The sequence below is a fragment of the Mesocricetus auratus genome, unplaced genomic scaffold (genome assembly GCF_017639785.1).
Source record: "Mesocricetus auratus isolate SY011 unplaced genomic scaffold, BCM_Maur_2.0 Super-Scaffold_100007, whole genome shotgun sequence".
Lineage (NCBI taxonomy): Eukaryota > Metazoa > Chordata > Mammalia > Rodentia > Cricetidae > Mesocricetus > Mesocricetus auratus.
In genome coordinates this window covers 8635346-8686024 of record NW_024429191.1, presented here as the reverse complement: position 1 = coordinate 8686024, position 50679 = coordinate 8635346, and the positions used below count along the sequence as shown (strand labels likewise).

The following is a 50679-nucleotide window of genomic DNA, read 5'->3' as shown; positions in this document are numbered from 1 at the left end:
GGACAGGCTCCAAAACAACACAGAGAAACCCTGTCTCGAAAAACCAAAAAAAAAAAAAAAAAAAAAGTATGTGACTCTTAAATTTAAATTTAAAAATAAATAATAAAAATAAAAAAAGAAAGTACATGACTCGGGACCACCCTGCTACCTGCCAAATTCCAGAAACAGACCTTATCTAGGGCATGGGCTTAATAGAAGGTGGAATGTGAAAGGTAAAGTTAGAGTCTGCAGTTAGGTTACCAGAGGACACAGGATGCCCTACCCATCCCACTGACCTTCCGCTCTGCCAGGTTCATCGCAGCTACAGCACATCCCCCATTCCTTCCCCTCCTCCCTTCCCCTATATAAATCCCTTTGGGATGAATAAAGTTGTCGCCTTGATCAGACTCTTGTCTTGGCGTCCGTCCTTGAATCCCCTGCCCCCCATCTTTTTCCTAGGTGTCCACCAGACCCACGTTGAGTGTCCTGCAGGTCGGGACACTTGCTTTTGCAGTTTAGTGGGTCTGTCTTCCTGATGGTCTCTGGGGACTTTGCAAGTTGGGCACACCATCTAGTATATATCAGTTTTACCCTACTGCGATGGAGACTTGCCAGAGGAAACTGGACTTACCCTCTGTACTCCAGGTGGCTCAGCAGTCTGGGTTACATGAGACCAAGTCTCAAGACAAAAAGCTTCGTAGACTCGTTATCTTCCCCGAGTCCCTGTACTGAACCCAGACTAAGCAAATGCACAAACCCCAATTAAATTAGAGAGAGCTGGACCTGGGCAAGGCCAAGGCCCAAAGCTGCAGGGTCACCTGAGAAGCAAGCCTAGCAATCAGTGTTATGGAGGCCTGCCGCATAGTAGGTTCACTTGGTAAGTGAACCAAGCCAGGAGATAAGAGAGTAAAAAAAGCTCAATTGCTTGTAGCAGATGAGAGCCCCGAGACCTTTCCTTTTTTTTTTTTTTTTTTTTTTTTTTTTTTGGCTTTTTCGAGACAGGGTTTCTCTGTATTGTTTTGGAGGCTCTCCTGGAACTCGCTTTGTAGACCAGGATGGCCTCGAACTCACAGAGATCCGCCTGCCTCTGCCTCCCGAGTGCTGGGATTAAAGGCGTGCGCCACCAACGCCCGGCCCAAGGATGTATTTTTTACATTATGTGTATGAGTGCAGGTGCCCACAGAAACTAGGTGTCACATCCCCGGGAGCTGGAGTTGGAAGCAGTTGTTAGCCACCGGTTGTGAATCCTGGGAACTGAACTCTGAAATAGCAATCATTTCTGTTACGGGTTGAGCCGTCTTTTCAGTCCCTACTGTGTGTTTTAAAACACAGGATGGGTGGGGCAGCAAGATGTTTATAAATTCAAAGCCAGCTTGTACTATATGGAGAGTTCCAAGACAGCCAGGGCTACTTAGTGAAACCTCGCCTCAAGGGGAGAACAAGAAGGAACAGCATGGTCAGGGAGTGGTAGTACACACCTGTAATCCAGAGCCCATCACCTTGAAGCTCAAGGCTAGGGAATCAAGAATTCAAGGCCAGCCTGGCTACTTGGCAAAACCCTGTATTAAAATAAATAAACCATCCGGGTGTTGGTGGCGCACGCCTTTAATCCCAGCACTCGGGAGGCAGAGGCAGGCGGATCTCTGTGAGTTCGAGGCCAGCCTGGTCTACAGAGTGAGTTCCAGGACAGCCTCCAAAACAATACAGAGAAACCCTGTCTCGAAAAACCAATAAATAAATAAATAAAGGCAGAGGAGGGGCTGGCTTGTGCTCTCTTGGGTTGTGGAGAGCATCGGAAGGGCAGAGACTGCATCTTCTGGAGCAGGAAGACCGCGGTGGTTATTTACTCTTATCTGTGTAAGTTCTTCCCTAATAAACACCTATTTATCATTTATCTTGGGTCTGATGAACTCATTTAAACCTCCATCTTCAAAGCCCTTTCTCGAAAAACCAACAAATGAATAAATAAATGTGTAGAGAATTAGTTCACTGGTTAACAATACCTATAACATAAAACACATTTCAATTCCTAACAGCCCGCAACCACCTGCAAGTCCAGCTAGAGGAGCCCCGGGCTCCCCAGGCACTGTACTAACATGCATGTACCCCACACATGCACATAATTTGAAATAACAAAAACGTTAAAGTGGGATGGGAATGCCTCTATCAGAGAACTTAGTGTTACAATAAGATCATAATGAGCAAAACTCATTCTAGCCAGGTATGATGGCACACATCTTTAATTCCAGGCTATTGTAGGCTATTGTAGGCTGAAACAGGCAGACTTCTGATTTCAAGGTCAGTCTGCTCTACAGAGCAAGCACCAGGACAGCCAAGGCTACATAGAGAAACCCGTCTTAGAAGTAAAAAAGTTTATACTTGCTACAAACGCAACCAGTTAGCACTGAGTTCCTACCTCCTTCACCATCTCAGATCCTGTCCACTCTTAAGGACCTACAGCTTCCAAGTTGTGTGGAGTTTAGAACTACCACTAGTCCTGTATAATACATTCTGAAATGGACTCTCAGTGACTGTTCACCTGTGGCAGAGAAGTGAGAAGGCTCTTGGCCTTGCAGGTTAGCATGGCACAAATCAATGGTCAAACGGCTGCCAGTCTGGAAAATCCTTCTGGGCACCGACTCTAGGCAAGAAGGTGGGTTGATGCCCTAGGCTCTTGGGTGAAGGGGACACTATCCCATCTTCTTCAATCCCAGGAAGTGTACCCAAGAGAGTGGAAGGAATGGCAATACTCTAAAGAGGGAACATTCTGTGGTTTCTATGGCATTGTCTTGTTACTTCAGGTGGCCTGTTGTACATAGATACCAATAGTTTTCAGAACTATCCTGGAGACTACAGGGGAGGTTTTGGTTTCTCCTAGAGTTTCTTTTGTGGCCAAACAGTTCCCAGGAAACAAGTATCTAGAAGGCTGGGGATGGAGGGGCAGTAAGCGTTTCGGGATGGGTCGGGACAGGATGGAACAGGATTGGGTCAGGTATTCTGGCACTCGGGAGTCACAGAATACTGAGTGTTACACAGCTCAGGTGGAAAGGTATCCTGGAGCTTGGGAGCCAAGGACCACCACAGGTTGCAGTAAGCTTAGCAGTTTACAGCCTTGCCTCAGAGAAAGGCTTCTCCGGTTGGCAGGACAGGGTCTTCCAGCTGGGGATGTATGCCTAGTGTAGCAGTTTTACTGGGTAGGAGGTTTCTCGGGCGAAGTTGCTACAGTTCAGTTCTGCTCCTGGACAGTTCAGTTCTGCTCCTGGAGAGCAGAGAGCAGAGGGAAGGTTTCCTGGGCAAGTGTTACAGCCCTGCTCTGCTCTGCCCAGGGTGGCCTCAGCTCGTCGCTGCAAAAGAAGATCTTCACCCAAAGCTCATCCGAAGGTGTTTATTGGAAGGAAGCAGCTGGACCAGCCAAGCTGAACATACACAGGGTTTATATAGGGATTCTTGGGGACGGGGAAGTTTTTCCAGGGTAGGGATTGGTCAGATTTCAATTCCTGAGTTTAGGATGGCTAGATCTACTGCTCAGGGATTGGTTAGTTTCCTGCACAGGATTAAGGTCAGATTTGGCTCTGGTTTCAGGGCCAAAGTGTGTTTCTTTCTCTGGTCCTTTTTAGCCTTTTGGCTCCAATTTTAGGGCCAGGGTGCATTTCTTTCATTGACTCAGATTCCAGGGACAAAGTGTGTTTCTTTGGCTCTGCTCAGGGTGTGTTTCTTTGACTGGTCCCTTTTCCCTACAGGGGCCTGGAGTTTCTTTGTGTTCAGTTTTGGCCCTAGACTGGGGAGGCCAGAGGATCTGCAGTTTCCTTGTGTCAGAAGCCTACGTGTCTTTTCTGTAGCCTGTCATGGCTGCTAAAGCAGAGGCTGAGTGAGGGTCTGGTCCCTACAATTTTAAAAGTGAAGCCTTTGAGGTTTTTTTTTTGTTTGTTTGTTTGTTTTTACCCCTTTCATTAGCCCTGCTCTAGGGAAAGGCTTCCCTAATGAAACAGCTCTGCTCCAGGCAGGAGAGGGTTTCCCCAGGTTCAGGGAAAAGCCCCCCCCCAAGTTACTCCAGTCCTCAGGGTGTGGAGTGTAACAACTCTATTTTGCCTCAATGGGGGAAGGTTTCCCTGCTCCGCTCTGCCCAGGGTCATCTCTGTTCCAGTGAAAGGTCTCACCCAAACCTCATTCAAGAGATTTATTGGGAGGGAAGAATCCAGGAGAGTGGCTGCCTCTGCCAGGTTGGCAGAGGACAGCCAGGCAGCCACAGCTGAACAGACACAGGGTTTATAAAGGGCATTTTAGGGGCAGAGTTTTGCCAGCGAGATTTCCAGGGTGGTGATTAGTCAGGTTTCAGTCCCTGAGCTCAGAATGGCTACATCTCGTGCTCAGGTTCAGGCTCATATTTGGTTCTGGTTTCAAGGCCAAAGTGTGTTTATTTCACTGGTGCTTTTTAGCCTTTTGTCTCTAATTTTAGGACCAGGGCATTTTTCTCTGGCTCCGATTCTCGGGACAAAGTGTGTTTCTTTGGCACTGGTCTCAGGGTCAGGGTGCATTTCTTTGGCTCTGGCCGCAGGGCCAAGTGTGTTTCTTTGGCTGGCCCTTTTCCCCTACAGTACACCTTCTCAAAGCGGTTTTAAAGTTATCCCTTAGAACCTGTTCCTGAGTTTAACCCTTAATGATTAAGAGGACTTGACTGCTCTTCCAGGGGCCAGCTAGGTTCGATTTCCAGTACCCACAAGGTGAATCACTACCGGCTGTAACCCCAGTTCAGATTTCAGAGGACCCAACGCCCTCCTCTGGCTTCCCCAAGCATTGCATGCAACTGGCGCACAGACAAATTCAGATAAAATACTCATTAAAAAACTTTATGGCAGACGCGCTTCCTCCCGGATTATCTCTCTACACTCCACAAAGCAAGTCCTTTGCCTTTGCAAAGCTGTAGCCCAGACATCGAGATGGCGGCGACGCGCAGCCACTCACTTCCGGATCGCTTAAAATGGCGGCGACGGTATGGGAGGGGCTGAAGGAATGAACGGATCGCTTAAAATGGCGGCGACGGTATGGGAGGGGCTGAAGGAATAAAGGGGGCGGGCCGGGCGGGGCCGCGCAGAGCACGCCGGGCCGCGCTTGGGTTGCCGGGAAGAGGTGGAGCGTGGCTGCGCCGGCGCGTCGAGCCAGAAGCAGCCGCCAGGATGGTGAGCGGGCGCGGGGGGGAGGGGCGCGGGGCCGGGGGTGGCGGGGGCGCCGGGGCCAGGCCGGGGGCCGCGGGCTGGCGTTGACGCGGGCCCGCCATCCTCAGGACGTCTTTCTCATGATCCGGCGCCACAAGACCACCATCTTCACGGACGCCAAGGAGTCGAGTACGGTGTTCGAGCTGAAGCGCATCGTCGAGGGCATCCTCAAGCGGCCGCCGGATGAGCAGCGGCTGTACAAGGTGCGACGAGCGGGCGTGGCGGTTGCGCGCGTGGGGGGCCAGGCATGACGCCCAACAAGGGGGTCTCGGATCATGCGGAGGGGCCGGCGGCATCGGGTCCCCGGCCAGCCGCCCCGCCCTGCCAGGCGGCCTTGCTCAACGGTTGGGGAAACTGAGGCCTCGGTGATCCTATGCAGCCGCAGGTCGTGGCAGAGCCAGGCTTTGAACCACAATGTGCTAGTCTTCGACCTGAGGGGAGTCCACCGGAATCCCATTGCCAGAGGGTGGGGTGGAACTCGATGAATGCCAGTGTGGTCTAGGAGATAGGTCAAGATCCCACCAGTGCTTCACCTAGGCAGTGTTTATCCCTGCCAATCTCCTAATGTTCTAGAACCACCTCTCATTCAAGCACACACCATTTTACTTGGAAAGCCAGCTCCAGTTTTCAGTAAGCCAGGGTGTGCAGTTGGAATCTTATGCCTTAAACTCGATTCAGGTTTCCCAGAAGCATGATGTCAGTCACCGAAGTGCATTGAGCTAATTCTGGCTGTAAACGTGAGCAGACCTTTTTCTCCAGATTAAAGTCTGGCTTTCTGTCTCTGAAGGGCTTTCTCTGATATCCACTGGGCTTTCCTTGAAAGACCCTTTTGCTATTCTAGGAACTATGTAGTGTTCCTAGTACTGCTTTCTAGACTTCTCTAAGTTACTGAAACTTCTGACTGCCCTGTGAGTTGGATATTCCAGCAATTCTCATTTTAAGGTGAAAGTTGATTTAAAAACAAACAAACAAACAAACTGACTAAAGGTCAGGGATGCAACTTTGTTGAGTGCTAACATATAACCTGCATGGAGCCCTACATTAGATCATCAGCCTGGAAAAACTTAGCAGTAACCCTGTTTGGGTGGAGGAGGATCACAGTTGAAGAGATCTTCTAAATAAATCCAACTACCTTTTTTAGTTAATTTGCCTTTGTGAGTTTTATTTGTGTGGTACGTGCCCACACAGCCCAGGTGCTTGTAGAGGCCAGAGACATTAGGTGAACTGGGGTTGGTGAGCCAGTCTATATGGGTGCTGGGAAATGAACTTGGGATTCTGTGCCGGAGCTTTTAACTGCTGTGAGCCATCACACGAGCCAGCTTTGGGAATTCTTGGCTGTAGCTCTGGAATGTGTGCTTTACTGATGCTGACATGCCATCCGGAAGGCTCTCTTGGGGACATGTCCCTTTTAGGACCTGTCCCCCAAACCTTCTTCTCTCTTCAGGATGACCAGCTCCTTGATGATGGAAAAACTCTGGGCGAGTGTGGCTTCACTAGCCAGACAGCAAGGCCGCAGGCCCCAGCCACAGTGGGCCTGGCCTTCCGAGCAGGTAAGATGACTAACCTGGATGGCAGCTAACAATCTAGTAATATCCAAAAAGGGATTTGGGGAGCCTGTAGTTGTTCTTCAAAGAACATGAGGTATTTTTTCCTTATTAAAAAGCAAAGCCTGGCAAGGCAGTGGTGGCACACTCCTTCAATCCCAGCACTCAGGAGGCAGAGTCAGGCAGATTTCTGTGAGTTTTGAGACCAGCCTGGTCTACAGAGCGAGTTCCAGGACAGCCTCCAAAACAATACACAGAAACCCTCTTTTAAAAACCAAAAAAAAAAAAAAAAGACTTTCAGGTTCCTAGTATCAGCCACAATTGGAAGATTTATTTTGATACTTGGCCCTATACTCTGCATCATCCCAGCAATTAAGAACATTGGCTCTTGAACAGGACCTGAGTTCAGTTCACAGTATCCACAACTCAGTCATCCATAATTCCAGTTCCAAAATACCCAATGCCTTTGGCACAAAGCCATATACACATACATGAAAATCTTTTGACAGGAAGTACTTAAAATTAACCTACTTATTTTATGTACATTAGTGTGAAGATGAGATCCCCTGGAACTGGAGTTAACAGACAGTTGTGAGCTACCATGTTGGTGCTGGGAATTGTATCCAGAAACCCTGCAAGAGAAGGCAGTGCTCTTATTCACCGAGCCGTCTCCCCAGCCCAAGAAGTTTTTTTTTTTAATCTTGAAAGAAAAATAACCAAAGGCAGGGAAAGCACAGATCTAATTGTAGTGGGTTTTTTGGGTTTAGCTTACTTTTTAGATTTTAACAAGTAAATCTTTTTTTTTTTTTTTGGTTTTTACGAGACAGGGTTTCTCTGTATTGTTTCGGAGGCTATCGGTCCAGCCCGGCCTCGAACTCACAGAGATCCGCCTGCCTATGCCTCCCAAGTGCTGGGATTAAAAGTGCACCACCGCCCAGCTTAACAAGTAAATCTTAGGGAGTTATACCCTCATATAGCCAGTTACCACTCGTGCCACCCAGCCTGGAGTTCCCAGGACCTGCTGCAAGTATCTCATATTATGAGAATCTTTCTGATAAAACTGCAAGTGAAGTGACACTGAGGCACTTGTAGGGCTGGTGAATATCCACAGACCAGATGTCAAGTGAGGTTTCCTTTTGCATGGGCTTGTGGGGGTGAAAACAACTCTTCTGCTTCTTAAGGTTGTGTTTTCTCTCACCCTTTTTCTCCAAGCAGACCCTACTACCCTGGAGTACCATAGTCCTAGAAGACACTGATAGTCCTATTTTATAGTTATATCAAAGCTAAGGGAAGTGACTTTTTTTTTCAAGACAGGGTTTCTCTGTATTTTGGAGGCTGTCCTGCAACTCACTTTGTAGACCAGGCTGGCCTCAAACTCGCAGAGATCCGCCTGCCTCTGCCTCCCGTGTGCTGGGATTAAAGGCGTGCGCCACCAGTTACTTTTTTTGTTTGTTTGTTTTTACGGGTGTTTTGGAGGCTATCGGTCCAGCCTGGCCTCGAACTCACAGAGATCCGCCTGCCTCTGCCTCCCGAGTACTGGGATTAAAGGCGTGCGCCACCGCCGCCCGGTGACTTATTTTTATAATGACCCCTGATATGGCATTGGATGTGGAGTGACTCTGGACACCTAGTACTCCTCCAGCAGATGGATGTTGTGGTAGGATGTTCAGGGTTGCTGTTTCCTTCACAAATTTGTAAAAGCACTTCTAGAAACAGCTGACAGCATTAGGTTTTTGGACCTAATTAGTTGTCATCCTTCCCTCCGTTATTCAAGTGTCCATGCCAAATGATAAAGCAAGCTTCTCCCTAAAGCTAACAGCTATTAGGGAGGTTTTGTTAAATCAGTAACTATCTCCCCTCCCCAAACAGGGTTTCTCTGTACAACCCTGGCTGTCCTCAAGTTCAGCCCACCTCTACCTCTGCTGGGATTGAAGGTGTATGCAACCACCTTAGCACTACTGGCATTTTGTGACCAGGATGGTTAATTGTGTGTGCTGCTCTTACAGAACACCTGGGTCCGAGCACTCACATGCCAGCTTGTCAGACATGCATGGACGCCCCCATAAATTGAAAATTGAGAGGCAGCTCAAAAGTTTGTAGATGGGTGTAATCCATGGAGGACAGGTGTGTGGTGTCAATTCCTTTGTTTTTGTACTGAGTCAACAGTGGGTACTGAAATAGGGCTAAGAAATTGAGAGTATTACTTTGCCTGACAGGCATGAAGCTGAGAGTCTGATCCCCAGCACTGCATTTTTTGTTTATGAGACAGGGTTTCTCTATTGTTTTGGAAGCTGTCGGTCCAGCCTGGCCTCGAACTCAGAGAGATCCGCCTACCGCCTACCACACTCTGCCTGGATTAAAGGCGTGTGTCACCAACGCCCGGCCCCCAGCACTGCATTTAACAACAAAACAAACAATAAAAACAGGCAGGTGTGATATGCCTGTATAATCCCAGCACTTAAATCTGGAGAGTTCAGTGTTATCCTTGGCTACATTAGCAAGTTTGAGGTCAGTCTGAGGCTCGTGACCCTGTTGTCAGATCCCCTGAAAACTGGTTCAGGCAGTGGATGAGTTGCCATGTCCCAGGTCCTCTGCAAGAGCAACATGCACTTTTTTTTCTTTTGAGTCAGGGTTTATGTTAGTAGCCCGGGCTGTCCTGGAGCTCACTCTGTAGATTAGGCTAGCCTTGAACTACTACTATCTCCCATGCGCTACCATGCCTGATATCCTCTCACACCCATTATTATGTGTTGTGCATGTATATTATGGTTAGAGTATGGAGTATAATGATGAACAGAACAAAGTTCTGAGATTATCAATCACTTGGTTTTTGGTATCAAAGGAATTGAGATGCTGGTAGAGCAATTTGGGGACAGAAGGTGCATGCATCCTGGTTACATTGGTTGATTAGAACATCTAGTGCTAAAATTAGGGACAGAAGACCGTCCTTCCAAGTGAAAGGAAAACACTGGGCATCTCTCAAGCTCTACTTCCTTCCACAGATGATGCCTTTGAAGCCCTGCGCATTGAGCCCTTTTCCAGCCCTCCAGAGCTTCCAGATGTGATGAAGCCACAGGATTCTGGAGGCAGTGCCAATGAACAAGCTGTGCAGTGAGGGCCCTGGGCCCACCCCTTTAGATACATACTTCCTCAATAAAAGATTTGGATGCTGACTGCTTTCTCTCTGTTCTTACTTACCCAAGTCCTAATACCCAGTCAGAGTCAGGCAGTGGTGGCCCACACCTTTAGTCCCAGCACTCAGGAGGCAGAGGCAGGTGGATCTGAGTTTGAGACCAGCCTGGTCTACAAGAGCTAGTTCCAGGACAGTCTCCAAAGCTCTTAAAAAGGACAGACCCCGTCCCACCCACTTACTGTCTCTTACCCCCCCCCCCCCGTTGTGTCTGTCTCCCCGCTTTTGTGCTTGCTATAACTATGGTTAACGTGCTTTTTCATGGTTTGTCTGTATAGCGCCAGTCCCAGTTCTGTGCTTGTGTTTCTCCTATTGCCTCCTTTTTTTTTTTTGGTTTTTTCGAGACAGGGTTTCTCTGTAGCTTTGGAGGCTGTCCTGGAACTCACTTTGTAGACCAGGCTGGCCTCGAACTCACAGAGATCCACCTGCCTCTGCCTCCTGAGTGCTGGGATTAAAGGCGTGCACCACCAACGCCCGGCTTCCTCTCCTAATTTCTAATCTTAAGCAAAATAACAGAAAGTATGCACACTTGCTCTTACCCAGAACTCAAACTGTAATAAAATTAGTCCTTTTTTCTTCTGAGTTTCCATTCTATACACATTGTATTTCCTTTCATGTTTTAGTTTAGTATTTGCTAGGACATGCAATAATGTTGATTGAAAGCCTGTATGAGCAGGTAATCACACACCTGTAACACCACCACTGGGGAAGCCTAAGAACAAGATGGACTTAGTAGAAGGAAGTCATGGGGTAAGCAAGAAGACTCGCCACGTGTGACAACCTGGAGACCACTTGGAGGAAGGAGAGAAAGGACTCCAAAGAGTTCTCCTTTGGCTTTCACATGTGCTCCTCTGCATGGACATCCCACTACCGTCTCAGTTACTTTTCTATTGCTATGATAAATCACAAGGCTAAGGCATTTTGTAATGAAAGCACTTAATTTGGGACTTCAGAGTCCAAGACCATGATGGTTGGGAGCACGGTCAGGCACGGCACTGAGCAGTAGCTGAGAGACATCCTGAGACTAAACTACCAGGCAGAGATAGATGTACACGCGCGGAGGATGGCGCGGGCTTTTAAAATCTCAAAGCCCAGTCAGCAGTGGTGGTGCACGCCTTTAGTCCAGCACTCTTTTTTTTTTGGGGTTTTACGAGTCAGGGTTTCTCTGTATTGTTTTGGAGGCTGTCGGTCCAGCCTGGCCTCAAACTCCCAGAGATCTGCCTGCCTGTCTCCCGAGTGCTGGGATTAAAGGCGTGCAGCACCACCACCCGGCTAGTCCCAGCACTCTTAAAACAGAGGTAGTTGGATTTCTGTGAGTTTGAGGTCAGCTTGGTCTACAGAGTGAGTTCCAGGGAAGGTTCCAAAGCTATACAGAGAAACCCTGTCTCAAAAAGAAAAAGAAATCCAGTCGGGTGACAGACAAGACCAAATTGCATTTCTCATTTTTTATTTGACAGAAAAATTTTGCTGTACAGATTTTAAAAAACCAAAATGCCTTAAGAAACATGAAAGTTGGGGGGAGGGTATCACAACCTCACTAAGGGGGGTACAGTAACTCCTTCAAATCAACTCCTTCCAAGAACACAAGACTTACCAAGTCTTAAAACATCAGTCTCCCCCAGGAACTTGAGGTGGAACAGCTCCCTAGATGTCCTCAACTGTGCCCCTCTCTCCCCAAACTCACACTCCCTCCCACTCCAACCCCCCAAACACATGAACCAGGAAAAACTCACAGAGATCAACATTTCACAGGAACAAAAAAAGGGGGGAAGCCCTCCCCTCAAGATGCTGCCAAGATTCAAGGGAAGGCAAGACTCCTTCCATGATTCTTCTGGGAAAAAAAATGAAGAATACTCATGTTCCAGATTATGGAGACCTGCAAAAGAGAAGACCGGTCAATGCACCATTCCATATACCCCACCCCCAGTATCAACTCTCAGAAAGGCCAGGTTTCCAAGGAGACATACCTGGAGGAGCGGTGGCGATTAGGTCGGGGACTGGGTGTCTCCTTCCTGCGCTTGTGTCCAGGAGAACGGCTGTCCCCTCGCTGGCCTCTCCAGGAAACCCGCTCACTGCTACAAGATAACAGAAATTAGGTGCCAGAACAGTATCAATGAGCCTATTTTTTGTTTACAAATTAATGGTGGCTAGATGAGCCAGGTTGATACACCTGTTATGTGCCCTACCTCTGTTGATCCCTTGGTGAGGGCTGGGGCGAGGGCTGGTGCCGCTCCACAGGTGAGTAACTGAGGGATCGGGAATCCCGAAGGGAGTCTATTGGCTTTCGAGGGCTGCGTGACCTAGAGAGCAGAGTAGACCTCTATAGCACCGCATCCTCCCAAACCCACCAGCCAAGCATTCAGGACCACCCACCCAGGTCCTGACCACCAAACCTCACACCACACAGGGCCAGCCTCAGACCCACCTTTGTCCGCACTCACCCATCCGCCCGCACACCATCCACCGAGTGCCCCCAGTGGACAGGGCACAGGGTGCAGCGGGGGATGCAAAGATAATATTTGAGTCCCTGCCCTTGGAGTTTTGTTTGGTAGTGAAGGAGGTCAACAATGAAGGCACACATGCCCCCTACATAGGAAACAGGCCAGTGAGGATGGATATGCATGGGCCTGGGGATCCCGAGCAAGGATGGGGACCTGGGCAGGGCAGGGAAATGGCAAGGCAGTCTTCTCGGAGGTGCTGTTTGAGTGCAGTCTTGCAGAACGAGTTCACCAGGCAGACAAGGAAATCCCAGGCAGAAGGAACAGCATGTCCAAAGGCATGGGGCTCTCCTTAGACTGCAAGGCGCTGGGTATGGCCGGAGCACAGGGCATGTGTGGGGGCGGGCAGGAGGAGCACAGGGCGGGCAAGGGCAGCTGGTGAAGAGCCTCACACGCCATTCCCGCAGAGGTGGCACTTTATCCTGCAGGCCACAGGGCGTCCCGGAAGGATTTGTGGAGTGAAGGGAAGTAACCAGATGTGCGTTTTAGAAAGATCCCTCTGGCTACGTGTGGAAGAGAATGGCGTGGAGGCAGGGAGACAGGGAGGAGGCTGTGGACAGAGTCGGGAGAAGATGACGGTGGCCAGACCAGAGCCCTGCAGCAGCAATGGGGAGACTTAGAGCTAGAATCTCTGAGACCAGGCTGCTTGTCAGGGGAGGGGAGAGGGAAGAAGAATCCTACGACTTCCCAGTTCTGGCCTGGGCCCTCAGTTGAATAGTGCAGCCCTTGACCAGAACACAACACTGTGGGAAGATGGGAGGAGTGTCGGACTCCTCCTGTACAACCAGATGCAGACGTCCACACTAGGCACCCCAGCAGGAACCTCACCCAGGGTCCCTTTTCTGGAGAGCTCACCCCCAACCCCCTTTCCACAACAGGCAAGGAAGCACTCACCTCCTCTCGCCAGGGGGTGGCTTCTTGGGGCTTGCAGGTTTGGGTAATGCCTGAGGGCCAGGCTTAGCCGGGGAAGGGGAGGAGGAAGAGGAAGAAGAGGAGGAAGAGGAGGAAGAGGAAGAGGAGGAAGAAGAGGAGGAGGAGGAGGAGGAGGAAGAGGAAGAGGAGGAGGAGGAGGAGGAGCTGGAACTGGAGCTGCTAGAGCGCCTCTTCCGTTTGGCTGGGGTTGGCTCCTGAGGACGTCCTTCACGAACAGCCTCCTTTGGGGCTGGGGTGGGGCTGGGGACCCTGTGAGAGAAGAAAAGTGTCACAAGAAGAGGCCCCAGCCCCAACCCTACCTTCCTTGGCCTGGAGGAACGGCAGTGGGGGAGGGGTGCCTGAAAGGCCCTGGGAACACACGAAGGCAGGCCAGTAAGCACTTCTCTGGAGCAGTGGCACAGAGCTGACCAAACCTCTGCTAACACAAGCAACAGGCTGGGGCCCGAAGCACAAGGGATCAAGGTTAAACCTCAAGAATGTCCCTGAAGGATTAAGGCCCCTGGACTCAGATGTGGAAGCTGAAGCTGGGTGGTCTCCTTCCTTGGAGAGCCGCAGCTTGGGAAGGCCCCTGTGAGTGCAGGTTGGCTGGGGAGGGGCCGTCCTGCCTGGAGGCAGGGAGAGGGATGGGATGACCTCTGAAGATCCTTCCAGCCCAGGGAGTTCCTCTTGAGGTCTAACTGCCATCCCTCCTGCTGTAAAATTAAGTCCATTTCCTCTAGTTCTGTCCTCTGTAGAGATGGAAAACTTATCATTATCCTCTTGAGAATTAACCTTCGGAGACTGTTATCTGTCCCATTCCTCCCCACAAAACCCCCACCCAGCATTCTTTCTATTCCCAACTTGAAGGTCAAGGTCCCCCATACTTTCTCAAAGTCAAGTACTTGTGACAAGATTTCTCCCTCCCTCCCAACTTCCCCACCCATTGTAAATACCTTCCCCCTAGATTCCTTTACTCCCTCACCTTTTCAGTGCCACCTCAGGTTGAGCAGGAAGGCTGGAGCCCTCAGAGTCGCTAGAACTGGAGCCAGAGGAAGAGGATGATGATGAAGATGATGATGAGGAAGAGGAGGAGCTAGATGATGATGAAGAGGAGGAAGAGCTCCGACGTTCCTTTGTTGGTTGCAAAGCAGCCAATGCAGAAGGCTGCTGGGCCCCAGTAGAGGCTGGTGGTTCCCCACCTTCAGCATGGGGCGCCCCAGGGGTAGGGCCAGAAAGCATGCCATTGTGGTCACTAGCAGAGGATGTGGACTTTGCTACAGTCCCAGATGAAAGGGACTGAGACCCAGCTACAGGAGTGGTCTGGGCAATTGAACGAGATTGGTCTGAAAAAGCAGATGGCACAGGGGACCGAGGCCTATCCTGTGCTGGAGGGAGAAGAGATTGTGAAGGAGCCTGGACCATTCTTGAAGCAGGGGAAGGAGCCCGCTCAGAGGTCATTCTAGACTGGCTTGGGGCAGATGGTGGTGTTCTGGATCTGGCTCGGTCAAGCAATAATGGTGAGGTTCTGCCACTGACACGCTCATAAGCAGAAAGGGGCACCCTGGGGCTGGTGAGATTTGCACCAGACAATGCTGGAGCCATCCTGGCACTGGAGAGATTTGAGGGAGCCAAGGCTGCAGAGGTTCTAGAGCCACCAATATTCACAGGAGCTGTGCCATGTGCAGATCGAGGACCCACCAGGTTTGCAGGAGTAGGAGCCTGGGGTGTTCTGGAACTGGAGGGATAATTTGCAGCAGTCGGGGGTGTCCCAGAGCCTGTGAGACTCAAAGCTGCCAACGCAGCTGGTGTTCTAGCTCCTGCTAGGTTCACAGCTGTAGCTGCAGGGGCTCTAGGATCAGCAAGATTCACAGCTGAAGGAGCCACTGCTGTTCTAGGGCTAGCCAAGTTCATAGCTGCTGCCGCAGCTGGTGTTCTTGAGTCAGCAAGGTTCACTGATGCCGGAATAGCAGATGTCCTGGCACTGGCAAGGTTCATGGCTGCTGCAGATGCTGCTGGAATCCTGCTAGCAAGGTTTGCAGCTGGGGCTGTTCTGAGGCTCATGAGAGGTACAGGAGCTGGAACCTGGGACATTCTTGCAGCAAGACCAGCAGCAGACATAGATGGAGGTGGCCGGGCAGTGCCAAGACTGATAGCTGTCAGAGCAAGTGCAATTCTAGACTGAGCATGGTTTTCTGGAACAGATGTTCTTGGATGATCAGGAATCCGGGGACCTGGACCATCCATCATGGAGCCACCAGTTTGCTGTAGCACAGACATGGGTGTTCTAGCACTTCCAAGAGGTTCAAGCATTCCAGGTGATCTACATCGATCAAGAGGAGTTGGTGACATGCTAGGACGACTGAAGCAACTCATTCTAGAGCTACTGAGTGCTACAGGAGGCGTACGAGATCCAGAATGATTCCTTGTTGCTGGAGGAGTGGCAGAACGTGACCGATCAGAACTACTTCCAGAAGCAGACCGCCTACGGATGGCTGGAGGAGATCTTGTTATGGACCGCTTGCCTCGAGTTGCTCTAGGAGTACGAGACCTAGAACGGCGACGGATAGCAAGTGGTGAGCGACTTCGAGAGCGTTTGCGTGGCAACAGTGGTGTCCGAGACCTGGAACGTCTACGAATAACTGGAGGAGTTCGGGACCTGGAGCGCCGGCGTGTCACTGGAGAGGTTCGAGAACGAGAGCGCCTCCGGGTGACTGGAGATGTGCGAGATCGAGATCTTCTACGTGTGACTGGGGACGTCCTGGATCTGGATCTTCTTCGAGTAATTGGTGAAGTTCTGCTTCGAGATCGCCTCCGGGTTACTGGTGGAGTCCTAGATCTGGACCTTCTGCGAGTCACTGGAGGAGTCCTAGAACGAGAGCGACGGCGTGTTGTTGGTGTTCTGGACCTTGAACGACGGCGAGTTACTGGAGGTGTTCTGGACCTGGATCGCCTACGACTCACTGGGGATGCTCTTGATCGAGATCTACGCCTATTCACTGACCTTGACCGTCTCCTACTCACAGGCGAGGTCCGAGATCTGGACCTGCGTCGGCTGATCAGGGGTGTTCTGGACCTGGATCGCCGATGAGTAGCTGGTGAGGCTCGAGATCTAGAGCGCTTCCACGGGGCTGGTGATGTACGTGATCGAGATCGCTTCCGACTGGTCAAAGGTGTCCGAGATCGGCCTCTTCTGCGTCTAGATGAAGTTCGGGAACTCTCCTGTCTGGTAGGTGATCTTGAATGGTAACCAGAGCCACCCCTCCGCCTACGAGTGACACGAGACCTAGACCGGCTCCTCTGGCGTCGTCTTGATGTTGACTGAGATGATCCAGACCGATCTCGGCGTCGGGTTGTTCTGGTTTTCTCTCTACGTGAGCGGGATCGGGACCTCTGGAGTCCACGAGGTTTTGGTGAAGGAGATCGGCCTCTCCTTGAAGTTGTCTTGGTACGGGATGATGAAGCTGAGCGACGCCTCCGTGAAGACCTTGACTTTTCGGTTGGCTCTGGCGAAGATACTGAAGGACTTCTTCGACGTCTTGGTGGAGTTCTGGAGCGGGTTTCTGGTGATGAGGAGGCAGAGCGGCTTCTTCGAGAGGCTCTAGCCTTCCTGGTTAGCTCGGGAGATGATCGAGAACTCCGACGTCTAGGTGGTGTGCGAGACTTTGTCTTTGGTTCCATTGAGGACCTAGAGCCTCTTCGAGCAGTTCTGGATTTGGGTGGATGTTCTGGAGAAGACTCAGAACTACTGCTTCCTTCAGGTGACGGGCCTCTGTCTTTGCTTGACGAACCTGACCTACTACGTCTGGGCAGGGCCCTAGAGGCAGGTATTTTGTGTTCAGGAGAAGAATCAGTACCACTCTGAGCCCTCTGCAGCCCTCTTGGCTTATCTTTCATTTCAGGAGATGAACCAGACCTACTGAGCCGGGGAGAGGGTCGAGATTTGCTGTCAACCTCTGGAGATGATCCAGAGTGACTCCTCTGTCTAAGAGGGGTTCGAGTCTTAGGTTTAGAATCTGGAGAAGAGTCTGATTCACTTCTTTCCTGAGGTGATGCACTCGGTTTTCCATCAATCTCTTGGGAAGACCCAGATCGACTTCTTTGCCCAGGAGAGGTTCTAGCTCCAGTTTTCTGTTCTACTGAGGATTCTGACCCACTTCTTTCTCTCTGAGGGGTGGCACTTTTGTTGTTGAGCTCTGGGGATGATGGAGGGCTTTGTGCTCTTGGAGTCTGAGGCAATGCTTTTGATTCAGGTGAAGAGTCACATTCACTTTGTCCCCTGGATGGGGTTTGAGGTGTATCTTTGATCCCAGGAGACGAACCGGATAAGCTACGCCTAGAAGGACTCCCAGACCCATCTCTAAGTCCTGGAGAAGACCCAGACCGGCTTCTCCTAGATGGAGTTCTGGGCAAACCATCTTTCAGTTCAGGTGAAGATGCAGAACTACTTCTTTCTCTTGAAGGTGTTCTGTGTACAGTCTCAAGTGTAGGAGAAGACACACTCTGATTTGAAAATATTCCTACTTTTTCCACTACTTCTGGAGATAACTCAGAACTGCTGCGCCTGGAGGACATCGCTGATTGTTCTTTCATGTCCAGAGAGGGATCGGTCTCTGCTTGATTAAGGAATGGACCATTCAATTCTTCTTTAACTTCAGGAGAAAATCCAGCATTTACTTCTGAAATAGGGCCTGAGTTTCTAAACTCTAAAGATGACTCAAAGCTATTCTCCCCAGGGGGAGAATGAGATAGTTCTTTATGTTCTGGAGATATTTGTAGTCCACCCCAACATGAAGCCACTGCAGGGATTTCTGCTGCTTTAGAAGAGGGCTGTGCCTGGCTTTGGTCAAGAGCAGACAATACAGCAGGCCTTTCTATTTCAGGAGATGACTCAATGTTACTTCCAGGCATTTCTTTATGTTCTGGAGATAAACTGTGTAGAACTTGACTTAAAGGTTGCTCAGATTTTTCTTCCATTAATTCTTCTTGGCTTGAATTAGGTAATAAACTATGTTGGTCTCTTGTAGCTGGAGGTGACCCAGCACCACTTCTTTCCTTTAATAGTACTCTAGGTGTGTCTTTCAGTACTGTAGAGGATTCAGGCCTATCTTGTATAGGTAAAGATGATGGTACAGTAACATCCTCTTGAATTAACCCTAGTTTCTCTTTCAATTCAGAAGGCTCCAATCTGCTCTGTAGCAAAAGAGATTTAGACTCTATTGAAGGATATAGGTTAGAGTCAGGTTTAGTCTTACTCTGCTCAGGAGACAATCCTGATTGCAGCTTTGGATCTGTTGGTAATTCACATTTATCTTGTTTAACTGGTGATCTGAGGACCAGCTCAGTGACTGGAGATGAAGATCTGGAAGGGCCACCCTTAGGAGATGTCTGAGCCTGCCTCATTTCTGGACTTGAAGTATCAGACCTGGGATCTGGCCAAATTTGAGACTGTCCTTTCTGCTGCACAAATGAAGAGCCAAAACAGCTCTCTCCTGGTAATGTACTAAGTGTTACACCTGGACAGAGGGAAAAGGATCCAGAACTTTCTGTTGGTGAATCTTTAGACTTCTCCTGGGGACAGGGTGACTTTGATGCAGAGAAATTTTGCTCTGGAGGAGTCTGGAGCATGCTTTTTGGGTATGGTGATGCAGACCCTGAGTGACTGTGTCTCAGTGGTGTTCCTGGCTCCACTTTAGTATCTGGTGAGGAGGATCTAGAGCGACTACGTCTTGGCAACAATCCAGAATCCATCTTGGAGCAGGGAGACACTGATCTGCTTTGCCTCTGAGGCGTTCCAGATGTCACTCTAGAAGGACTTGGAGAAGAGGAGCCAGAATGGCTTCGTCTTGGTGATACTACTGTCTTCATTTTGGGTTGTGGAGATGATGACCTACATGGGCTCTGCCTTAGAGGTGTGCTAGATTTCACTCGAGGAGAAGACCCAGAGCAGCTTTGTCTTGAAGGGGTCCTGGATTTCACCTCATCATCAGGTGATGATTCTGAACGGCTCTGTCTTTGTGGTGTTGCAGAGTGTTCATCGACGTGTATGTTTGTTACAGACCCTGATCTTGGTGGTGTTCCAGACTTTACTTTGGGCTGAGGAGATGAACTTGAATGACTCAGTCTTGGTGATGTTTTTGACTTCTGTTTAGGTGGCGAAGAACCAGAACGGCTTCTCCTTGGTGGTGTCTGAGACTTTTGTTTAGGACATGGAGAGGAACCTGAAAGACTTCGCCTCAAAGATTTTGCTTTGGATCTTGGTGAAGAAAGAGACCTGCTCCGTCTTGAGGAAATGTGAGATTTTTTCATTTCCAGGCTTGAGTTAGATCTGCTCCTCCTCTGAGATGTTCTAGATTTGTTCTTCCTGTCTGATGATGAGCCAGATCGTCCTCTTCTTTGTGGTGTTCTAGAGTGAGATCTTCCACGTCTTCCTAGACTTCTGCTGCGAGATCTTCGTCGTGCTGGTGTTCTAGAGCGTGACCTGCCACTTCTCCTGGCTGGTGTTCTAGAGCGTGACCTGCCACTTCTCCTGGCTGGTGTTCTAGAGCGCGACCTGCCACTTCTCCTGGCTGGTGTTCTAGAGCGCGACCTGCCACTTCTCCTGGCTGGTGTTCTAGAATGTGACCTGCCACTTCTCCTGGCTGGGGATCTACTTCGGGACCTCCTTCGAACTGGTGATCGGGTCCTAGATCTACGCCTAGCAGGTGTTCTAGACCGAGATCTGCCCCGGCGAGTTGGTGTTCTAGACCGAGACCTACGCCTGGCAGGTGTTCTGGATCGTGATCTGCGTCTAGCAGGTGTTCTAGAACGAGACCTACCCCTTCTAACTGGTGTCCTAGAACGCGATCTGCCCCTAGTGGCTGGAGATCTAGAGTGTGACCTGCCTCGCCTTGCTGACCTAGACCTGCCTCTTCTCTGGGTATTTCTACTCCTGGACCAGCCTGGCCTCTGAGGAGATCTAGACCGGCCACGCCTCTGGGGGCTTCTAGATTTTCCCCACCTCTGTGCAGACCGTGACCTACGCCACTGAGGGGAACGGGATCTAGAATGACCTCTCTTGGTGGGGGTTCTAGATCGAGATCGTCCTCTCTTAGTGGCAGGACTACGGGATCTCCCCGCTTTATGAGATGGGGTATGAGAATGAGATTTATCCCGCTTTGCTCGACCATGTGAACGATTCTTAGATGTGGGTGAAGAAGAAATCTCTCGGCGGGCCCCAGGAGCTGGAGTAGGTTTAAGACTTTCAGGAGAGGAGCTGGCATGCCGAGAAACTTTGGTAGGCTGAGGGGATGGTGGACAGCTCTCTGAGGAAGACGATTGGGGAGGTTTCTCAGGAGATTTAGGTGGTGAACAACCCCGGGTTGGGGAGGCCTCAGATGAGGGGTTAACTGGCTCCTGACTGGATGGGATTGCTGCAAGGGGTCGTGGGGAGTCGTCATGCTGCTCAACAAGGAGCGGAGTAGGGGCAGGTAGTTCTGGCCCTGTGCTGCTCCTTTCCGGAGAGGGACTAGGTCGAACTGCAGATTTCTAAGAGTGAAAGAGAAAGTAAGGATAGTGATAAACACCAAATCTCCATTATCATCCATAAGACCCCAAAAGTTTCTAACAAAACTTTCCTCTATAGATCTTAGACCAATTGACCCTTTCCCTACCCAAAGAGACAGCATGATAGCCTCCTGGGCAGCAAACCATGGGACCCTTGTGAAAGAAAGAGAAAACCTACTCCTCTGAGTATGCACCCACCACATGCACATACAGTAAATAAATGCATTTTTAAAATTAAGAAAATAAAGCACTAGTAGGAAAAAAACCTGACTATATGGACAATCTCTGACCTCAAGTCAGAGAAAAGACAAATTGAAAACAACACACTATCATTACCAACAAATACCATCAGTGTCCTGAGAAAAGGAAGTTTTTTCTTTTCAAGAGAAGTCTGGCACAGTGTGAAGGAGATACATGTGAACACTACCACCCACCCCCCAAAAAGGTATGCTTCAATGGAAAGAGAATGCAGTTTGTGACAATAACTTTACCCTCAAACATGAACTAAATTAAGTTAAAACAGCATAAAGAGGGCAAAGCTTTGAGAGTGCAATTTGTCTTGGTATCATGGAGCATGTTTTTAATCCCAGCAACAGAGGCAAATGGAGCTTTGTGAGTTCCAGGACAGCCTGGACTACATAGTGAGCTGCAGTACAGCCAGGGTTAAATAAGTAAATAAATGGTTGACCAAGTGAGATAGCAGTTGTCACATAAGTCTGGTAACCAGAGCTCAATCCCCAGAACCCATATATAGGTACAGACAGACAACAGAATCCACAAGTTGTTCTCTGACTTTCAAACATACATGTGAACTCATACTTTCCTTCCCCTAATCACAGCACACAGCAAAATTAATTCATTAATATCTCACTGGAATAGGCCAAAGGAGGAGGCCAAACTATAAACACTTTAAATATAACTTTAAGCCAGAAGAAAGAACCATGGAACTAGATTAGAGGGTATAAAACTGGAACTACCAAAAACACCACTCCTTAATATTTTCAGGTTGGAGGCATCAAATCAAAGGTTTGAAAAATTTAGTGAGTGATGACAAGCACACATAAAGGAAACAGACATTGTAAATAAAAAAGTTAAAGCAATTTCTTAAAAAAAACTTTTTGTTCCATTGTACTGATATAAACAAATCACTAATATAAAATCTACTAATCCATTGAAGTTTCATTGTGAAGGTTTCACATTTAGTGGGTCAACTGGAGGTATATAACAGGATTTAGTAAACTAAAACAGGAATACAGAAATAGAAACTCAAATATTTCTCAGAAGTTGCTTATAAAATGTCCATCATGCAGCACTAAGTCTGCCCACTGTTCTGAGTTTCAGAGAACTCTTCTTTTCTCTCATTTTGTATCTCCTTTGAATACTCATGCTTGTTTTTACACTATTCCAATCTTTGTTTCTCTGAAACAAGCCCCCCACCACACACACACACACTGCCTTCTATAGCTTATTACCAAGCTCCATACATAAACATGACCATAACGCAGAAGGGCAAGATTTTCTCTTAATAAGACACCCTACACTACTTGCCATACTTGTCCTTTTTTTTTTAAACATTTACTTATTTGTTATATATACACAGTGTTCTGCCTGCATGTATGCCTGCAGGTCAGAAGAGTGCACCAGGTCTCATTACAGATGGTTGTTGAGCTATCATGTGGTTGCTGGGAATTGAACTCCGGACCTCTGGAAGAGCAGCCAGTGCTCTTAACCTCTGAGCCATCTCTCCAGCCCCCCCCATACTTGTCCTTTTAAGGCAGATCCCGGAGTAAAAACCCTGCAAACCCAGTGAATCAACTCAGAACATACCTCCTTCTTATCTTTGTCTTCAAACAGACTGCTAGACTGCTTTGTGGAAGGGTCTGGGCTACTAGGCTGCTGTATGTTGGTGGCACCTGGTTCACTAGAAGGTGCATCTCCCTCCCCTTGATGCCCTGAAGCAAGGGGACTTTGCCCAGTCAAGGCCGTTGTATGAATTTTAGCAGCAGCACTTCGAGACCTGTGAGTTGATGGAGGGCAGGGGAGAGCAGAGAAATCAACTCAAGGGAGAATAAAAAACCCCCTCCACCCCCAGTTTGCAATCCACTTTCGTACATGTACAACCCTCTCTGGGGAAAAAAAAAAACACCTTGGTCACAGGACTCAAATCATTTTCAAAAATGCAAATGCAACCCTTGTTTTGTTCCATCTCTTCCCAATATAATCCCAAATAATATATACCCCTCTACCCCATTATTCACCACCCTCCAACATACCCGAACCTTCCACCCAGGCCCTTCCCTACCCACTTCATTCACAACTCACCTCTGAGCCCACCTCCTTCTGGAAGCCTTCCCCGATTAAGGAAGCCAGGGTAAGGACTCCTTCCTCCCCCAGACACCAAACCAGCAAACCACCCCCGCCCTATTCTGGTAGTCCATATACATCATAACAAACAAAAATAAAATAAAAATAAAAAAAGACAAGGGGAAATGTATATATGTCTGTCCATCCTGTTGCTTTAGCCTGTCAGCTCCTAGAGGGCAGGGACCGTGTCTTCGGAATGGTCTGTGCAGCGCCTAGCACACCGTGGGCGCTCAATAAATATTAAATTGATTAACCCATCATTCCCTCTCCCTCCATTTCTCCTGGACTACCCCTTACCGACTACGAGAAGTATCAGAGGAAGAAGCAGAGTCAGCAGAAGTTGACCGATGGGCTCGGCGGCTCTTAGGAGCTGGTGTTGTACTTCGAGACCTGAAGAAAGACCACCACAAAGTCAGAGGAGACTGTCATACCTATTCTGAAGTCTCCAATCTCTTTTTAAAAACAAAGAAAATCAGGACTTGGGAGGCAGAGGCAGGCCAATCTCTTCCAGTTGAGGCCAGCCTGATCTACAGAGTTCCAAGATGCTCAGGATTACATAAAAAGACCATGTCTCAAAAATATACCAAACAAAAAAACACATTACATGTTTGACTACATATGTATGCAGAAGGAAGTCACAAGACAATTTGTATGTTGGTCCCAGAGATAAAATTCTGGTGTTTTTAGAGTTGGTAGAAAGGGCCTCTTACTTGTTGAGTCATAACACCCACTCAGTTTTAGTCTGAGTTTCCCCCTTTCACACACTCCTCTCTCTCAATCCTTTACTGCCGGTCGATGACAAAACTGATTTCAATCCCTCTTCCCAAGTGAGGCATTTATCTATTTCTTGCAAATACACTTACCGCTTCCTCTTCTTGTCCTTTGATTTACGTTTGCTCTTTGGAGTAGGAGACCTGGAAAATAAGGAAATGATGTCTAAAAAGATTTTTAAAATGTTAATAAAATCTGAAGTAAAATGAAAACATAACTGCCAAGTTTTATTGATTAACAGTTAAAGGACTAGCACTACTAATAGAAAAAGGGGGGGACACACAACTACTACAAGTTAAATACAGAGTAGCTCACGACTCCCAACATGTCACTATGTCTCCCCCAAGAACCAACAAGCTTTCTTACCTGTGTTTCCTTTTCTTGGATTCAGATTCTGATCTGTTGTGGTGGGGGAGGGAGGGAGGGAGGGAGGGAGAGAGAGAGAGAGAGAGAGAGAGAGAGAGAGAGAGAGAGAGAGAGAGAGAGAGAGAGAGAGAGAGAGAGAGAGAGATCATTAAACCACACTTAACTCTTCAAGAGCTGCTTCCAATCACCACCAGAGGTTCATCTCTTCCAAAGGTCCTGGGTTCTATTCCCAGCAACCACATGGTAGCTCGCAACCATCTATAGTGGGATCCTATGCCTTCTTCTACATAAAGTTGTACATGCAGATAGAGCACTCACACACATTAAAACAAAAACAATAAAGATCTTCCATCTTAGCCAGGGTACGGTAGTAGTACATGCCTTTAATCTCAGCAGAGGTAGCCAGATCTGAGACAGAAGCCAACCTGGTGTACATAGTGCCTTTCAGGACAGTCAAGGCTATTCAGAGACCATCTTTAGAAAAAGAAGGGGGGCTGGAGAGATGGATCAGAGGTAAAGAGCACTGGCTGGTCTTCCAGAGGTCCTGAGTTCAATTCCCAGCAACCACATGGTGGCTCACAAACATCTGTAATGAGATCTGGTACCCTCTTCTGGCATGTAGGCAGAGCACAGCATAAATAAATATAATCTTAAAAACAAAACGAAACAAACAAAAAACTTTCTAGCCGGGTCGTGGTGGGGCACACGCCTTTAATTCCAGCACTCGGGAGGCAGAGGCAGGCAGATCTCTGTGAGTTTGAAACCAGCCTGGTCTATAAGAACTGTTCCAGGACAGCCTCTAAAGCCACAAAGAAATCCTGTCTCGAAAAACAAAACAAAACAAAAACCTTTTCCACCTCATACCTGTGTTTCTTCTTCTTTGAGCTCTTCTTCCTCTCACGTCGAGGAGAACTGCTCTCTGATCTCCTAAAATGGGTTCAGAAGCAAGTCATTTTATTTGGCTTCCTTTCTGACCCTCTAACCTGTAATTCTCAAAACTGCTTCAAAATCACCAAAAACAAACCCAACAGCATCAGTGGCCCACACCTTATTTACTTCTATATTCAATCAATAAACATAAAACTGAAATCTGAAATGATACTAGCTAGCTTGCTGGGCTACAGATTCAACCATTTCGCACTAGGCACACAGATTTCTCAGCTGAAACCTGAAAAAGCAACTCTGTCTGTCCCCTTCAACTGTTTCCCAATTTGGATTCTCAACTTCTAGAGGTCCAGCAACAAGCAAACTCAACTTCTAGAGGTCCAGCAACAAGAAAGGTTCCTCTGGATATTAGAGTAACTTTCCAACTGACTTACCGTCCTCTATCTTTCTTCTTTTTCTTCTTCTTTTGCTTTGGAGTTGGTGATCGAGAACTGCTCGTATCTCGAACAAGGCTGGAAAAGGCAAAGAGACTCTAGGTGGCAGGACAAATTTCCTTAAAACATTTTACCCTAATGAATATACTTGCTACAGCTCACTGATGATTGTTTCACCTTAGGACAATTTTTTTGTGTGAAAGCTTCAGAATTAAAGGATGTAAATTTGCTGAGTGTTGGTAGTGCACTGGGGAGGCAGGAGCAGGCAGATCTCTTTGAGTTCGAGGCCAGCTGGTCTAACAGAATGAGTTCCAGGACCGCCAGGGCTAGAGAAACACTGTCTTGAAAAACAAAACAAAAAGATGTAAATTTAAAAGTGGTTGTGTATCTAGGTCCTAGGCTGTCTCTCTGTGTGTGAGAAAGAGTGAGACTGTGTGTGTGTGTGTGTGTGTGTGTGTGTGTGTGTGTGTGTGTGTGTGTGTGTATGTGTGAGAGAGAGAGAGAGAGAGAGAGATTGTATTTTGAGTTTTGAGGCAGGCCTCACTATACAGCCCTCCCTGAGTGTCCTGGAATTACCTATGTAGAGCAAATTAGCCTCAACACACCGAGATTCTCTTGCCTCTGCCTCCCAAGTATTGAGATTAAAGGTGTATGTCACATCTGGTTTCATTAAATTGTTTTGAGACAGGGCCTTCTTACTATGTAGCTAGCCCTGGCTGGCCTCAAAATCAGAGATCTGCCTATTATCTGCATGAAGTGGTAGGATAAAAGGTGTGTACCACCACACATCCTTAATTATTTAAAAGAATAAAAACAGGGGCTAGAGAAATACGTCAGCAGTTAAGAACCTTTGCTTCTCTCCAGCGGACCTTGGGTTCCTTTCCGAGCACCAAGGCAAACTCTCAACCGTAACTCTACCACCAGGGGATCTAATGCCTCTTCTGGCCTCCAGAGGCACCAAGTACACAGCACAAAAACATAAATACAGGCAGAACAACCATACACACAAAAATAAATAAATATCTGACCTAAAGACAACACAATCTAAGAACTCTGGAAAGGCATAGTGGCATACACCTTTAATCTCAGCACTGAAATGGTAGAGGAAGGCAGCCAGCCACGAGTTCCAGGACAGCCAGAGCTACATAGTGAGACCCTATCTCAGACCAAAATAAAAATAACAACAATTTAGAAGTAGTCTATTAGTAATAACAATACTTTTAACAAGGAAGAAGATCCAGGCTTGAGTACCTGTATGGTTTGGGGGGCTCAGGAACTGCTTGCTTAGCTTCTCGAGCACGTCTCTGAGGATCAAAAGAACTGCCATCCACATAGGAATCACTGATGCCAAAGGCAGCACGGAGTCTCTCATTCTTCTTCTCATTCAGTTCTGCCAACTGATGAGTTTCAGTTACCCTGGAGAGGGGGAAAAGGCCAAAATCTGAAGGAGACATATAGGGAACAAGTAAGAGATCTAATTATAAATATGAGTCTAACAGCTGTGGACTAAGGAAAGGGAAAGAAAAAAAACCCAGTCCCAGGTCCTTTTTAGAAAAGGACAGCCATAGCTATAATAACATAGACTCCAAAGAACAAAGAGAAAATAAAAAAAGCACTTACATTGGCCTCTGCCCTGGGGTTTCTTCCTTGCCCCCAGGGTTCACATCCTTCTCCAGCAACATGAGTCGGAAAGTCGCCACTTTCTCCTGAATCTGCTGTTCCTCGTACCTGAAGGATAAATCCCTTCACGGTTAGAGCTCGATAGGGGTTTTCCCAAGTCCCAATTTATAATTGCTTCCTTTTCCAACAGGGTCCTTTTACCTTCTCCATTCGCACAGTACTTGTCACTCAAAAGTTCCGTAAGTTTTCCTATCTTTCCCCTCGACTCTCCTTCCTTTTCTACACTATTCTCTCTAGAACAGTGGGTTTTAAGCATGCTATAATTCAGGGGCCAAGAGAGGACAGTTTGCTTGCTGGCAGAGTTACCAGTGCTACTCTCCCAACTTCAACACGAATAGATCTTTTATTTCCTGGGACTTCAATGAAAGCATAATGTATAAAAGGATACCAATGCTCAAGTATGAAAGCCACTGCTCTAAACGGGTTTCTACCTAAATGTGTTCCCTTTTCCAAATTTTCACTCTCTGCCAAGCTCATGATATCCTCTATTCAAATACTCTTTCAGTTCCGATCTTCTGCCTTTGCCACCTTCCACAGCCGAAATCCCTTAAATCTACCTACCTTTCTCTTCCTTCCAATAACAACACCTGTCAGGTTACCCTGATCTTCTGCCTGATGCTACTTTCCTATACAGCACATTTTTGGCCCCCTTCCCCTTCATAAATTCAGCTAAATAATTCAGACCCCCTTAGCTATCACTGCTCCAAACAGTTTCCTTGACATCCCACTATGCACTGACCCATGACTCTTCTTGATTCTTCAAGCTCATTCTTTCTCCCTTACAACTCCTTACTAGGACTCTTTCAACCTTAGAAGCTCTAGTTTCTTTCCACACTTCCCACCTAACACCCAACTAAGCACTCACTCAGTGCTTGGCTTCTCCCCACCCATTCCCTCACCCCTGCTCTTCCATCATCTCCTCCAGCTCGAGGCATCGCAGCTCCACGCGCCGCTTGCGCTCGTGGTCCAGGATGTCAGGATTAGGCCGCTTCACCAAGGCAGCCTCCAGGCGCCGCAGTTCCTCCTCTCCCTTGTAGTCAGGCCGCTCACCACGGCGGCCCCGCACCAGGGACAAGTTGCGCTGGACGTAGCCGTTGGTGCCGCTGCCCCGGGGCGTCGGCAGCCCGATCCCGTTGTACATGGCCCTGTGCCCAGGGGGGCACCACCGCTCCTGAGGGGGAGCGGGGAGACACCAGTCAGGCTCCTGGCCCCAATCTAACTACTTACCACATCCCTGGCTCTCTTATCCTTTAGTTCAATACTTAAGTCTCACACTGAATCTCCATTAGTAAAAGGATATTTCCTCATTCCACTAGCCTGCAAACAAAACCCTCCCTTTATCCTCCCCACACTTCATCCTTTCCACTAAATCACCATCTACTTTTAAACCTTTTCTCACAATGTACTTTCACCAAATTCTAAACCATTCTTTGTACTTTTTTTTCTTTCTACACCCTAAGCAAACAAGAATCCAGTTTGTCTCAAATCTCTCCACACTATCCCTTTTTAACTTCTTTAGCCACACAATACACACAAATGGTGTCTTTAAACACCCTGAATGTAACTATTGGTAACCAAGTCCTCAAAATGGCACAACAAACATCATAGATCAATCAGAAGCACCTAAAGCCTACAGTCCATTTTCAAAGACTCCTCCAAGAGAATATATATTTAGGCTAACTTAAAGAAATGGATTAAACAGTCTTGGATATCTAAATAGGTAAACTGGCTAATTAACATAAACCAAACATCCTATGCAGTCCCATACCCAAACTACTGGCAAGCAGGATCAGAAACAGAGGAACCGTGGATACACAAGCTTATACTTCACATGGGGAAGGTGAGCCATCTCTTTGATTCCAAATATTCCTACCAACTACAGTGATTTTATTATTTTAGTTTCCTTCCTAGTAAGGTTTACCACGTGGCTTGCAGCTCCTCCAAGTCTGGCTAGCTCTTGTTAAATATTGCCTGTTTTTTAACTTGATAGTCTAAACACATCAAACCATTTTTCTCTGTTCCAACTGTTCCCATGCTTTACCGTATCTAGAAACCTTCAAATCCTTATCTTTATTGTAAAACTGTTGACTTTCCCTTTCAATCTCTGTTCTGGCACTTCATTTTTTTCCCCTCAAAGTTCTCTTCAATTTAACCTTTTCTTTTTCATCTTGTTCCAACCTCAGCATGACTAAGAACCCCCAAGCTCCAGTTTTTTGGACTGCATTACTCATTCTCTATTCCTTTCTTGCTATATATACTTTATTTTTTTTCCTCCAACATGTTTTCTCCAAGACAGATTCTCAGAACATTAAAATGAAGCACACAACAGGGAAAAGTGAAGGTTAATAAAAGCAGATGGAAGAGATGGAGTTGGATAACTAGTATTATATCAATTCCTGAACAAAACAACACCTAACTGTAAAAAAAAAGAAATATAGGCAAATGTCAAATGTAAAGAAAATACCCACATATACTTTTGTTCCATCCCACCGTCAATCAAGCCTAGCTTTAGCCCTACTCAGTAACAGCTTTTAGAAAACTGAAAGAAAGAAGTCTATCAGGATCAAGAATGACAGATAAAACAATACAGAGAAACCCTGTCTCGTAAAACCAAAAAAAAAAAAAAAAAAAAAAAAAGAATGACAGATAAGGCTAAAATCTATAAAAAGCAAGTGTAAAATCAGAAAGCCACAGAAAAACCTTTTTGGAGCCAAGAAATCTGTTTCTGTAGTACCTTCCAACGATCATTCTTTTTTTTTTTAAAGACTGTTATTATGAATATTCTGCCTGCATTCATATCTGCATGTCAGAAGAGGGCGCCAGATCTTATTACAGATGGTTGTGAGCCACCATGTGGTTGCTGGAAATTGAACTGGTCCTCTGGAAGAATAGTTAGTGCTCTTAAACCTCTGAGCCATCTCTCCAGCCCCCAACAATCATTCTTAAAAGTCTAAGAATGCCAATCCTTCATCCCTTTAAATCTAAGGCTTATATTGCTTCATTTGTGTCCTTTGTGAAAGGATTTTTTCTTTTCCTTTAAAGATTTATTTCATTTATTATATATACAGTTTTCTGCCTGAATGTATGCCTGAACACCAGAAGATAGCATTAGATCTCATTATAGATAGCTGTAAGCCACTATGCGGTTGCTGGGGATTGAACTCAGGACCTCTGGGAGAGCAGCTCTTAACCACTGAGCCATCTCTCCAGCCTATGCAAAAGACTTCTAACAATCTTTCAACCTAACCATTTACCCACACTTCCACCACCATTTCACACACAAAAATCCTCCCACTCCCTCCCTACCTGAAGAAAGCTAAGTAGAATGTATTAAAAATCATGATTTTGGAGACCTTTCAGGGAAGAGAAAAAAAAAAACCCACCCAGCATCCAAAGTAGTGCTCAAGACACTAAAAGGGAAACCACAGCCACCAAAATCAGGCAGCACTTAAAACAGGAGCACAAAGTATGCAAGCCTTCCAAGAACAGAAAGAAACAAAGTTGCCAAGAGAAAATAATTATCAGAATGCTAAAATACAAAAGAGGTAAAAATTTAGAACTAAGTTATTCAAGGGGGGGGGAGGCACCCGAGAGAACAGCAATGAGCCCAGAAAAAAAGACAAAGAGTAAAATACGGACAACTCAGCGCTAAGACATTAACTGTCTAGGCACATGTGTAACACACGCAGTTCCAATATTAACCCAGGAAGAGACCTTACCTAAGCCCATCCAAAGGGGGAAAAAACAAGACCCCTTTTGAATCGTTGAGACAGCTTAAAAGAACTGCAAAATGGAAACAGCATAGGAAGAATTCATGCCAAGTAATGGCTGACACAAGTCAGGGTGCTTCAGTCCAGAATTGTCTTCCCATGGTAGTACACCCCTTAATCCCAGCACTTGGTAAAGAGAAGCAGGCAGATCTCCTAAGTTCCAGGCCAACCTTATCTATATAATGAGTTCCAGTCCAGCCAAGGCTATGCAGAAACCCTGTCTCATAGAACCAGAAGGTAAAAAAATAATAAATAGCAAGGAGCACATGGTCTTCCTTATACACGCAGACTGAAGACGTTCGTTGCCTTTTTTCTTTTTTTAAGATTGGGGGATACCCGACGCCGCCACCTCACACACACTCAACCTCAGCACTCTAAGGACGACGAACTCAAGTCCCGGCCTCCCGAAGTTCAAGACCTCCCAGCCGTCATTGGCCGCCGGGCCTATTTTCGGCTTGCGAATGGGGGAGGGGCCGCGCGGCGCCCCGCAGCCCGAGGCCCCGGCCGTTTCTCAGGCCCGCAGCAGGGGCAGGAGGGTCCACGCCCGGGCCAACGGGCTGGGATACCCGCAGGTCGGGCACAGGGGCGGGGCGCAGGTGCCCCCGGCTGCGGCCCCCTCCCCGCCACTCAGGACGGAAGAGGGCGGCCGCGGAACGAGGGTCTCCTCAGACCCAGGCGGAGCAAAGGCCAGAACCGGAGGCTCGCGCGCAGCTACCTCGTCGGGGCCGCGCGCACACGAGACCCGGCGGCGGCGCGCGCGCCGTTGCCATGTGGGGGAGGGGCGAGGGAGCGGAGGGCCGCGCGCGCCGGGAACCGCGGGAGGGGGGGGAGAAAAGGTAAGAGAAGGCGTCCGCGCCCGCGGAGGCGACGAGCACGCGTGCGCGAGGCGGCCTGGGCCGTTCTCCGCGCGCCTGGGCCTCGAGCCGAGGCCGCCGCCCCTCCCCCACCCCGCCAGCGCGCTCCCTTTCTCTCACCCGCCGCCGCCGCCCCCGGCCGCCGCCTCCGAAGGGGAGAGGTCCTGCCGCAGCTGCCGCTAAGGCCTTCGGATCCCTCGGGGTCTGAAGCCGCCGCCCCGCAGGTCCGCCCGCTTCTGCCGCCGCCGCCGCCGCCGCCGCCGCCGCGTCCGCTTCCTCAGGGGCCGCAGCGGGCTTCGACTGCGCCACTCGCACCCCGCCTGGACCGCGGTGCACGTCAGCACGACCGAGTGCGTCAGCACGCAATCACGAGAGGCGCTGGGCCCTCTGGGAGCCGTAGTGCGTTGTGCGCAGGCGTTGAAGGCACACGGGGGTAGGTAAAGGTTTTTTTAGGCCCTGAGGACGTTCGATAGCGAAGTCGAGAAACCCCGAGTCCCGTCGGGCACTGCGGGGGAAAAGCGAGGAAAGGCGAGGGCACCGTACCGAAGAGGCAACGTCTGCTGGAAATTATCTGTGGGGAGGGGGAGGGGCACGGGGCGGCTACCCACAATGCCGGAGACTGCCTCGGGCGCACGCCTTCCGCAGAGAGTTCTGGGAATTGTAGTTCAGTTGTAGAGAGAGCGTCGTAGAGCTCCTTCTCCAGGCAGTGTCGCCATTTTGTCGGCCTGTGTTGTGTGGCAATGGCTCAGCAACTCTGCCTCTTCCCTGTGACTGCGGGTTTCTTTAGCAATTCTCAGGCCACACAGCACCGAGCCTTCCGCTCTTAGGAGGAGTTGCTCTAGAGTCAAGTCTCCTAGCACCCCCTGGAACCACTTAAACCGGCTCTGGCCCAGGTTCTGAAGTTTTCACCATCTTAGACGAAGCTGAAATGGGGCGGGCAGGCCAATGAGAAATAGTTTCTCTTGCTTGGCGGTGGTGGAGCACACTTCTAATCCCAGCACGCGGGAGGCAGAGGCAGACTGATCTTTTAGTTCGAGGCCAGCCTACTCTACAGAACGAGCTTCAGGACTACCCAAGGCACAGGGTTGTCTCAAAAGGAAAATTCCCTTACCTTTGGGTATCGAGACTAGATAAGCGATTTCACCGTAGAATCTGTGCTGTGAGTGAAGGAATGTGTCAGGAATAACCTAAGATTTTATCTCTTCTGTGCTGTTTCCTGTGCCGTTTCCTGTGCCTTGTAGTGCGGTACTGGGAATTGATCCAGGGTCTTCATATGTGCCAGGAAGGGCTCTACCACTGCGCTGTACTCCTGGCCTATTTCCTACTTATGTATTAAAAATCATGTGTATACATGTTTGTCTGTTCAGGGTATGTGCTCATTAGTGCAGTTCCTGTGGGGGTTAGAGGCTTTGAGGGCTTCTGAGCCACCTGAGGTGCTAGACCCGAACTTAGTTCCTCTGCATGAAAAGTACAAAGTCTTACTGAGCCATCTCTCCAGCCCACCCCCATTCATTTTTTTTAAAAGTCCTTTTTTCTAGGGCTATTAAAAGATGGTCTTCCACGAAGCAGAGCTATAGGAAGCTGGCCTTGTAGCCTTTAAGCTAATGTCTGATGGCCTTAGCAGATGTAATACCAAGTTGTCTGCAGTCTTGATATTGTTTCTTTTTAATTTACCAACAAAAGGATATACTCAGGTTCCAGAATTCCAAGACTGTGAGATGTACCACATTAGAGTTCACATTTCTCTGCTCTAGAATCGTGCTAACTCTGTTTCCTTGAAGTTCCCAGCACTGCTAGACTTCCATAAGCTGGGCATTAACCTTTGGAGTTAATATGGCAAGGTATTTCCGGTTGAAAGAAAGGTTGGTGGTTTCTTTAGACGTCATATCACTCACTTCTAGGGAGACCTTTCCTATAAGCTAAATTCCTATCCATCTAAATTCCTCCTATTTTGTGCCACATTTTATACAGAATTGTTTACAAGAACCCCTTGAGGAAAATGTTTTTCCATGACAACAGTGAATTCCTTTTCATGTCCATAGTGCAATTTTCAAAATCAAAGTAACATTGAAAGCTGGGCATGCATGTCTGTACTCCCAGGACTCATGAGATTGAGACAGGCAGATCCCTGTGAGTTCCAGGCCAGTCTGGAACAGATGGCAAGACCCTTCTCAACAACAAGAATGCAGGGCTAACAAGACCAGCTCAACTGGGGAAGGAACTTAACCTAACATATATGGTGGAAAGACAAAAGTACTTGTGCAAGTGGTCCTCTGACTTCCCACTGTGTAGTATGGTATCACCCCAGCCCCCCAAACACATGCACAAAATAAATGAATAAATAAAAGCTGAATGTAATATACAAACAATGCTACAATCTATAGACCTTATTGAGACATTGTTATTTGTTATGACAACATCTTTTATAACAACAACAAAATTCAAAAGTGTTCTGGTCCCAGGGTGGGAGTTATTCAGATGTGGCAGACAGCAGGGTCTTTAAAAGTTGAGGCCTAGACATTTGTTTGTAGTTTCACTTTAGTAATTCCCACATTTAGGAGGCGCTCGAACTCCATGAGCTCAAAGCCAGGGTGGGCTACATGGTCAATTCCAGATCAGCTTGGGCTATAGAATTAGAAATTTTATTTGCTGAGCCGGGCGTTGGTGGAGCATGCCTTTAATCCCAGCACTCGGGAGGCAGAGGCAGGCGGATCTCTGCGAGTTCGAGACCAGCCTGGACTACCAAGCGAGTTTCAGGACAGCCCCCAAAAGCCACAGAGAAACCCTGTCTCGAAAAAACCAAAAAAAAAAAAAAAAAAAAAGACAGGGTTTCTCTGTATTGTTTTGGAGGCTGTCCTGGAACTCACTCTGTAGACTAGGCTGGCCTCAATCTCACACAAATCCACCTGCCTCTACCTCCTGAGTGCTGGGATTAAAGGAATGGGCTACCACCAAGCTGTATTTTCATCTTGAAGAACACAGATCATCAAGTAAGCAAAAACAAGCATTTATTAGTAATACAAGAGTCCTTTCAGTCCCCACTAGCAGAATATGAATGGGCCTGTTTGTCTACAGCTTCTCCAATAGAGGGAGTTGTGATACTTTTGAATTTTTGTTTCTGTGTTAAATAATAAAAGGTATTTCAGTATAGGTTCTTCATAGTAAAATATACAGAAAAGAGAATTTATCATCTTAATTATATAATTCAGTGTTATTAAATATATTCACGCCAGGTGTTGGTGGCTCACACATTTAATCCCAGCACTCGGGAGGCAGAGGCAGGTGGATCTCTGTAAATTCAAGGCCAGCCTGGACTACAGAGTGAATTCCAGGACAACCTCCAAAACAATACAGAGAAACCCTGTCTCAAAAAAGAAAAAAAGAGCATTTGCTGATTCTCCAGAGACCCAGTTTATTTCCTCATAATTACCTGTAACTTTACCTCTAGGAGATCCAACATGCGCGTGCGCGCACACACACAAACAAACACACACACACACACACACACATGAATGAGTGATAAAAATCTTAAGAGTAGATGTGTTTGTTCAATACCTTTAATCACAGTATTCTGGAGACAGACAGATCCCTGTGAATTCAAGGCCAGCCTGGCTATAAAGAGTGTTCTAGACCAACCAGGGATACAGAGAGGGACCCTGTCTCAAAAAACAAAAATCTTAATAAGAAAAAAATACCTCCAGGACCAGCAATATTGCTCAACAGGTAAAGATGCTTGCTATTTAACAAGGCAATCTGAGTTCACTCTCTAGGACCCACACGGTAGCAATAAATAAAAAGTAACCAATACACACTGCCCCCCTCCCCACCCTCAGAACTTCTAGCTACAATCAATCATGAATTTGCTAGCCATGGGTACCTCAGATGAGCAGGACAATGCAAACATGTGCCTGGCTTATTTCAGTTATGACATTTTAAAGATTCTTACATGTCACAGCATATGTCAGATTTTACTTTTAATGACTAAAAAGCAGGAAGACAGAATGTCAGAGAGTATTTGTATTGCTTCTGCCTTGTAACTGTAGTGAATGATGCCACTATAATCATTTAGATGCAAATTCTTGCTTTATTTTCTGATTCACTTTCTCACTAACCCTGGCTGTTCTTGAGCTCACTCTGTAGACAGGCTGGTCTGGACTTCACAGAGATCCATCTGCCTCTGCCTCTTGAGTGCTGGGATTAAAGGCGTGCGCCACTCTGCATGCAAGTTTTTGTCAGGATATATTTTTGTCAATTTGGCTTTTTTTAATTTTTTTTTTTTAGGGAGTTATTTTTAGGCAGAGTCTTACTATCTAGTTCAGGCTTGCCTTAAAAAAACTCACAACAGCTGGGTGTTGTGGCGCACACCTTTAATCCCAGCACTCGGGAGGCAGAGGCAGGCAGTTCTCTGTGAGTTCGAGGCCAGCCTGGTCTACAAAAAGCTAGTTCCAGGACAGCCTCCAAAGCCACAGAGAAACCCTGACTCAAAAAAAAAAAAAAAAAAAAAACTCACAACAATCCTCCTGCCTCAGTCTTCCTCAAATCTTGGGATTACAGTGTGTGATACTACATTTGCTATGTTTTTTTGTTTCTTATACCTAAGAGGAGAATTGTTGGCTCCATGATAATTGTTATTTATTTAGGGGGGTATATCTAGCTATCCTGGGACTTGTTTTTGTAGACCAGGTTGGCTTCAAACTCAGAGATTCACCTGCCTCTGCCTCCTGAGTGCTGGGATGAAAGGCGTGTGCCACACCTCCTGGCTGTTTTTGTGTTTTTTATAGTAGCTATTCTAGTAGGTATAAATGATATAATTCTCCCCCCCCCATCTCCTCTCTCTCCATTCCTCAGGGTGAGCGTCAAACCCAGGGCCATGTATGTACCAGGCACTTGAGTGTTCTCCTGAGCCACCTCCCCAGCCTGTGATCCGATATGTTTTGATTTTAAGATGCCTTCATTTTATTATGAGTGTTTTCCTACATGTATATCAGTGCACGGTGTGTGTGCCAGGTACCCTAGGAGGCCAGAAGAAAGCTTTGAATCCTAATGTCTAGGAACCAAAATGTGGGTGATGGGGGAAACCTGGGCCTCTCTGGGAGAACAGCAAGTATTCTAAACGGCTGAGCCACCTCTTCATGATAACTTTGATTGGCAGTCCCCAGTGACTAATGAAATGAAACATGCTACATATGATGATTGAAGATTTTCTTACTTTCTCTGGAGAAAAATGTATTCAAGCCCTTTGTCCTCCCTTGTGGCAGGTGTGCTGGAGGCTGAGCCCAGGACCTCGTGCATACATGTGCTCTATTATTGAACAGTGTTCCACGACCTCTTTGTCACTTTCTTTTTTTTTTTTTTTTTTTTTTTTTTTTTTTGGTTTTTCGAGACAGGGTTTCTCTGTAGCTTTGGAGGCTGTCCTGGAACTCACTTTGTAGACCAGGCTGGCCTCGAACTCACAGAGATCTGCCTGCCTCTGCCTTCTGAGTGCTGGGATTAAAGATGTGCGCCACCAATGCCCGGCCCTGTCACTTTTCTTTTTCGTTCTACAAAGAGGAGAGATTGGTGGGAAGGCTTGCTTTGTTTCTAAGCCTGACCTCCTGAGTTTGATCCCTAGGACCCACATGGTGGATGGAGAGAGCCAACTGACATAGAATGTCATCTGACCTCCTCACAAGCACTGTAGCACAGGCACACACCCACACACACGCAATGCAAATACACAATAATAAAAAAGTTTGTTTTAGATGTGATACATCACCTCCCATCCTACTTGGAGAGATAATAACATCATGGAGGAGACAGACAGCTATCCCTTAGCTTGTCTCTTGCTCTCGGCTACCACGGTCCACGGCCACACTGGCCCCAAGTGATGGCTTCCTCTCCAGCCTTCAAAATGGTTTTTTCAATTTTCATTTGAAAAATTATGTCATGCAGTACAGCAGTTTGAACAGTCTTGCTCAAAATGTCATGTCCACCCAGACATGCAGTCTGGTTTGAGATAATAGGCTTTGCAGATATAATTAAGAAAATATACATAATGTATATAAACATATGTAATTAAGAGTCTTGAGAAGACATCATGAATTTAGGTCAGACCTTAAATCCAGTGACTTTACAAAAAACAAAATGTCTCTACAAAAGTAAAAGGGGAGGCTGGGAAACAGCTCAGTCAGTAAAATGTTTGCTATGCAAACATGAGGACCGGAGTTCAATCCTCAAAACCCATGTAAAAAGTAAAAAGCCAGACATGGTGGTGCCCACTTGTAATTTCAGCAGTCGGGAAGGTAAAGACAGGTGGCTACCTGGGGCTTAATGACCAGCAGCTTAGCCCAATCAGCAAGCTTCAGGTCCCAGTGAGATCCTCAGAAACAAGCAGGGCAGACAACAAGGCTCAGTGGGTAACCACAACCGCTAACAAACATTATGATCTGAGTTCAGTTTCCAGGACACGTGTAGTAGAAGAGAGGACCTGACTCCTACTAATTGGCTCTGACTCCACATGTCTTGTACATATACATGTTTTGTATATACATACGAAATAAATAAGTGCAATAAAAAAACACAAGGTGGCAGCACTCGGGAGGTAGAGGCAGGTGAATCTCTGAGTTTGAGACCAGCCTGGTCTACAGAGTGAGTTTCAGGACAGCCAGGACTATACAGAGAAACCTTGTCGCAAAACACCGCATAAACAAAACAAACACAAGGTGGATGACATCTGAGGAATGGTACCCAAAACTGACCTTGGGCAGGCCTCCACATGTGTTTGAACATGTATGTGCACATACATACCACATCTTTATAAGTCTGAGAACAAAAACAAGCAGGGAAGTAAGACATGGTAGCACATACCTGTCAACTGTCTGCCGGGCTCTGTCCTCTCCTTTTCCTTACTTATAGACCCAAGTCACTCTATAGTGTGTGGGAGGACAATGATCTGAAACGTGGTTGCATTAACTTTCCTAGAGAGACAGAAACAAAGTTCTCTTGCCCCAGATAGGCACCAATGACAGGCCAAAGGAGCAACTCTACCAAAGTCCAATCTGGTGAACCGGTTTGTTTATTGGGCTATTTTACAGAGTATGGATGAGGGGTTTCTCATGGGAGCATGGGTAACCCTAAAACAGTTTAATAACAGGAATATCTCACCCCAGCATTGATGATGACTTCCAAACTGCATAGATGAAGTTCTTTACCGCAGTTAACCTTCCAGTCTACACATTCTGCCTTCTGAAACAAGGAAACCACACACAGCTGGGTCAAAATTATAAACAGCTGACAGATGCCAGGTAGTGGCGGTGCACATGTTTAATCCCAGCACTTGAAATATAGAGGCAGGCATATTTGAGTTCGGGGACAGCCTGGTCTACAGAGTGAATTCTAGGACAGCAAGGGTTACATGAAGAAACCCTATCTTGAACAACAACAAACAAACCAGCTGACAGGAAGGTATAGGAGGGACAGACTGACATCTTAGGTAAGGGGCTGATGACCCTCTACACCCACTCTTTCTGTGAGGGAGTATCAGTAGGTACAATCTTTGAGGGTCTCTGGGGAACTGTCATAGCTGCTCTGATCAAGGTGCCAATAGTGTCGGGCATGGTGGCGCACGCCTTTACTTGTAACACTTGGGAGGTAGAGGCAGGTGGATCTCTATGAATTCAAGGCCGGCCTGGTCTACATGATGAATTCCAAGCCATCCAATGCTATATAATGAGACTGTGTCTCAAAAACTAAATGAATAGGGGCTGCAGGGATGGCTCAGCAGTTAAGAGCATGTACTATTCTTCCAGAGAACCAGCATTTGATTCTCAGTAACAACTTACTGTAATACTAGCTCCTGGGGGATCCAACTCCTCTGGCCTGTGTGGGCATCTGCATTCCTGTGCCCATACACACTGATAAAAGTAATTATTTAGCCTGATGGTGGTGGCACACACCTTTAATCCCAGCACTCGGGAGGCAGAGGCAGGCAAATCTGAGTTTGAGGCCAGCCTGGTCCTCAGAGTAAGTTCCAGGACAGCCAAGGCTACACAGAAAAACCCTGTCTGGTGAAAAAAGAAAAAGAAAAAAGAGGTTCAGGAGGGCATGGTGGTGTATGCCTTAGTACCAGCACTCGGGAGGCAGAGGCAGGTGGATCTCTGTGAGTTCAAGACCATCCTGATCTACAGATGGAGTTCCAGGTCAATCAGGAGTACATAGAGAAAACCTGCTTCGAAAACAAATCAAAATAAAAGGATGACAATGGCTGTTATGCTCGGAGAACAGTGTTCTACAAATGGGGAACGGGTAACTGCCAGGCCTGTTCCTGCACCTTGCAAGGGATGTAACATGTAAGGTTGTCTGGTCAGGCTGGTCATGGCCCCCCCACTGGATGCAGGCTGATTTTCAGAGCTGTTGGCTCCTGTGGCTTAGCATCCAGTGTGGCTGCCTTTGGCAGGGCAGGACAAAGTAGAGACTCCATTCACTCTGACAGTTTCTCTCTCTCTCTCTCTCTCTCTCTCTCTCTCTCTCTCTCTCTCTCTCTCTCTCTCTCTCTCTCCCTCCCTCTCTCTCCCTCATTTTTTTCCCCAGACAGGGTTTCTCTGCGTAGCCTTGGCTGTCCTGGAACTCACAGAGATCCTCCTGTCCCTGCCTCCAGAGTGCTGGGATTAAAGATTAAAGGCGTGCGCCACCACCTCCCAGCGTCACTCTGACAATTTCTTGAGTCTTGGAAACTAACTCTGGCATACTTTTCTGCTCAGTGGGAAGTAAAAAGCCCACTCCATGTGTGTACAAGCCTGCTCTTCCTGGATGGGCTCACCCTGGTGACATTGCAGTGGGATGTGGGAATGCTGGATTCCTGTTCCAGGCAGCTGGCTGGCACAGTGACAACTCACCTCAGAGGTCCTTTCCATGCGACCCCCGGGAAGGGACCCCCGACCCGCGGGGGTGAGGTGATGAGGGTCGCTACTAATTTAGTGGGCCTTCACGAGCAGATCCGATCTGGAAAGTGAACTTCAAGAGGTTAATGGAAACAGGCTCAAGACAACGTTCGCTGATCAAGAGCCTTTATTTTTTGGGGCGCGCTGGAACTTATAGAGGAAGGACCTCAGGGGGTGGTACAAGCATGTCAATCAAGTCTCAATTCAAATATACACCAAATACGGTAAAGACAAAGCTGTAATTTTCCATCAGTCATTAGTTGCATTCCACAAATGCTTGTCGGCGTAAGTCAGGTGCAAGAATTAGGGAAGGATAGGAAGTGTACAGCAGAACACTATAATTTTGTTAACAAAGACAATTGCTCTGTAAGGGTATTTCCCCCTGGCTAGGCGGGTGGGCTGCCCTGTGTAAATTTAACTTTAATGGTTAGCCTTTTCCTTTGTCTCAAGGGCATGTGTGCTCGCAGTCACGTAGGCGGAAGGCCAAGAAACGGTTGACAGACTCCATTTTGTTCAAGGTTCTAGCAGTCCCCAACATTTCCACACCTTGGATTGGCTACGGAAGATCTTGTCCCACAGGGCCAATCTCCAGGAAGTATCCTTCTCTTGCCTGACCTTCCCAGAATGTTCAATTCTCCCCCTTCCCCCTCGATTTTCCAGGCCTGATGGATTCCAACGGAGAACAGTGTCTAGTGCCACTGCTGCCCCGCCCCCTCCTCCTGGAAACCCAGGCAGGCTCCACAGCTGCCTCCCTGCGGGCCCCAAGGAGGACTCAAGGACCAATGGTGCCTACCAGAGCAGGGTGGCCCAAGGCTTCTAAACAGCCAGCCTCGGCGCAAGGAACAAAGGCACAGCGATTCTCCCTGCCTGTGAGCCACCACCGAAGGGGAACGTCAAGCTGCAGGTTCCCGAGTCCTTCACAACCGATTGTTTTGTTTCTTGAGACTGCCAAAGATGCCCTGGTGCTCAATAGAAGTCCAGACTGGCCTCTCACTCCTCCTGCCTTGGCCTCGAAAGTGCTAGAATTACAGGTATGAGCCACCATACGAGGGGAACACTGTGACAAGCCATACTGCAAAGGAGGAAACAGAAATAAAAACGTGGGGGAGGGGAGGTAAAATACTGTAGCCTTGACTTTTCCTTACAAAATAAGGCTGATATTGCTTCTTTTTTGTTTTCACTTTTTGGATTTTGTTTTAGACAGGGTCTCATTAAGCCAAGGGTAAGTGTTAATGCTTTACCACTACACTGTATCCCAAACGCTTTATATTTTTTGACACAGAATTTCATGCAGCCCAGACTAGCTTCCAACTTGCTATGTCATGGGAGGGGGCCTTGATCATCCTCTCTCAACCCATTAAATGCTGGGATTACAGGCACACACCTGTTAGATCCCAAAGAAATTCAGGACAAATGACAAAGGTACCTATTGACATATCCGCAGCATCCAGCTGGATGTTATGAAAAAGCTCCAGGGGAACCTTGGTGGATTCCACGGCAGGCGAGGGGCGGGGCACAAACGTGTCAGGTAGATAGAAAGGGAAAGGGGCGGGGTGGGGGGAAGGAAAGAGAAAAGAGGTAAAGAGACACAGAGACATGACAGAAGAGGAGAGAGGAAAAGGCCTGTCTGCCACAGGAGAGCAGAGGAAAGAGCAGAAAAGAGAGTGTAGGTGGGCAGGGGTCTTTCTTTTAAAGGGTCCTTTGCACCTGTGTGCAGACTAGTAGTTGTGGACCCCTGGGCTGACCAGGGTACTGCCTGAGTGCATTCTGCCAGGTGTGGGCAGTCCAGCATAATGCCTGAATCCTCACACTGGCTACACAGCTCTCTCAGCGTAGCAGGTACTTGTTGCAGAAGCCTGGCTCCTCCTCACCCCCACCCTCTCTCAACTCTCCAGCCTTGAGCTCCCCTTTCCTATATAGCCCAGCCGTATTGGCCAAGCGCTCTCTTGGCCTCTTGGTTCTTCTCCCTCTCCTGATCCCCTCTCCTTCACTCCCCTCACTCTTCTCTTCCTCTTCCACTCCACTCCTACCCCCATCTCATGGCCTGGTTCAGTTTGGACCCTTCCAGAGGCTTCTGGCTGTACTCTCCCTCTTAAGTGAAAACTTCCTGGACCATACCTAGGAGTGGTCAGGTTCTTATTTTCACTCACACCACCATGTCTAGACTGCTAGATTCTCTGTGTAATAGTTCAAGCTGTCCTAGAACTCACCTGCCAGGCCTTTTTTATGTTTGCTTTTCAAGATAGGGTTTCCCTGTGTAGCTTTGGAGGTTGTCCTGGAACTAGCTCTTGTAGATCAGGCTGGTCTCAAACTCACAGAGATCTGCCTGCCTTTGCTTCCCAAGTGCTGGGATTAAAGGGGTGCGCCACCACCACCTGGTTAAATACTCTTTTTTTTTTTTTCTTGGAAACCCTGTCTTACTCTGTTACCCTTACTGGGCTACATCTCTATGTAGAGGGATGAGAAAAAGAAATAAAAAGGAAGGAAAGAACATGACTGCTCCTAGGTATGGTGGAAGAGAAAGTTTATTGTAGACATTGGGAGAGAGCATAGGTAGAGGCAGGGACATCTGGGAGAGTCCAGAGTGGACATGACCAGACTGAGATGCGCCATGTGGGATTGAAGGAGGGGAAGAGAGAAGGGAGAGAGGGGAACCAGGTGCAGCAGTCATAAGGCCCAAAGATATAAGCACAGTGTGGGTAACCAAAATGTCTGGATTGTGTAGGCAAGAGCCTCTGGCGGGTGCCCAGGCCCAGGGCTATAGAGTTCAGGATAGTGAGCAGTGGACACAGAGGTGAATGAGATGGAATCTTCCATGTGAGCTCTGGGATGAACAGCACCTAGATGCTGTTCCTAGGCCCTAGAAGACAGTCCTCACTCCCTTTTTACCTTCACACTGCAAAGGGCAGGGTGAGCTGCCTCCCTGGTCCCCAGTGGAGGGACCAGGCTTCTCCAGTCCCCTCACTCTGTCTCCAGGGCACACTGGATGTTGCCCTACCGGGCCCAACTCTCACTTCTTTCAGGGGGTCCCCAGGCTTTGTGGCTTCAAACTGAGCTCCAAGGCCATGACTCTTCTGACAAAAAGAGCCACTCTAGAAGTTTTCAAGAGGATTGCTAGAGCTTGGAGCTCCTCATGTCCAGGCCCATTTGCACCATCAACACAGGGGCCTCTTAAATCCTCTGTGGTGAGGGTGATGTATGCGGTTCTTGAACTTCACTCTGGCTGGTCTTGACACTAACCCTGTGCCCTAGGCCTTCACCTTCATCGTTTGCCTGCATCTAATTCTGTGCTCAGCCTCAACAAGGCTCCTTGGGGAGTTGGTTTGCAACCAGAAGCCAGGAGCGGTTGGTTGAGCTTTATCTCAGAGTCACAGAAAAATAAAAGCTAATACCCTTCAGAGGCAAGCTCAGAACTGACCTGTGTCACATGTGTTTGGAGAAAGCACTTTGCTTTAACAAACCATTTCTGGGAAAGGGTAAAAGGCAGGACAAGTAGCCACTGGAGTTTTATTTTCAGCTACTGATGACAGTAACCACTGCGACTAAGCAGAGCTTGCCTCTTGTCAAGGTGAAATTAGGATTCGCAAAAGGGTACAGCCAGAAAGAATCATTCCCTGGGTGGGCCCTCCTGATGATACCTGATGATATCAGCCAGGGAGAATGGACCTCCAGGGTGGACTCCCACAGGATAGAACACTGTCAGAAGGACTTAAGGGTTGGACTGGGCAGGTTGAATCTGGAGAAGGTTCTCCACCAAGGGAAGGCCCAGATGAAACTTGTTACAATCATGCCTTCCTTGGAGAAGAGGCAGCAGGGGCCTCTGGATGAATAAGGGCAGGGGCAGCTCCAGTGTGTCATGATGCTTAGGGCTGAAGGCAGGGACATTCGGAGTGAGTGGCAGAGAGTATGCTGAAGGCCAGATTGTTTCTTTCGCTACACCCACCCCAGGGTTACCCAGCCTCCTACCATGCTGTCCTCCACCCAAGGCTTGAACTACAATAGGTTCTCAGAACCCGTGTGTGCCCAGCGCTCTGCCAGAGCTTTAAAGTGGGAGTCTGGCACCTGGGCAGCAAAGGAAAACATCTGGGGATAAGAAGTGATTGCAGGGGGCTGGAGAGATGGCTCAGCGGTTAAGAGCGCTGACTGTTCTTCCAGAGGTCCTGAGTTCAATTCCTGGCAACCACATGGTGGCTCACAACCACCTTGAATGAGATCTGGTGCCCTCTGCTGGCATGCAGGCAGAAGATTGTATACACAATAAATTAAAAAAAAAAAGTGATTGCAGAGTTATCTGAGGACCAAGGAACAAAAGGGATGAGGGGGACAAGCTTGGGGTGCTCAGTGTGGAAACTAAGAGGGCCTTGAACCCTGCCAGACCACAGTCTGTATTCCTAGGTGGGAGGGAGAATGGGAAGCTGAAGAAGTAGAATGCCCAGGGAGGCAGTGACCATTTCACAGGGGTTTCTGATCAGCTTCCTGGCAGCCGGAAGCCCTCTGTCTGGGACCAGATGTGTGGTATCCTGTGGTACACACACACACGCACACGCACACGCACGCACGCTCCTGCCCCCGCCCCGTCATCTGCACCCTTCTTCAGCTGCCTCCTCTGTCTGAACCTTTAGGAAAACACAGGATGGGCTGAGAGCAACTCCTGGAGAAGGCAACTTGCAGGGCTTTGATGAGAGCACTCTGGCATATCGGGGTGAGCCCAGGCAGGACTGGGGAGCCTGGGAGTAATTAGAGCTCCAGCCATGGGCTGAGAGGCATGAGGGCATCGTCCTAAGGTGGAGAGTTTGTAAGAATTGCTAAGCTATGCCAACCCCTCCTTCCACTTTTGGAATACTAGCATTATCTCTCTCTCTCTCTCTCTCTCTCTCTCTCTCTGTGTGTGTGTGTGTGTGTGTGTGTGTGTGTGTGTGTGTGTGTGTGTGTGTGTTTGAAACAGAGTTCCACATAACTCAGGCTAGCCATAGACTCACTATGCAGCTGAGGCTGGCTTTGAATTCTTTGATCCCCTTCCCTCCTTTTCCCAAGTGTTGTGATTACCCGACCCATTTACTTTATTTATTTTAGAAAAAAAAAAGGTCTCACTGTGCAACCCAGGCTACTCTCAATTCTCAATCCTCCTCCCTCATAGTGAGACCAGGGCCAACCTGACCCCCCCCCCTCGAGTTTTGGTGTTACAGGCCAGGCGTGTGTTGCTGCAATTTTTGTTTGTTTTTTGTTTTTTGAGATATGGTTTCTCTGTATTGCTTTGGAGGTTGTCCTGAAACTCTCTGTAGACCAGGCTGGCCTCGAACTCAGAGATCTGCCTGCCTCTGCCTCCCGAGTGCTGGGGCTAAAGGCATGCACCACCAACACCTGGCAGTCCTGCTATTTTTAATAAATAAGTTTTACCTTCTCCATTTAAAACTCTATCTGACAAAATTTAAACTCACATAAACCAGAATCTCTTTGAGTTCCTCAATAATTAGGAGTTTGCCAGGAGTGGTGGCCTTCACCTTTAGTTCCAGTGCTTGGGAGGCAGAAGTAGGCAGATCTCTGTGAATTTGAAAGCCTGGTCAACATATCGAGTTACAGGACAGCAAGAGCTACATAACAGAGAGACCTGTCTCAGAAATAAATGAATAAAAATTTTCATAGTGTAAAAGGGTCCAGGGAGATGGAGTCTAAAATGGCTGTGTGGTGCATGCCTGGAATCTCACAGTTGTGAAGTAGGCAGGGATGAGGACTAGCTTAGTGATCTGGGCTATACACCTGTTTCTAATAACGCATATGGCAACCTGAATCCTTCACCCACCTCTCTAAACAATAACTATCAAACGCGTGTTTTTATTTGTTTATTATATATATACATATGTATATATGTATATATAAAATTGTTCTGTCTGCTTTGCCTGCACACCAGAAGAGGGTATAAGATCTCATTATAGATGGTTGGGAACCACTGTGCGGTTGCTGGGAATTGAACTCAGGACCTCTGGGAGAGCAGTTAATGCTCTTAACCTTTGAGCCACCTCTCCAGCCCGCCCTTATTTGTTTTGCTTTGTGTTTATCTGTGCACTTCAGGCTTTTCTGGAACTCTCTCACAGGGATCCATCTGTCTCTGCTTCCCAAGTGCTGCTGGGCTAACCCTGGACAATTTGTTTCTGCTTTTTTCTGAGACAAGGTTACTCTGTGTAGTTCAGACTGTACTGGAACTCCATTTGTAGACCAGGCTGACCTTGGACTCCCAGAGATCTGCCTGCCTCTTCCTCCTGAGCACTGGGATCAAAGGTGTGTGCACCACCACTGCCCAGTACTTATACAGTTTCTATTCAACAGCATTCTCCATACATCTGGCAGGAGGGTAAGAGGGCTGGCTGATGGAGCCTGAACTAATTTTAGGTGCATGTTTGTATTGGTTACTTTGTTACTTTTCTTTTTTTTTTAACTTTTATTTTATGGGCATTGGCATTTTGCATACATATCCCTGTGTGAAGGTGTCAGAACTCCCGGAGCTGGAGCTACAGACAGTTGTGAGTCGCCACGTGGGTGCTGGGAATTGAACTCAGGTCCGTCTGGAAGAGACTTTGTTACTTTTCTATTGCTGTGATGAAGCACTGTGACCAAGGCAACTTGTAGAACAAAGTTTATTTGGACTTAAGTTTCCGGGAGAATAGGAGTTCATCACAGCGGGGAATCGTGGCAGCAGGTATAGCATCAGGAAAGCTAAGAGCTCACAGCTCAACCGTGAGCACCACGTGGAGACAGCAACTGGAGATGTCAGAGGTTTTTAAACTCTCAAAGCCTTCCTCATGCGACATACTTTCTCCAAAAAGGCCTTATTTCCTAACTTTCCCCACACAGTGCCAGATTCTTGTTGTGCCCAAGTCGCAAAGATAGATCCCCAGAGATCACCAGGAAGACAGACCCACCAAATTGCAGAAGCAAGGTTTTAATTGTTCATCCACCCATGACAGGGACCTTGTCTGGCTAGCTGTCACAGCAGCCTCCAGAGAGAGTGAAGTTCCCTGTCTACTGCAAGGTTTGAAAGACAAAAGTTACAGGATTACATCAGTAGATACAGGTTGGTTTCTGATTGGTTGACATTTGGGTACAATTAGAAGCATTTCTCAAAGTCACATTTTGGCATGAAATACCTGTTGTATCAATTATTCTCATTGGTTGTGCTGAGAGGGAACATTCTGTGGTTTCTATGGCATTGTCTTGTTACTTGCAGGTGGCCTGTTGTACATAGATACCAATAGTTTTCAGAACTGTATCCCGGAGACTTATAGGAGAGGTTTTGGTCTCCCCTGGAGTTTCTTTTGTGGCAAAACAGTTCCCAGGAACCAAGGATCTAGGAGGTTGTAGGGGATGGGTCTCAAGTTTCTTTGTGTTCAGTTTTGGCCCTAGGCTCCGGGAGGCCAGGGGATCTGAAGTTTCCTTGTGTCAGAGGCCTATGTGTCTTTTCTGTAGCCTGTCATGGCTGCTAAAGCAGGGGATTGAGTGAGGGTCTGGTTCCTTTATTTCTTTGTTTTGTTTTGATTTTTGTTTTTTTTTTTCGAGACAGAGTTTCTCTGTGGCTTTGGAGGCTGTCCTTGAACTCACTCTGTAGACCAGGCTGGCCTCGAACTCACAGAGATCCCCCTGCCTCTGCCTCCCAAGTGCTGGGATTAAAGGTGTGTGCCACCAATGCCCAGTTGGTTCCTTTATTTCTAAATTATTAGAAGTGAAACCTTTGAGTTTAGTTTATCCCTTTCAATTCTGAGGACCAAGTTGAGTCTATGGAAGACATTCTCATTGAAACCACTATAATACACAGTAAGACAAACTATGTCTTCTAAGTGAACTTTTGGGGAGATCCCCTATTTACCATCTCATGTTTATACATAAACAGGCATGTATCGGATTAAAATCAGTTGCATTATGGGAAAGAACATGCACAGTGAGCAAAGGCTGCCAGTCAAAACAGAGAAGCACCCAAACTACAAACCATGGTAACTACTGAACCCCATAGAAGAAGCCCCACTCACATGGCCTGCTGCCACACTCTACAGGATCTCACCTGTTCTGTTTTTTTATATATAATTTATTTAAGTTTAGCTAATGTGCATTGGTGTGTAGGTGTCAGATCCCCTGGAACTGGAGTTACAGACAGTTGTGAGCTGCCATATGGATGCTGAGAATTGAACCCAGGTCCTCTGGAAGAGCAGCCAGTGCTCTTAACTACTGAGCCATCTCTCCAGTCCCTGTTATTTGCTTTGAATAAAGTTTCTTTGCTACTTTTACAGATCTGTGACTTCATTTCAGTCCCCTGAAAAACCAAGAACCTGGAAACACAGACCCAGACATGCTGAGACAGGAGGACTGTTATGAGTTCAAGAGCTGTGTAATGAGATTCTATTAAAAAATTAGATGTGCCGGGTGTTGGTGGCGCACACCTTTAATACCAGTACTCGGAAGGTAGAGGCAGGTGGATCGCTGTGATTTCAAGACCAGCCTGCTCTACAGAGAGAGTTCCAGGATAGCCTCCAAAACAATACAGAGAAACCCTGTCTCCAAAAACAAAAAAAAATTAAATGTACATATGTATTATTTCCTCCTAAAACAGCTTCCTATGTAGTCAAAGTTGGCTTTGAACTCTTAGGCCTCCTATCTCTGAGATTACAGTTATGTGCTACCGTGTGTGTTTGTGTGTGTGCTAATTAATTTTTTAAAACACAAGATCTTTATTGGTCCAAATGGATCAAATACCTCAACATAAATCCAACCACACTGAACCTGTTAGAAGAGAAAGTTGGAGGTACCCTTGAATGAATTGGTACAGGAGATCACTTCCTGAACATGACTCCAGTAGCACAGACCCTAAGATCAACAATTAATAAATGGGACCTCCTGAAGCTGAGAAGCTTCTGTAAGGCAAAGGACACAGTCAGCAAGACAAAAGGCATCCCACAGATTAGGAAAAGATATTCAGTAACCCCACATCTGACAGAGGGCTGATCTCCAAAATTTACAAAGAACTCAAGAAGCAGGTCTCCAAAACACCAAAGGATCCAATTAAAAAGTGGGTTACAAAACTAGAGAATTCTCAGTAGAGGAGTCTAAAGTGCTCAACATCTCTAGCCATCTGAGAAATGCAAATCAAAACAACTCTGAGATACTATCTTACCTCTGTCAGAATGGCTAAAATCAAAAACACCAATGACAGTCGGGTGGTGGTGGCGCACGCCTTTAATCCCAGCACTCCGGAGGCAGAGGCAGGCGGATCTCTGTGAGTTCGAGGCCAGGCTGGACCGACAGCCTCCAAAATGATACAGAGAAACCCTGTCTCATAAAATCCAAAAAAAACAAAAACAAAAAAAAAAAAAAAACACCAATGACAGTTTATGCTGGAGAGGATGTGGAGAAAGGGGAACACTCCTTCCACTCCTTCATTGCTGGTGGGAGTGCCGACTCATAAAACCACTTTGGAAATAAGTGTAGAGATTCCTCAGGAAAATGGGAATCAGTCTACCACAAGGCCCCTCAATTCCACTCTTAGGCATATACCCAAAAGATGCACATTCATACAACAAGGATGTCTGTTCTACTATGTTCATAACAGCATTATTTGTAATAGCCAGAACCTGGAAGCAACCTAGATGCCCCTCAGCTGAAGAGTAGATAGAGAAAATATGGTACATTTATACAATGGAGTACTATTCAACAGAAAAAAACAATGGAATCTTGAAATTTGCAGACAAATGGACGGCACTAGAAGAAACCATCCTG

At 47.5% G+C, this 50679-nt stretch overlaps 3 protein-coding genes across 10 annotated transcripts; 2 read left to right on the top strand and 1 right to left on the bottom strand.

Annotated features, from left to right (window-relative positions):
* Nucleotides 1-5006: 5006 nt before the first annotated feature.
* Nucleotides 5007-9909, top strand: Elob (elongin B). The gene is made up of 4 exons (XM_040748214.1): nucleotides 5007-5156; nucleotides 5261-5395; nucleotides 6637-6742; nucleotides 9739-9909. The coding sequence occupies exons 1-4, from the start codon at nucleotides 5022-5024 to the stop codon at nucleotides 9849-9851; spliced, it is 489 nt and encodes a 162-aa protein (XP_040604148.1). The 5' UTR covers nucleotides 5007-5021; the 3' UTR covers nucleotides 9852-9909.
* Nucleotides 9910-11356: 1447 nt separating this feature from the next.
* Nucleotides 11357-32265, bottom strand: Srrm2 (serine/arginine repetitive matrix 2). 8 transcript variants are annotated; one of them, XM_013121674.3, is made up of 15 exons: nucleotides 32123-32256; nucleotides 28278-28549; nucleotides 27319-27426; nucleotides 26950-27114; nucleotides 25699-25776; nucleotides 25244-25306; nucleotides 24380-24412; nucleotides 24106-24156; nucleotides 23540-23632; nucleotides 22706-22895; nucleotides 14319-20860; nucleotides 13319-13606; nucleotides 12113-12226; nucleotides 11894-12001; nucleotides 11357-11802 (listed from the first exon to the last, which is right to left on the bottom strand). In XM_013121674.3, the coding sequence occupies exons 2-15, from the start codon at nucleotides 28517-28519 to the stop codon at nucleotides 11793-11795; spliced, it is 8085 nt and encodes a 2694-aa protein (XP_012977128.2). In that variant the 5' UTR covers nucleotides 28520-28549; nucleotides 32123-32256; the 3' UTR covers nucleotides 11357-11792. The 8 variants fall into 8 exon arrangements, 4 of the variants coding, with proteins under 4 accessions (XP_012977128.2, XP_021089424.1, XP_012977132.2 ...); XR_002385181.2 differs by lacking the exon at nucleotides 11357-11802 and adding an exon at nucleotides 12352-13019 and having other exon boundaries at nucleotides 11985-12001; XR_005878124.1 differs by lacking the exon at nucleotides 11357-11802 and having other exon boundaries at nucleotides 11965-12001; nucleotides 12113-13019.
* Nucleotides 31610-49193, top strand: LOC121141083. The gene is made up of 5 exons (XM_040747926.1): nucleotides 31610-31847; nucleotides 32187-32435; nucleotides 41581-41951; nucleotides 48803-48902; nucleotides 49030-49193. Exons 1-5 carry the CDS (start codon nucleotides 31610-31612, stop codon nucleotides 49086-49088), a joined length of 1017 nt encoding a protein of 338 aa, XP_040603860.1. The 3' UTR covers nucleotides 49089-49193.
* The last annotated feature ends 1486 nt before the right edge of the window (nucleotides 49194-50679 follow it).

What these genes read in the sequence shown, in the direction of transcription:
- Srrm2 (XM_013121674.3), bottom strand. Translation starts at nt 28,519, where the DNA reads ATGTACAACGGGATCGGGCTGCCGACGCCCCGGGGCAGCGGCACCAAC. An exon ending in GAGATGATGGAAGAGCAGGG is followed by an intron (nt 27,427 to 28,277) that starts GTGAGGGAATGG and finishes TTTATCCTTCAG; the next exon opens with GTACGAGGAACAGCAGATTC. An exon ending in TCAAAGAAGAAGAAACACAG is followed by an intron (nt 24,413 to 25,243) that starts GTATGAGGTGGA and finishes CCACCACAACAG; the next exon opens with ATCAGAATCTGAATCCAAGA.
- LOC121141083 (XM_040747926.1), top strand. Translation starts at nt 31,610, where the DNA reads ATGGGGGAGGGGCCGCGCGGCGCCCCGCAGCCCGAGGCCCCGGCCGTT. An exon ending in AGCAAAGGCCAGAACCGGAG is followed by an intron (nt 31,848 to 32,186) that starts GCTCGCGCGCAG and finishes GCTGCCGCTAAG; the next exon opens with GCCTTCGGATCCCTCGGGGT. An exon ending in GGCGTTGAAGGCACACGGGG is followed by an intron (nt 32,436 to 41,580) that starts GTAGGTAAAGGT and finishes TCGATTTTCCAG; the next exon opens with GCCTGATGGATTCCAACGGA.
- Elob (XM_040748214.1), top strand. Translation starts at nt 5,022, where the DNA reads ATGGGAGGGGCTGAAGGAATAAAGGGGGCGGGCCGGGCGGGGCCGCGC. An exon ending in CAGAAGCAGCCGCCAGGATG is followed by an intron (nt 5,157 to 5,260) that starts GTGAGCGGGCGC and finishes CGCCATCCTCAG; the next exon opens with GACGTCTTTCTCATGATCCG. An exon ending in GGGCCTGGCCTTCCGAGCAG is followed by an intron (nt 6,743 to 9,738) that starts GTAAGATGACTA and finishes TTCCTTCCACAG; the next exon opens with ATGATGCCTTTGAAGCCCTG.